A 72089-nucleotide genomic window follows, 5' to 3' on the forward strand; every position below is an offset into this window, starting at 1 on the left:
GGGCACCATCTTTGACCCTCCCGTAGCATCTTTGCTAACTGTATAATGTCATCTACCACACTGTTAAGATACTCTGGGGCACCTTGGGTGGTTCAGTCAGTTAAGCGTCTGCCATCAGCTCAGATCATGATCACAGGGTCCTGGGATGGAGCCCCATGTCAGGCTTCCTGCTCAGCGGGAAGCCTGTTTCTCCCTCTGCCTCTGCTGCTTTCTCTGCTATTACCCAGCTTGCTCCCTTTCTCTGTCAAATAAATAAAGAGTATTTTTTAAAATAACAATAATATAATATAATATAATTAATTAAAATATCTTGTTTATTTGTTAGCCTGTGTCTCCTCCGTTACTCTAATTATTTGGTATCCTGTATTCCCTTCATTGCTCTGTGTCCGTGATACAGTGTATTGTCATCCACAATGCCATTACTTGTTGCATTAGTGACTTAGTGTATGGATAAAAGATGGAATCGATGAATAAAAAAAGAATGAATACATCAAATTAAATAGATGTCACATATATGCAAGCATCTAGATAATTTCTGCAAATTATTCAGAAAAGTGTATTTGATATTTTAGAATAACCTTAATTGTATGATGGCATGTAATATTTTGCCACATGCATTCCTGCAAGTTTTATTAATTAAAAAAAATATTTGCATATGCCTTATCCCTTCTTTACAGGTAGGGTAATCAAGTCCCTTATGTCTTTGCAGATCATCTAGCTAAGTGGTTCTCAACCCTATGGCTGTCAAACTTAATAATAATGAGCTATTTTGTATATATCAAACAATCTGGGATAAACTGTGTAAGCATCCACAGAAGTTACATGTTAATGCAATTTGGCACTTAGTAGCTTCAGAACACTGGTTCTGAATGCATAGAAATAAATATATATTCATATAATTTTTAATGAGGAAAAGATTGGAAACAACTAGCCTGCTCCATAACTGTTGCTAGGGAAGAGAAATTGAGGTCCAAAGAGAGATACTTATTTTGTATGTGGTGGTGGGGTCAGAAGAGTGAATTCATTCCCTGATCCCAGAGTCATTTTCCTCTGGATTATTTATGAAGGGATTTGCATCATGCTTTGAAATACCTATAAAATTTCCTCATTCTTTACTTTCTCTTGCAAGTGTAGCTATAAGCCAAATATCACAAGAGTTATGATATGCTCTTATCTCCTATGGGTTGTTTTGACTAATTTAATAGCAATTCATACAAAAGCATTGGATGTTTTAAAAAAAGATAGCTGAGTTTGGGAAAGAGCTTGCAGATGACAAATTTAATGTTGTTTTTAAAATGATGTAATTCCTAAGCTGACCTAGTGATTTCATTAACTCTTATTAAAAAGTATGGAGGTAGAAGATGGACCGAGTGATGTCCACTTATTTTTAATTAAATTTCTGAAAGCAATGGACCTTGATCACTGGCTGGACTCTTATCTTCAACTCGTAGGTCTTAAACAAGGGGGTTTTAGTATCTAATTTCGTATTAATAGAAGAAAGCTTGACAATGATTCTACAGCAGTAAATGCATAAATAATTATTTTATTTGGCATTAAAAAGACATCATTGATGCAGAACTCTTTTTTAAGGAAAATGGACTGCAGTTATATAAAGAGCAGCCCAGAGTTAGCATCACATGCATCATCCAAACCTGTTTAGCATATAATATAATAGAGTTACATTAATGTATTAAGACTGGAAAACACATGTGCAAAAAAATAACTATGGAAAGTTTGGGTTGATGCAATTTGAGTCACATTTATATTAAAGTGCAGAAGCTAAGAAAGGGCCAAAGAGTAGAGAAGAATTAATGTGCATGCTTTACGATGATCCAGGCACCATACTAGGTACCGACAATACAACAGAGACATGATCTTAGTTCTGAATTTACAAACTGGTGCCAGAGATTTGCAGTGATAAGACTATATCATATAAACTGTGATTACTTGCTGGCAAATATCAAGAAAAAATATCACTGACTTGCTAGACAGAGCAGGAGACAAACAATTTAATTAATTAATTAATTAATGCACTGTTTCCCTTAGTACAGGTGTGTTCCTTCCTATTGCATAATATCTCATTGATCCCCAGACTTCCAAGTACTGGGCATCAAGCCTCCATAAGCAATTCCCAGAGTCAGATTGCTTAGCTTCCCAAAAGTTTGGGTGTGCCTTCACTGATAAAGTTTTCACATTTGCTTGTAAAGAGTATTGGTGTATTGTAAGAAGTTTAGGGTCATTGTCCTGAAAGAAAATTCATACAGCACGTTCAGCAGATCAGCCTGGTCTAAGCACACGTCTCCCGGCGACACTGAGAGAACAGACTGTCTTCACTCGTCTGACTCTTGTCTCAGAGGTGTCCCCAATAATTCTATTCCCTAATCTGCTGAGAGGAAATTGGATTTAAATTTGTGTCATGAAGAATTAATAGGGTTTCTTTTACCATTTAAGTGGTTACAGTTTAGTTTCGATAAAATTGTATAATAAAATTATAGATTCAAAACCCAGAGCAAAGACCAAAGAATCATTTGAAATTTCACTGTAGTAATATAATCTTTGCTTATGCATTAATCTTGTTTGTTACATGGTGGTGGTCATGGTTTACAATCTATTTTTTTTCTCTAGTCTCTTTAATGAGAATATTTAAACAGATGGGGATTTTGCTTTCCAAGTTTTATGAACTTGGAAAGGTCCAGTAACTTCTTCATGCCTCAGGGATTAAGTGTGTAGTGCGGATCTTCTGTGTGTGGTGTGTGATGTATGGTGTGTGTGTGTGTGTGTGTGTGTGTGTGTGTGTGTGTGTGCTTATGTCTCCTGTTTGTGGGTAGGAAGCTGAACCAAGTGACTTATTAGAATTCCTTTCAGTTCTAAGTTTTAGGATAACTGATGACGGATGAGCACATCTCTTCACTTTAGTACTGAGTACCTCACAGTAACATTTAAGTAAGTTCGATCTTTGTAAGAGTAAAAGGGAAAACTATTTTCATTTTAACCACTATGGATAAGGAGGTTAGATAGAGGAAGGGTAAGAGGGGGTGAAGGGAGGAAGGAAACAGAGAAACTCTCTGGAGGCCGCAGGTGCATGGCGCAGCAGCATCACCATGTTGCATAAGGCCAGGCTCAGTTCCCCAGAAAATCAATTGTCTGAGTGACAACTTTGTTAAATGACTCATTTATTTATTTTACCAAATGACTGATGTATCAAACCCTGATTAATGTTAAGGATTTATGAAGTTCACAAGGAATTGTTTGATTTATCAAGATGATTTTAGCAACTTTTGATCGGTTTTGCTTTGGGGTGAAGTTCTTGATTTGCTTTTAGTTTGTCTTCATAGAAGAAATTTAAGCAATGGGAGTGCCGGGGTGGCTCAGTGGGTTAAAGCTTCTGCCCTTGGCTCAGGTCATGATCTCAGGGTCCTGGGATCAAGCCTGAAATCTGACTCCCTGCTCAGCGGGGAGCCTGCTTCCTCCTCTCTCTCTCTCTCTGCCTGCCTCTCTGCCTACTTGTGATCTCTATCTGTCAAATAAATAAATAAAATCTTAAAAAAAAAAAGAAATTTAAACAATGGACCATCTCTTCAACGCCAAGAGCCATAAGTAAGCCTGCACTTCTTTTAAACAAAATGTTTAATATTTAGAAAGTATATTTAATCAGTAACCAAAATATCGGATAAAAAAAAGGACTGAATCTGAAATGCTTTCACCATGAATATAATACATTTGGGAAAAATTCTGAAAAAATATGGAAGATTACTATTTTAATTACTAATAGCTAAGAATCAAGGATTAAGCTTAATGTAGACTTGAGGAATTGGTGAATGAAAAATAAAAATAGCCTCAAGATTAGCAATATTTAACATTTAAAGAATGTGGGGATAGTCACAGAGGCTGAGCAACTCTGTCACCAAAGAAAATTTGAAATATAAATATGTGAATGACAAAATGACAAAATCAACTTTAATGAGACTTTTGTGAGACTGGTGAAAATTCATTAAAAATAACTGAATTGTAAAGGAAAATAGAAAAAAAAACTTAAAAAAGAAATAGGAAATGACCTAAAAAATCCAAACAGAAAAAAAAAAAATCTGAAATTTTGGTATCTAACAAGAAGCAGTTAGGATACATCAATTGGTAGCCATTTACTGAAAGATCCACTATGTGAAATCAAACCCTGCAGTAGGGCAGGAAGGAAGAATGTCAAGAATGAATTATTACAATGAACATCATGGGTGGATCCACCTTTGATGATATGTATGAAATTATAATGGAATGTTTAAAAATATTTTTAAAATCATAGACATAAATCAAGAAATGATGGAAGCAATTACTTAGTTTTCCAAATCTAAGCTCCATAAACTAACATTAACTTTCTATATTAGTGAATGAACTCTTTATAAATGTGGACAATAATTGAAGTGATCTTCAAAAATTCAATTCAAAAGGAATCTATATAAACTGAAAAACTGCATAATAAATGCTGACTTTTGGGTGCTGGTAATGAAGTACTATTTTTAATACCTTCCCATTATTAGTACACCCAGGAAAAGATAATCACTTTATAACCCCTTAACTTCAGTTAATTAAGCATTTTTTAAAAGATTTTAAGTAGTCTCTACACCCAATGTGGGGCTCGAACTTACAACCCTAAGGTCAAGCATCCCATGCTCTACTGCTGAGCCAGCCAAGCATCCCTGTCAAATTAAACACTTTTCGAATATTCCAAGAACAACAAAATGAAATCTACTTAACTAAATCTGTGCAAAATTCTTCAGAAGTAGCAAAATCAGCCCCTGGTTGTTAACAAACTTGATAATTTAAATTTCATGATACTTCTGTAAATGGTGTATTTGTAGAAAATTGGTTACTTATGACTTGGTCATCAGTGAAACGGTCTTTAGGTAGATGAACTATCTCTGTTTGCATTTCAAAGAAATATCCCCCCTCCTTGTAGAGCTCTTTATAAGCATACGGGATGCTCAGAAGACAAACCTGCATACACCACCAGTTGCTAATAATAATTCCATTTTTCTGCAACAGGCACCGTGAAGTTTTTTTAAGAAGAAGTATCAGCATAATTTGTGAAGAGTCTGAGGCCAACAGAGACCTACGGGATTAAATCAACACTAATATATAATAAGGAAAGGAATACAGACAAAAGAGATTTCAGGAACGTTCCAAGAAAGGGAGTCAGAAACCATAAAACAAAAGCCCTAAACTAGGAGTGCTTTACACGATTCCTTAAGCTCACAAAACCCCCTCAGGTCTCTATATATTTGTATATATTGCATCTTTTCCCATTCTTCTTCAATGATAATAAATGTGCAACAGAAAGAGGCAAGGATTCCAAAAGCTTGTGAATTACACGAGAAAAGGGTTATATTTCATTTTTATGAAACTCTAGGGGCCGAAGACAATGTCTTAATTTAGCTGATGTTAAAAAACAGAGAGAGAGAGAGAGAGAGAGAGAGAAAGCTCATTTATTTAATTAGTGCATGCATGAATTAACAGTGTACAACCAGTATGAGCAAATGATTAAGTGAACACTTGCCTACTGGTGTAGGATAGACGGAGAGACAGAAAGATACCACATCTTACTTGGAAGCCTGATTTTGGACTAAAGAAACCCCAGAGGGCAGATGGAGGCATGTTGACTCAGAGAAAGAGAACAGAAGGCTACATATATGGAATCTAAAATGAAGGAGAAGGAAGGGCTTTGGGAGGCAATCTGGGTTAGAAAACGAGCCCCAGGTGAATCCTAGAGCATTCCCAACAAAACTTTGAAAAATGGAGAATTAAATTTCTCAAGAATTAGATGAGACCACAGATAAAAGTATCTTCTTCAACCAGGGAGCTCTGGAAAATTGATTCTTGATTTTGAAAGTAAAGCGATTTTTATGTGATTCAAAGGCATCTTCAGAGGGCAAGAAAAGTTTAATGTGTATACAGTGTGTTTGAAGACTTTTCTAGGGTCCAGGAGGCTCTCCTTTGGGTACCATAAGCTGGTTTATTATCCATTATCTGTAACACAAAGATAATGAAAGCGGGATGATTGTCTGTTCGGAAAGCCCACAGGAATACCAACATTTGACAGCCATGATATATCTCAGTTAGTTTTCCCTGTGTAAAACCATCACAAATCATAGAGCAGACAGTATGTTGGTTAAAGAGACGACACATTGAGATGATGGAGTTATTCATTTATCTTCATTGAAGGAACTCAGACTGCAGCATGGTTGATAACATAAATCTCATCCTATACAAGATCCTCTCTCCTAATGACTTGTCTTAGCAGTTTGATTAAAATTATCTTTGTTTTCTAGTACACAACAGTGAGGTGACTTCTCTGATTAGTCACTGAACCTTTCAACCCAACCTGTGGTGCTGAAGTCTACAGAATGACTAGATTTGAGCAAAACAAATGATTAAAAATGCCCTGGAAAGGTGGGTTAGCAATTTAAATAAGGAAGCATAAATAAGTTAAGTTCACCTTATTATTTCTGACACCTCATTCATGTGAAATATCATTTTTGAAGATTTTATTGCTCAGTAATCTCATACCCAATGTGGGGCCCAAACTCACAATCACAAGATCAAGAGTCTTTTACTCCACTAATCAAGCCAGCCTGGCACCCCTGAAATATCATTTTTTGAAAGACAACTTCTATATAAACATATAGAAACTATATATGTTTCTATATAAACATATATATAAACATAACCTATTTGGTGCGATCACTTCATATTAATTGAAAAATTCAAATGGTGTATAGTGAGAAGAGAAGTTTGCGCACATTGATAACAGTATCAGTGTGTCAGGGTGGCTCAGTTGGTTAAAAATAAAATGATAATGTATGATGATATAGACGTCACATACTGCAAAATAAAGCAAGAATATAGATATTCTTGAGCATGAGTACAGAAAGTGAAGATGAAAAAAAGGCAACAGAGAGAAGCACGTCGAAAGGAAGAAAAAGAGAAAACAAAGAAAGGAACCAACACAAATGAATAAAGGGAAAAAGGAGTAAGATGGGGAGAGGGTAGAAACATAAGGGAAAAAGGAGAGAGAAAAAGAGGTTAGCTCCCTACATACACTGTGCATTTACTATATGCCAGGGACCATTGTAGGTGATTTCTTACGCATTACCTGTTTAAACCAGAAATCAACCCCTTCCAGGAAGGGATTTTGTTTACCTCTTTGATGGCATTATATTCAAGAAATTTCTTCTTTTTCTTTGAAAGGAAAAAAAAAAAAGAGAGAGAGAGAGAAAAAAAAAAAAAAGATTTCCCCCAGAGAAAATAAGAGAAAAGATATAGTCCTATTTCTGCTAACTTAAAAATCACTTCCTGCCATTGCATGTCTTCTCTTTTTTTTCTTATTTTCCTTCTGTAGCCATTTCTGCAGAAGAAACTAATCCAAATGGTGGGATGGCCTATGCTAATATCTGAATTTCATATTGAGATAAACCCTCTTGCTGAACATTTGACCTTTTAGCCATTCCTCAGGACTCTTTCCCATTATGGTGTACTTAAATTGCCAACTCTCACTGCCATACTGCTTAGATGAAAACACTGTTTCCACTGGAGAAAAAAATACTAATATAAGACATAAGTCCACTTTTCTCTTCTTATCTTTCTCCTCTGTTTACTCTGCCCACCTCACCTTCCCTCTTCATGGTAGGCCAGAAAAGGAGGGATTTCTCACCTTCTAACATTAAAATACGCCATTTGTGACTTTGACCCTGACTTCCACACCAGACCACTTTTTACAATGTTAATTTCTCCTTCTTAAATGATACTTGTCAGGAGAACCAACAAAAACAAAAATTTTAAAAACAAAAAAACTAAACTAAAATTGCTTCTCAAGATCTCCGGCTTAAGTCATGTCCTGGAGAAGTAGTTTTGTCTAGACTAGAAGGCTGACCATTCAGAGGTCTTAGTAAGAGTCATACAGGAACACTACTCATTGGAAGTCAGTCTCAAATTCCAGGATGTCGTCATGTACACCAGACCTGATATGACTCCACAAACCTTGGAACTGAACCCTCAGGTTACCTGACTCTACACACTCAAGATAAAATGGTGAGATGGAGACAGGACATTTCAATTACCATTTACCTCCACAAAAGGGAAGAATGGAGCACAGGAGACCCTGCTAACCAGTAAATCAAATTCCATCCAGGCAAATGTTATGAAGTTCCCAATTTCAGGGGTAGAAAAATGATTTGACTGTGCCCTGATTATGCTTCCTGCATGTGTTCCCCAAGAACCATGACGCTGCTATCTGAAAGGACTGTCCTTTTCCATTGTCCTCTCTATTCACTGATGAAGGGAACACTGGAAATATGTCATTGAGCCAAGTGTTCAGCTCACTTCCTCCCTGTAGAGAGCAGGAGACCCGAAGTTCTTTCAAAAATGAACCAGTCCCAGTTATTGTCAGTCTAGCCTACGGCACCTTCATTTGCACGATTCTCTTAAAAATTCTGTGGGCTTGCTGTGAACTTGCTTTGCTACACTGCAGGTTTTTAGTCACGTAGAAATCCATTTGACGGAAGCCACACCCAAGACATGTCTCTTTGTCTAGGCGGAATCACTTCTATTTTAGGAGTATCTTGCTGTTTGGGAAAAATAACCATAGGATTCCTCGAAGTCGCTTTGTCTGGGAGGGACAGTTGAACACACACTCTGTTAACTCATGAAGCCTTCATAAAGGGCCTGGAGGCTACGACCCTGACCTAAATTCCATGCTGAGTAGCACCTTGTACTTCATATTTTATCAGCTTGAAAAGCTAGAGGTGATAGTCTGTTCCGATTTTCATAAACGTCAGCAATTTCTTTCCCAAACAGGGTCACTCTGGGCTAGACTTGCAAGTGTGTCGATTTGTTCTTTAACTTATCTCATTCTTGTAACCCCGGATCCTCTAAAGTGGAGGCAACTTGTGGTCTCCCATAACATTGTGCTTGCAAATCTTGTTGGTCAAATCCAAAATTCCACGTGGTAAACTGTTCCAACTTCCAGCTAATGACTACAGACACTTTTATCAAATGTTTTCTATCACACAATTTAGATGTCCATTTTATGCTCTCCTATGTTCTCAAAACCCACAAATAATATTCTGTTTCTCAATCCTCTACTATAGCTACTTGCCTTGGTATCTTTCTAGCCTCTGCTCACCATCCAATCCCAATGCCATTTTTTTTTTTTTTTTTAATGAAAGCATTCCTCTTTTGGTAAGGATTTTATATCAGTGAGCTATTTGCTCTGTAACGAAACAGACTAAAACCAAGTCTATACTTTCCCTTGAACCTGTGGGCCAGTGGGTGGTTCTCCTGATTTAGCCCAAGATCAGCTGACCCCAGGTGGGCTTGCTCACATTATCTGTGGTGGGCTGGCTGGCTATTTAGCTGGGGGTTGACAATTCTAGAATGACTCTGGATTATACAGCTAGGCTCTCCTCCACACTTACACCAATTATCTGTTTCTATGTAACAAACCATCTAGAACTTAGAAGCTTAAGACAACATCCATCTTAGGTCATGCTGATTTTGTGGATCGGTAATGTGGGCTATGCTCAGCCAGTCTTGTTGGAGCTTACCCAAAATTTCCCTTGGCTCAGCTGGCTCCTCATGGTCTAAGCTGGCCTTACTCATATGTCTTGCAGCTAGGGCTGACTGTAATGATTCTTCTCTCCCAAGATGCTTTCTCAACCTCAGACAGGTTAGTCTGGGCTTCTTCAGATAAAAGACATTTCACTGCAATAAAGTGGGAGTGAAAGATGCCAGGTCTCTTGAGGTCTAGATCTGGACGTCATAATCTCCCCCTCAACTATATTCTACTGGGGAAAGCAAGTCACAAGGCCAAGTCACATGCAAGAGAAGGTGAAATAGATTTCACCTTTTGATAGAAGGAACAACAAAGAAATTGTAGGCATTTTGACGCTACCAGAACACGTCTTTTAAATCCTTCTTAAAGACTGGCAGTTGAAGAGAAGGAAGAAAGAGCAAACCCAATATAATACACTAGAAGCAGAAATTCACACACAGGTTTCAAGAGTCTGTTTATGTCCCATTCGCTAACAACACCCGGGGTTAAAGAAAGGGCCATGGGGCCATGGCAGAGTCCCATGTCAGGATGGGAGAAAATTATAAGCTTATAGGGAAAACAACAGATATAAGAAGGTTATTAATTGGAACAAGCAATCCACAACAGCTAATGACTGGTAGAAATACAATTTAAACATACTCTTTTTTTTTTTTAACTTAAACATACTCTTAACTTTACTTCAAAGTCATGTCCTGGAGAAGTAGTTTTACCTTCAGATAGATTTACCTTTGATAGGTAGATTTACCTTACCTGATAGAATCAGGTAGATTTACCTTAACTGAATAATTCAAGGACATTTGCCTTAAAAATACTCAACTTGACTTATTTTATCTAAGTTAAAATGCTCTCTATACTTGGAAAAATTTAAACTGTAGTTTTCAAAGAGAGATGAAGATAAACAAGATCAATTACTAGTTCTACAATAATTGTTTGACCTCAGGCAAGTTAATGTAACTCTCCTGAATTCACTTTTCTCATCTATAGAAAATATTGTCAATACCTACCTCATTGACATGTTATAGAGTTTAAATTAAATAATGGATCACAAGGTCAAGCATTTTAATATCTTTTGTTTCAATACTCCAACCCAGTACTTGGAGAATTTTTGAAGCATTGTTATTTTCATGCCATTTAGACAATTCCCCTTTTACATTCCAATTTTAATTACCCTTGAGCCATATGGTTCAACCCTTACCTCATTAAGTAAAATTTCCAAGTTTTTCTCAAAGGTTCCTTTGTCTCTTCCTAGAAGGACTGCCTTTTTTTTTTTATTCTGCTCAAAGCTCACTGTTCTCATAAAGGATACTTGTTCATTGAATTCTTTTCTGATCCATTTCCCCTGTAAAATTTGCTGCATCCATATTTTATGTTTCATTAGATTCCAGAGATTTCTAGCACAACTCCTCTTAAACCTTGAAGTGTTTATTTATTTATATGTCTTGCTTCCCCATCCAGACTCTGAACTTCCCTAGGGTAGTGTTAACCTTAAACATAAAACTGCCAGTTATTTTACTAGCAAAAGTGGGTTTATTTGGAATAGCTAAGAACTGCAACGCTGCACCAGCAAGCTATGGCAAAATGATAGGCAACTCCATAAAACAAAGGGGAGGAATGCTCTTTTATAGAAGAAAGGGGGGAGGGGCTGTTGTAAACTCAAAGTCCATTGGAGTAGACCCAGAGTTTGAATTATAATGGCTTTTCAGTGGCTGAGTCAGTCGGGAATCTCTCACCTGCTGGGCTGTCCTCTGGGGAGGAGGAAAGCCTTCTTTCCTCCTGCTGGGTGGTAATGTAGCATCCCCTCCAAGGACCTCTCTTTCTGCCCTGGCTGCAATTGAGGTTGTAGGGCATGAGAGCGCCCCCTGCTGGCCTCCCCAACTCCATTCTAAGTGACATTTCCTTTTATTAATTTTCACCTTAGACACTGAGAGTCTCTGGGTAACCAGTTTTTTGAAGAGTTAAAACTTGGCGGTGTTCCATCGCAGAATTATTTTATTTTATTTTCAGCCAGTACTTTCAGCTGTTTATAGAGTTTCCCATTCCCATCCCATGACATGGCATTCTTATATAATCCTCTTGTATGGTTTTCAGTAGTTAGTTACATTCAGTTCAGTTTCAACCTTTTTGGGTTTCTGGCCCCAACACCGATGTTGGATGGGTTCCTTACACCAACAAGCAATTCGCAGAACACCAGCGAGGTCCTAATGTGATTTGACATGGGGGCCTAGGAGCAAATGGTCAAGAAGGAACCCTTGAGAGGTTTTCAGAGCAAAAAGGGTGGTTTTACTGAAGCACGGAGACAGGACCCAAGGCCAGAAAGAGCTGCCCTGGGACTGTGAGGAGCAACTGATTAAACACTCTTAAATTGGCAGGGGAAGGGATAGAGACAAAAGAAGTGTCCAAAAGGATTTTCATGTGTTAAAGAAGACTTACAGGGTGCTGCAGGTCTGGCTATTGTCAAGATAAGGCTGTTTTTGCCTCTAGCAAAGCATGAATGCCCAGACAGTTGGGAGTTCCTGCAGGAATGTCAGACTCTACCAGTCTTCAATGGGCTGCAAGTTGAAAGAAGGTTTAATTTTATCTCTGTTTCCTTTTGTCCTCATTCTCCACCTGATTCTGACACTACCTACACAGAGACAGCATCAGATGCCACAGGTGCAGGCTTGGCCTACATGACTGGGCCCCGACCTCACCTCAACTCTGTACCTGTTGTGCTTCTCACGTGCTACAGGCTGTAAATCAGAGGCTCCCATGACCCCTTCCTTAGATTTATCAATTTATTAGAACTACTTCCAGAATGCAGAGAAACAGTTTACTTCCTAGATCACCTGTTCATTACAAAAGGACATAACTCAGGAACAGCCAGAGGGAAGAGATACACAGGGAAGGGCGTGGGGAAAGGGTGTGGAGTTTGCAAGCCAGCCCTCCCAGGGCCCATCTTTTTGAGGAATCTCCATGTGCTCACCAACCCAGAAGTTCTCTGAATTCAGTTCTTGAGGGTTTTATGGAGGCTTCATTCCATAGACATAATTCATTAAATCATTGACCTCTGGAGACTGAACTCCATCTCCAGCCCCTCTCCCTTCCCAAGGGTGGAGTGAGGTGGGACTTAAGGTTCCAGCCCTCTAATCACGAAGTTGTCTCCACTGGCAGCAAACTCCATTCTGAGCTGACTTACCTAGATGCGTTCCAGGTCACCTCATCAACCCACATAATAAAAGACACGTTTTTATCTCCCAACACTTAGGAAATTCCAAAGATTTGGGGAGCTTAGAGGGAGAAACCTTGAACAAAGGCCAAGTATAGATGAGAAATAGTTTAGTTGCCTGAATAACCAAATATACATTTTTTCTTATAAATCAAAATATCAAAATATCGCAACTCTCATGCCTCATCCCTGCCCCTATCACTCCCCCACCTCCCGCCCAAGACTGTTTGAAGTGTAGTCATCCCATTCAATCCTCATCTTCCTCTTTTGGTCTTTCTTCCTCCAGTATGGAAGAGAATAGGACACAGTCTCCTCTGAAAGTGGGTCTCTTGATGTGCCCCCTTGTGGGGACAGGGGGTCATAAAAAGGAGGAAAAAGCCAGAGAGCCCAAAGGGTAAAGATCTACCTTCCGTCCTACCCCAATCTTCATTACAAGGGACCACAGGAAGAGGAACAAGGGAAAAGGGGACAAACTGAAATGAAATTAGTCAACATTTACTAACTCCCGGAGGGAGACTGTAAGTCACAGATAACTGCAGCCTGTTTCAGAGCAATGGTTCTCAAACTTTGCCCACCCTTTGTATTGCTGAGTGACTATTAGGAAGCACACCAGATACTCTGATTTAATTCATCCCTAGTGCGTCCTGGGTACCAGAATTTTTAAGAGCTCCTCATTTATTCTAATGGGTTGCCCTGGTGGAGGGCCATTGTTAAAGAATGCAATGCATGGCTGAACTTCTCTTTTGGCTCAGGGTGCCCTTGTAGGCAATGATAGGGACGCAGAAGACATACCCCTAAACACCCCATTCTACTTCTATTCCCTATTACTATGCTCTCCCTGCCCCAGGGAGGGATAAGCCCAAATAAGCCCAGGGTAAGTGCAGAAGTACATTGTCATTGCTTCTACTACTTTATGAGCCTGGTTGACTTGTTTAAATTATGCATTTCATACTTCCCACGACAGGGGTTTGCACATAAAAGGGACTTAATAAGCATTTATAGAATTGAAACAAAATGTGGACCTAGTCACCACTTTGATTTCACTTGTACTTTTCACAGTGGAGGAAAAAGTCACTATGATCACTTCTGTGTATAGCTTTTTACAACTTACAGAAAGCTTTCTTTCAACTTCAGCATCTCCTCTTATCTTTACATCATTTTATGTGGGCTTTATACTTCCTTTTAAAACATAAGGGGGAATTGAGGCCAGGAAAATTTAATGACTAGTCACCCGGTGGTTCAGAGTAAAACAGAAACTTGAACCTTGACCATTGACTCCCAATTATATATAACTCCCAGGATGCTTAGCCATTAATTCCAGTGGTTTTTACAAATGTTAACATATATATATATATATATTTTTTTTTTCTAACCAAAACTTCCATAAACCCTCCACAGGGAAATGTGATAAATAATATAAGAAAAACTTGCTTCCTTTGGTGAGACTGTGACACATTTAGCAGTAGAATGAGCAGCAACCAACATCTAACAAATAGAAATAATAACTTTAAAAAGACAATTATATGATAACTACCCACAAGGTGTTGCAATCAAGCAAGTATGGTTAATATAGGCCCTTTGCAAACGTAGCTTATTGTCTCATTAGAAAAGCCCAAAGGAAGAAAAAGGAAATTATTCCAAATTAGATGTTAATTAGAAATGCATGATGAATGGCCTGTTGCAGATATATAGATATTAAAAAGAAAATGTGGATGTTACACAAATTATCAAGGAAAATATATGCCTTTTATTATATTTGGGGAACGGAAGAAAAGATGCATTAATTTGTAACTCCTTTAAGATTTATCTTCAATGAAAGCTAAAATAGGCACAGTGCAACAGTTTATTTAAATCACTTCTGCTCAAAAAGCCAGGGAGAGATGAGTTTTTATAGAAATATGAAGTAACCAGGAATGCAGGCCTTACAGCTGATATCTTGATATGAATTTAAATAGTCAGATTTAACAAATAAAAATAAAGAACTCTAAATTAAATTTGAATTTTAAATAAACATTTTTTAATATAAGTGTGTCCTGTGCAATATTTAGGACATACTTATATTTAAAATCAATTGTTTCTCTTAAATTCAAACTTAACTATGTATCCTATATTTTATCTGATAGTATATTTTTAAAAATTTTACTTATTTGTCAGAGAGAGAGAGAGCACAAGCAGGGGTAACAGCAGACAGGAGAAGCAGGCTCCCCACTGACCAAGGGCCCTGTTGTGGGACTCCATTCTAGGACCCTGGGATCATGACCTGAGCAGGAGGCGGAAGCTTAATGACTGAGCCCCCCAGCTGCTCCTTTATCTGCTAATCTTAAAATGGGGTTAAGGACAGTGAACTTCCTAATACAAATCCAGTCAATTTCATTCAGTTAATACTGCTCCTCATCTGAGCATCATATAACCTGGATTGAGAAATGCAGGTGTCCCCCCGCCTCAAAACATCTATTCCTATGACTTCTTTTGTAAGCCAAACTGGTTGCAGGTGAAGAATTGATCACCATTAACCTATACGGAAACATTTTTGAGTATGCCGGACCCCAAACATAGCCTCTCTTAAGCTTTTCTGATACATCTGGACACCCTTCGCTGGCGGATGCATGAAATGGTTGGAGATGAGCCCAGAGGCTCCCCCAGCTCAAAGCCCAGGCGGTTTGATGCCCGGGCGCTGAGTGTAGTTCCCGCAGGAGGCGCTGGGGGCGCGCTCTCGCGGTTAGCGCTGCGCTCTCTGCTCCAGGGCTTGTTGCAAAACTGATGCTCAACAGGACTCGCCCTTTTCACCTTTCTGTCAAAAAGAAACCCCTCCCGGGATTCCTCTGGGTTAGCAAACACGGGCCATAAAAGTGAAATGGTGTGATGGGAACTTCCGCAAAGCAGGCAATAACCTGTCTGTAGACGCGGAGTCCAAGTGAACTCCAGAGAAGTCTCAGCCTGAAAACATCATCATTATTATTCGTCATTATTGTATTAACTATATTTTCTTTTTTTTCAAGATTTTATTTATTTATTTGACAGACAGCGAACACAACTAGGCAGAGATGCAGACAGACAGAGAGGAGGAAGCAGGCTCCCCGCTGAGCAGAGAGCCCGATGCGGGGCTCGATCCCAGGACTCTGGGATCATGACCTGAGCCAAAGGCAGAGGCTTAACCCACTGAGCCACCCAGGCGCCCCTTAACTATGTTTTCTTACTTTCTGTATTGATGCTGTGGCTTGTGGGGCCTGGCTGACTGGGACTGGGGGAGGCCTCCCCTGGGGGGCTGACCAATCCTTTTTTTTTTTTTTTTTTTTTTTTTTTTAAAGATTTATTTATTTGACAGATAGAGATTACAAGTAGGCAGAGAGGCAGGCAGAGAGAGAGAGAGGAGGAAGCAGGCTCCCAGCCAAGCAGAGAGCCCGATGCGGGGCTCGATCCCAGGACCCTGGGATCATGACCTGAGCTGAAGGCAGAGGCTTTAACCCGCTGAGCCACCCAGGTGCCCCAGGCTGACCAATCCTTAAAAACCGCCAATAACTCCCCTGTGAGCGCCGGTTTCTCAGGGTCACCAACCAGTCCAAAGTACATACCCCCTGCCAGCCCCCCCAGCACCACAGAGCTCTCACGTGTCACCCCGCCCCTACTCCTGACCAGGGCCAGGCATCAGACAACTCACAACAACCCTGACGCTCCAAAGCCCACTGAGACCATCCGATCAGCCAGTCCAAGTCTGATGACTCTGCTTTGACCATTCATTCCCGGAAACCACAGTAAGGGCTCTTGTGGACATCTTCCCGTCACTGCTCCGGCCTCCTGACCCGCCCCGGTGCACCTCCGCATGGTGAGCCATGCCTCTTGCTTCTGGGAATCTCCTTCATGACAGTCATTTCTGTGTCTTACCTTACCTAATTAAAACAAAACCTGGGTACTTTAAAAGCAATTATATTACCATAAGAAGGCTAAAATCCCTTTTTAATGTACTCAAAAGGTTTCCTCAGCAATAACTTATCTTAGTATTGATTCAGATAAGGGATTAATGTGTACAGTAATCATGTTCTGAAGAAAACTGTGGGAGACCTAACACCTAGCCTTGATGCTCTCATGGGTCATGTGATTTTATCAAGTCACATTTTTCTATCTCTATAATTTAGAGAAAGCCCAACACAAAGCAAGTGAAGGTGAAACACCATTAAGCACCCATACCCGGGGGCGCCTGGGTAGCTCAGTGGGTTAAAGCCTCTGCCTTCGGTTCAGGTTATGATCCCAGCATCCTGAGATTGAGCCCTGCATCGGGCTCTTTGCTCCACAGGGAGTCTGCTTCCTCCTCTCTCTCTGCTGCCTCTCTGCCTGCCTCTCTGCCTGCTTGTAATCTCTGTCAAATAAAATAAATTAAATCTTAAAAAAAAAAAAAAAAAAAAAGCACCCATACCCGCATAGAAGGGTACAGGAGGACACTCTGTCTCTCATTTTTTCAGCCCTGGACTTCACACCTGGTTGTCATGGTACCCGGAATAGCTCTCCATCCTACGACAGCTCTCCACTCCCGTATGCCTTTCGTAGGTAACTCTTGCTTGACTACTAGCTCGCATATCAGATGTCCTTTCAATATGTTCTCTTAATGCACGGAATTCCCCCATCATTGTTTTAACCGTGGGTGTTATAATTTTATCTGTAGGCCACGTGTCTCTCAGGTACGTTATTGGAATGAAATTGAAAGCACTTTTATTTTCCCTCTACTGTACCCTTAAAAATCACTCAGAAATGAAAGCTTTCTTATTTTAATTGAAAAAAATAAATGGATAGACTTTATGACTTTTTTGCTCATTCTTGGTCAATTCATTGTCTTAAAGCCACTTCAAATCACAAAACACTCCTCTTCTGGTAATTACAATGCCCAACTCTGTATGAAGCAGAAGTCGAGACTGGCTTCAAACACTGCTGCCCTCCATATCCACGTGCCATCGAAGCCCAGACAGCCTCGCATTGTGCACTCTCTTCCTTCTCTCTTGCTGCTCTCACTGAGGCTTGTGAGGTTGTGCAAGGGCAAGGGGGAGGGGAGAGGGAGAGCCAGGTCTTACTGGATAGCCCCATGATGGGTTCTTTCTGGGGATATGTAAAAGCTTTTTCTCTGATGGGCTATAGCTGGAAATTGCTCTATCTCTCTGACATAAAGTTTCTTTGCCCTGGGTAGATGCATCACTACTCCAAGAAATCTCTAGCAAATCTTTCCAGAGCGTCTAAGAAATGAGAGTTCACCTTCAGCTTCTTTATGTGGCGGATCTGTTGGGCAGGACGCAGACCGCGCTGCTGGATCTCTCATTCATAGTCCATGGTGATTGCTTACGTTCCCATAAGGAACTTGCCCTGGGGATAAAGGTAGATCTCAAGGCACATACAAGTCTGCTGGCCTATCCATCAGGCAGTCAATCCCTCTCTGATCTTGAGGATTCACTGGCAGTAATTTGCCTCCCACACACCAAGTCTCCCAACTGGAGGGTCAGATATTTTATTTCTTCACGAACTCCTCTTGAGCTTGAGGTGAGGGGTCAGGCCTCCCTAAAAGGAGGAAATCAGAGCATTTAATTGACTCTGTTCAGTCCCCCTCCTAAATCTCCTATTTTGTCTGTATTTTGCCTGTATACCCAACTGGACAGACATAACTTTGTGAGATACTGTTCGCACAGCTTTCCTATGCCTTAGAGAGAACTAATGTGTATAAAGTACCGTCATGGACTTCGCAAGTGTCTGATACATATCTTTGAATTAATTAATTAAACATTTTTGTTTATAACAATTTTCTAAAACTTGATAACCACGCAAGCAAAAACAAATGGCATAAAAATGATTAACTTACAAAGTGTTAAAGGTAGCTGCCTCAGATTTCATCTGTCTAAAAATCTACAGTGAATTTTAGGGTTAAGGGTGTTTTACTTAGCTCACATGTCAAGGTATCAGAAGGGTCACGATGAAAACTGGATCAAACAACGTAAAGAAATTATTCACCTAAAAAAAAAAAGAATGTACCCAGTAAAACTGGGTAAATGACTAACCCATACATGACCTTGTGAGTAATCACATTAACTATTTCATCATAGGACGTTCTTGGCTTTTGGAAGACTATCTTGTGTCCCCGTGGTACTCTTTGTTAGTGAAAGAGCGAATCTCTGAAAACCACTTGGAAACCACACAAGTAGCATAATTCAACTTGTATCCTGAACTTTGTAGTGCTTATTCTCAGAATCCAACCCAAATAATTCAGTAAAAGTACTTGTTAAAAGAAAACTTCCCTATCAGTCAGGTATCTTGATTACAGCATAATGCATAGTAGATAATACTGAAAACAATAAGGAAATGTTTAAACGTATTATGATAAATCCATAAAATAAGATATTATATAACTTTAAAAAAGTTGATCCTATTCAGGACTACACTCCTCCTTCCATAACTCCCAGTTGATATCATATTCTAGTGCATGCATTTATAAGATATTTGCAGGATGTTGATCATAGAAGGAGCCATAGATGTGGTTTATCTATGTATTAGACTCTGGCATTTTCCTCTTTGTATTGTATTGTTCTGCTGTGTTATTGCATTAATCCTTATGATGTTCCTACAGGTCCGGTATTAGACCCATTGTACAGATTAGGAAAATTAAGAGATAGAAAGCAGACTATAATTTAAGTCTCAACCTCCAAGCAGATTTATCCATCTTGTTATTCTATGGGATTTGGAATGAAATTGATGTTTTCTGGTTCCCGTTGTGCTAAGTTTCTGAGTAAGAAATGAAGAGATAAAACAGTGTCTGCCCTCAGAGAGTTCTATTAGGAAACAAAGGTGTCTAATGACTGCAAGGGAGTGAAATAAAGGAAATATTAAATGTCTGCACTAGGCAGAATGATATGTCAAAGAAAGAAGTCATCAAAGATGTATGTTCTTTCCCTTTTCACTGTGTAGCTTTGAGCTCGTTGCTGGTTACCAGGGGCTTGTGATTCTTTAACGAGAACAATACCAACCTTGTAAGGTGTCCTGATGATTAACAGAGGTCATCCCTGTAATTAAACTAACACCAAATCCGATTATAAGTGAACAGTAAATGTGAGTTGCTTCCCCCTTTGCCCTGGTCTGTAGACGTACCTTCCAGTTCCTGGACCAACAAATCAGCTGAAATATGTGAAGGAAAAAAGGCCAAAGTTAAGCACATCAGTCAAAGAAAGTGGCAGAAAGAATTACAAGAAATTATTCCAGAGCCAATTTAGTCTCCATTTATCTGACAGAGTGACCCCTTGTAAATATGTCACTTTTCATGATTGGGCTGTCAGAACTACAGCTTGGCCTCACATAAATGGCTGCTGTAGTAGCTACCTGGTGACACTTCTTTCTGCACAGATATGTGCTAGCTTGGCGCCCCGTGCTCTGGGGCCATGACATTTGGGGATTCGGTGTAGCCCAACAGAACCGCTCCTTGCCATGCATTTACTTTGTTGTGGCTTCCTTGATCCTCCACGAGGCTGGATCTAAGCTTTCATGTGAGCGCCTCTAATACCAGGTCTACACTCAGTTCAGATTCCCTTCACTTCCTGGGTACGGTGGCCATGAGCACAGCTACCTATGTTTCCTTCTCCCACACACGTGTGTGTGCGTTGAGGGAGGTCGCTGTCTATCAATCTTGGGGATGTTGTCAAAGCAACCCAAAGTACCACTAATTGCTAAGCTAAATGGGTAATTACATTGCTTGAGAGGAAGTTCTATCATTCCATTGCATTACTGTTTCTGAGAAAGGACGATACGCTGCAAGGGTGAGTGGAGGGACCCAGGAAGAACCATTTTACAACTCTCACTCAGAGAAAAGGTGGGAGGTCAAAGATTTGGAGAGCTAACATCCGCCTGCCTTGAGCAAGGCCTAGGGATCATGCCTGGTGTGTGTGGTTGTAGAGGAGGAAGGTGGGACGGGACGGAAAGGCAGCAAACAAAGAACAAGGTCAATGAACAGGAGTACTCCATTGAGAGCAAACATGTCCGACTTATCTTGGGCATGAATGACTGACTTCATCATGTATGACAAAGGGAAGCAGAGGCAGTTTGTCCTGCAGATAGTGTCTGCAATTCTGAGTGTTTGTGAACTTGCGTAGGCGGCCCCAGTTCTGAACTTCTACTCCACATGAACGACAGGCTTCGACGACTCAGTCATAAGGAGAACAGCACCTACTCCCATATTAATAGTTGATAGAATCTATTTTAAAATGTTTAGACACAGTATCAAATTTGGAAAATAAAGAAAAATCACCAAATCTGGGAAAATATAATTTAGAACTGCAGTTCTATGAAAAGAAGCTCTTTCAAAACTCAGAGTAATGTTTTACTCTCCAAAAGATTAAAATATATATAGAAACTGATTTTAAAAGTGAAGTGAAACTCCCAATAGACATTGCTTCAATGAAAACAGAGAAATTAGTTATTAAAATAAAGTTATTTATAAAATCAAGAAAGACATTATGAGGTTCATGACCAGGTATAAAATTCTAAATTTTAAGACTACTGAAGAAAAAAGAATTGTTATGCTGAAGTCTTTAGAAAATTTAAGAAAAGGAGAAGTCAAATTTCAGATTTTCCACCAAACATACAACTAAAACCTGCTATAGAACTGAAAAGGCTGTAAGAAAAAATATGAGGCATTAATAAAAGAATTAGGGTATAGTGTAGCAAAGATAACAGCGTACACAGAAGTGAAGCACTGATGGAAACCCAGAGAATAAAACTTTATTGAGGTTTTGAGGTTTTGAGTAACTGGTACTGGACTGTCTCCCCAACCACAAACAGCCATAAAACTAGGGGAAACCATATAAACCAACAGTTTATAGGCGCTGGAAAACACTTGGGATTTTTTAAAAGTAAGGAATCTCATGAGGTGATGCCCGTGACCAGCTCAGCCTGCCTTTACCTTCAGTGATTTCTCAATGATCACACTGCAAACTTTTGTCCAAAAAAAGTGTGATCGTTTCCTTAGGCTGAGGAGGTAGAAAGCAGAGTTTGGGGCAGCTAAAGAAATTGGAATTTGCAAGACAAAACACTAGAAGCAAATTAGTAGTGCAAGAGGATCTAAGTCCATGTTTGATTTCCTGGGAGTCTTGGGTTTGAGGGCTGCCCGAAGACGTAGTAGGTAAGAATATACAAGTTTATCTGGAGAGAAGCTGTGGGATTGGGAACAGAATAGAAAAACTAGGGTTTGAACAGCTTGGGAAGATGCTCAGGTTCTGACTGAGGTGGAGTGCAGGACTTTTTAACATGTGCTGTCATCCTAAATATCCAACGAGACATCAGAAATTCTATGCCTTAAGGGTAATAGGCAGATCTTAAAGCAAGACGTTCTCTAGACATGCCCTAATTAAGCCCAAACAAAGCCTTGATCTGCAAGAAAGACAGAATATGAAGGTGGAGATGGGGAGCCACGCTGGGTCTCCACAGGTCTGCCTTAACAAAACATAAAACTACACCTTCGTAAGTCTGAGGTGATCGTTCAATAATTAAACTGCTTTCTAGAAAAAAAAAAATCAAAGGCTGCAGAGAACAACAACAGAATGTAGAATATACAATGTATCAATCATAATGTCCTACATATAATCAAATATTACTAAACAACCAAAGAAAAGTTAAAGTGCAATCGTGTGGTAGAAAAAGCACAGAGTAGGAAACAATCTTGAGACATCCAGGGGTTGTATTTAGCATACACCTTAAAGAAGCTGATCAGAATATGCTTGAAGAATAGGGGAAATTTTACTTATAGCATCTATTTCTGTGGAACAAATTACTCCCAAAGTCAGCAGCTGGAAAAGCAAACTTTTGTTCCTTCCACAGTTTTTATGGACAGGTAATCTGCACTTGATCTTAGCCAAAAGGCCGAGAAGCGATATGGACAGGTAATCTGGGCACAGTTTAACTTGTGTCTCGACTTCAGGGTACTCTGAGATTGCAAACTGTTGGCCAGAACTGGAGTCTCACCTCAAGACTCAACTGGGAAAAGATGGTCCTTCAAGCTAAAAAGGTTTTGGCAGCATTCAGCTCCTTGTGGGCTGTTGGGCTGAAGACCTGGATTCCCTGCTGGCCATCTTCAGTCCCTTCCAGGGTGCACCCCTCCAACAGAGCAGCTTCCTTCATCAGAAACAGCAACAGAAAGCATCTGCTATCAAGGTGGAAATTACAACCTTCGGTAACTTCATCTCTGAAATGACATCATACAACCTTTGTTGTATTCTACTGATTAGAAACAGTCCTAAAAGCCCACACTCAAAGGAAGGAGCCTATAACAAGGACAGGCATGGTGAATAACAAAAGATGGAGGTCCCTGAGTGCCATTTTGTAAGTTTGTATATAACATTAGCCATTAGGGAAGGCAAATCAAAATCCCAGAGAGAAACCAGTGTAAGTGTACAGCCACGGAATGGTTAAAATTTTAAAGACTGTAAACACCAGACATCGGTGGTTTGTGGAATAGTTGTAACTCCGTTAACACTGTTGGTGAGCATGGGAAATGGTACAGTACTTGGCAAAACTGTGTAGCAGTCTTCATGAAGTCAAACAAACATAATTAGACTTTTTTTTTTAACCTTTATTTATTTGAGAGAGAGAACACGCAGGCTCATGAGTGAGGGGGTGGGAGGGGAAGGAGGGAAGAATCTCAAGCAGCCCCCACACTGGGCAAGGAGTCTGACAAGGCTTGATCCCAATATCCTGGGATCATGACCTGAGTGGAAATCAAGAAGTGGATGCTTAACTGAACTGAGCCATCCAGGTGTCCCTCCAGCAAATATTTATACTATGATCCAGCCACTGAATTTTATATACTTATCTAAAAGAATTAAATACGCATGCCCACACAAGACTTGTGCATAAATATGGTGGTTTTATTCATGATCACAGAAAACTAAAAACAGTCCAAACAACAATCAATGGGTATAAGGATAAATATATTTATTTAGTAGAACAATACTAAGAAAAAGAAGAAGTTACTGATACATGTAATAGCATAGGTAAAATAGAAAAGCATTACAGTGAGTGAAAGAAGCTGGATATAATGAAATATATATTTTGTAATTCCATATGTATGAAGTTCAATGACAAGTAAAATTAAGCTTCAATGAAGGAGTCTGATTTGGGGGCAATTTGGAAAGGAGAATATTTTAAATGACTTTTTGGAGTGATGGAAATATTCTGTAAGTTAATCACAGTGGTGTTAAATAGGTGTTTATATTTGTCAAATTCAGAAAACTGTATATACTTAAGTGGATTATTACTTTTTAAAAGATTTATTTATTTATTTATTTGTTTGAAAGAGAGAGAGAGAGAGACTGTGGGAGAAAGAGGCAGAGGGAGAGAAGTCCTCAAGAAGACTCTGCTGAACACAGAGCCCCACAGCGAGGCTTGATCTCAGGAGCCTGAGATCACAACCTGAGCCAAAACCAAGAGTTGGAAACTTGACTGACTGTGCCACTCAGGCGCCCATTAAATGGGTTATTTTTGATATAAACATGTAAGTCATACCTCTATGAAGTTACCCCCAAAACTATAGATAGACCTAAAACTGAAAAGTAACATCTAAACCAAACATAAGTAAAACAAACACACTCTTCTGCTATAATTCTGTAAAATGTTTTAATTAAGTTTTGGCAACATTGCCTAGAAATGATGAACAGGTTAGTCATAGGAAAGGGGTAATAGATAGCTGGGCTTTATGTCAGCATCATCTCTAACATGAAACACCAGAAGACAATAAGATACCCATGTGGGAACCCTGAGACTATTCTTAGACAAGTGGTCATTAATGTGTCTGTGAAGTATTTTCAGATAAGCAGGGCTCTGAAAGCCTTCTACCAGTATCTGCTGCCCGCATCAGTACCTCCACGCAGAACTGGTAACATAGAACACACTATGATGGCCTCCTAGAGCAGGGCGGCGCCGCGGCTCTGCACCATTCACATGTCTTTCCTCAAGAGAGGAAATGTGTATATAAATATCATGTGTGTGCATGTGTCTACATGTGTGCATATGTATATGTTGACAAACACACATGCATATTGCGATGCTAAGATGTTAAGCTCTTCAAAAAATGGAAAACAGTTGATAGCAGCGTAAAATGTGTAACAAAATGATTTTAAGCAAACTTGTTTGTATATGGATATATAATTGTATGTATATAAATATATGTGTATCCATACCAATACAGAAAATAGTTTTGAGACACAAATAAATCATGTAATGAAATAGAAATATTTTACTGGTGTAAGGTGGTATTTCAATGTGATTTTGATTCGAATCTCCCTGATGGCTAATGACGATGAACAATTTTCATGTGTCTGTTAGCCATTTGTATATCTTCTTTGGAGAAGGGTCTGTTCATGTCTTCACCTTACACCAGTAAGAAAGGCCAAAATTAACAAGATAAAAAATAACAAATGTTAGAGAGGATGTGGAGAAAGGGGAAACCTCTTATACTTTTGGTGGGAATGCAAGTTGGTGCAGCCACTTTGAAAAACAATGTGGAGGTTCCTTAAGAAATTAAAAATAGAGCTTCCCTATGATCCTGCAATTGAACTACTGGGTATTTACTGCAAAGATACAGATGCAGTGAAAAGAAGGACCATATGTACCCCAATGTTCAGAGCAGCAATGGCCCCAGTCACCAAACTGTGGAAAGAATCAAGATGCTCTTCAGTGGACAAATGAATAAAGAAGATATGGTCCAGATATACAATAGAATATTGTGCCTCCATCAGAAAGAACCTTTTTATCAACATGGATGGGACTAGAGGAGATTATGCTGAGTGAAATATGTCAAGCAGAGAGAGTCAATTATCGTATGGTTTCACTTACTTATGGAGCATAAGGAATAACACAGAGGACACTGGGAGATGGAGAGGAGAAATGAGTTGGGGGAAATTGGAGGGGAAAATAAACCATGAGAGACTGTGGACTCTGAGAAAAGAACTGAGGGTTTTGGAGGGGAGAGGGGAGGGGTTAGGTGAGCCTGGTGGTGGGTATTAAGGAGAACACGGATTGCATGGAGCACTGGGTGTGGTGCATAAACAATGAATCTTGGAAAACTGAAAAAATAAATTTAAATAAAAATATTTTATTGATAAATATATATAGCTGAAAACCTTGATGATTTAACTAAAGGGAAAAATACACAGAGGAAAAATTCATGAAACTGTATTTTTCAGATATTCAACCTGTTACTCAAAGTAACTTCTTTTTTTATTTCTTTCCAAGATGCAGAATCAAAAACCAGTGGATCAAATGTGTTAGAAAATTTAAAGGCAGATATTAGTCAAATTAATAAATTGATGTATTATCTCTCAGTAGATTCAAAGCAAATAACACTTAAATCGTAAAGCAAAACTTATGGATTAAAAGAAAATCATTAAATTCTGCATCTGGAAGTACTATTACATTGTATGTTAACTAACTGGAATCTAAATAAAAACTTAAAAAAAATGACAAACTAAAACAAAACAAAACAAAACAAAAAACACTAAGTATTTAAAAAATATTTGAGGGCACCTGGATGGCTCAGCGGGTTAAGCCTCTGCCTTCGCCTCAGGTCATGATCTCAAGGTCCTGGGATTGAGCCCTGCATCGGGTTCTCTGATCAGCAGGGAGCCTTCCCCCTACCCCTGCCTGCCTCTCTGCCTACTTGTGATCTCTCTCTCTGTCAAATAAATAAATAAAATATTAAAAATAAATAAATAAAAAATAAAAATAAAAAATAATTTGAAAAAGGAAAACCAAGAATGAGAGTTATAAAAACAAAAATAGATGATTCAACTAATTAAAAATATTTTCTTATGCCAAAACAGAATTCAAATGCATATATTTTATAAGTGTCCACCAAAAAAAAACTGCTAAATATAAGAAAAGACAAATATTATAATGTGTTTGTACACATATGTGAGATTTTATTAATATCAAAATAAAATTCAAAGTGAAATATGGACTAGGAAGGACTTTAATACATTGATAAGAGTTATAAGCTACAATGAGTACATAATTGCTCTAAACTGTAAAAACCCAATAAAGAGTACTGAAAAGTTTAAATATTTAAATCGTATCAAAAGATTAAGAAAGTGAGAGTTGTTGTATAAGATTTTAGCTTACTTTCACCCTAAGCAGCAAAGAATATTTCATTCTAAAAGTATTATATTCAAAAAAGTATATAGATACATCTTTTAAAGATATTAACTATGCTTTAATTATTGGTAATCAAAACATGAAAAATAAAAATATCTAAAAATTAAAAATAATTTAACATATTATAACATGGCCTTATAAAAATGATAATTCTATATAAAATATATTTAAGGAAAAATACATAGTCTGATTATTATAGAATAGTAAATAGAAAACAGAAAACTAAAAAAATTGTATCTCTTGTAAAAAATTACATTTTGTAAACTTTTTTTAATTTAATGACTGAAATAGAGTAGCTATTTAATTTTTTGTACTTGTACATTATTATCAATGAACATTGATAAGGTATTTCTATGCATATTTGCCATTTTTTCTTATTTTTGAATTATCTCTTTATATTCTTTGCCCATTTTATATAATTATTAATTTATAAGTGCTACTATACACAGTGTTTAAATGTTCAGATTTGGAATAAAATGAGTACACAATAGGCACTCCACTAATTTCACATTTAGGTAGCCATAAATAAATGTGAAAGGAAAAATAAAACGATATCATCATAAGTCAATTATCTCAGAAGCTGGAGGAAACTTTGGCATTGGATATAAAGACATTTTGCTAAATTTTGTGCAAATTTATTCAGTAGCTCCACTTTTAATTAAGTATTAGGAAAAGAGAGAAAAGGTTGAATTAGTATATAACCAAGAAATACCTTCATATCATTTAAATATTATGGGAAATGTTTGTTTCTTAGAAAAAAGTATAGAATGAAACAATAATTACAGAATATGAGCTCCAGTCAGTAAAGAAAATGTGTTAGAAGCAACTCTGAAAGTGAAATGTTTTCATTCATTGTCTCAACGAACTGAACGTAGGTGATTTTCTTCCTGCTTCTGTCATTTTTTATAATTTCTATATGTACTACAATGGGCAGCATCACTTGGGTGCACAAAAACATGGTAAGGTAAAATTGTAAAAATTTACTGTAAGATAGTTGGGGTTTAGAAATACTATAACTTGAGATGTTTCTTCTTTCTTTCTTCCTTTCTTTCTTTCTTTCCTTCCTTCTTCCTTCCTTCCTTTCTTTATTTCTTTATTTTTTAAAAAAGTCTATTTATTTGAGAGAAAGAGATAGTGTGAGCGGGGGAGAGGGAGAAGTAGACTCTGTGCTGAGCTTGGAGCCCAATGCAGGGCTCGATCTCATAACATTATCAGTGATTATTGAGTAAGAACTTAAGTAAGGGCAAGAAGAAAAGTTCCAGTGGAGAGAAATTGAGACAAGGTTGGGATTGGTTGCACACGACAGTTTCTATTCCCTTAGTCATAGAGTTATTATGAGTTATTGCCTCCTTAGGGAGGAAAAATTGAATACAGCCTTGATAGTGTTAGTTAATTACTAGATTTACCAGATAATCTTTCTGGTTCATATTGCAGAACATGCAGTATGTGCTCAGCACACCCTGTGAGCTCCACACAGTGCAAAGAGAACTGACTTGAAGAGTTTTCTATGAATGGATCTCACTCATAGTCAGGGTTTTGTTTGATACCTTGTGAGTAGAATCCCTTAAAGAATATTGCCTTGGGGGGCACCTGGGTGGCTGAGTGGGTTAAGCCTCTGCCTTCCGCTCAGGTCATGATCCCAGGGTCCTGGGATTGAGTCCCACATTCAGCTTTCTGCTCAGTGGGGAGCCTGCTTACCCCTCTCTCTCTCTCTGTCTGCCTCTCTGCCTTACTTGTGATCTCTCTCTGTCAAATAAATAAATAAAATCTTAAAAAAAAAAAAAAAGAATATTGCCTTGGGTTGGCTCACTTTTTCCTATGCTTGGGACACACTATATCAGCACTGTCCAAAACCGTAGTGCCTTGCTTGTCTTGCATAATATCCTTGGTATTATCTCACTCCCAGCTGCTCTGCTAGATCCTTCCTTTCCCACTTTTGTTTAAGACACTTTTTATGTTTAGAGACTTCCCCTTTCCCACCATTTCCTAAAATATCTTCTCTTTCTCATTATCTTCTTTTGCCTATTCCTGTAATCAAACCTGTAAGGGCCTATTTAGCCAAAGTGGCCCCATCTCAGTTGAACAGTCATTTTGTTGTTTATGCAGTAAAACTTAAACTGATCCTGCCTCCCACCCCCCCACCCCCCCGCAAGGGACTTACTTAAAAGCAAGTCCAGGAAACTAGTAAAATATGGTCAACCAGTCCCAGGTAAGAGAGCCCAAATACAAGGGTAGGTCAGGCCAGGTGGAGACATCCAATCAGTGGGGCACGCATACTGTCTCCCTAGCTACCAAGGAGTGTGGGCCCCGCCTTTTGGGTGCCAATTCTGACCAAGGTGATAGGCTAGTTCAAATATCTACTATAGGGTGAATTGTAATTCAATTGGCCACCTGTGTGTGACCTAGCATGACTCTGCAGCTTTCCCGGTGTGTTGCAATCTCATTGGCCGCCTGTGTGTGGCCAGGCCCAACCACATGACCTTTGCCCTTTAGAAGTTAGTCTGTAAGGCAGGGAGGGGTCGCCCTCTCTGTAAGAGGTGGCCCCCACCTGTTGGTTTGATTCTCCATGCTTGGCGCGAAATAAAGCTTTGCTTGACCTTCGTTTTGTATCAGTCTTGCTCCTTTGATTACGGACCCATCAAAACCCAGGGATGGCAGGAGGGAGGGAGGAAGAGAGAAGAGAGGGAGAGAGAAAGAAAAGAAGAAAGAAAGAAAGAGAGAGAGAGAAAGGAAGGAAGGAAGGTAGGAAGGGTGGGAGGGTGGAAGGAAGGAAGGAAGAGGGAGAGAGGGAAGTAAGGAAGGAAGAAAGACCAATTAATCTTCCTTTGGCTTCATCCATATTTTCAAATTCTTTCTGCATTTAATATTTCCTTTCAGTGTGCTCCTGTATAAATTACTTTTATCATAGCAATAATCACCAGAAGTTTTATATTAGAATCTTTTTTAGGTAAGCACCTTTGTCTGCTAACCATAAGCTGTTGGAGGAAAGAAGCTCTCTCATTAATCTATGCATCCCTTGCACTGAAAATGCTCAAGAGTGAGTTGTTGGATTTTAATTTTTAAAAATCTGTGTAAAAATATTCCGTTCAGGCACTTGTATATTTAATTCAATAAACATGTACTGCATATAATTGTGTATCAAGCTCTGTGTTAGATATAAAAGACATAAAGATAAATAAGATAACTTACATTTAAGAAGTTTAATAGCTATATATCACTTTTGTACAAAGGCTGAAGCTCATTCTTCCTTACTAATTAATAGAAAAAAAGATTTCTATAATTTTATAGGTTTTCTGTGTAATACAGATCCCAATTGGCAATGATGCAACTAAACACAATGATGACTGAACTTCGGAGAGACTCCAGAAGGCCTGTGTTTGAATGGTTCATGTTGAGGGGCTCTTTGAACTCTTTGTCCTCCAGTCAGAAAATTATATATGTGGTCCCCTGTCTCGTGAACACGCTGTTACGGAGAAGGTCTGAAGGGAAGAAATCAATAGAATTTTGTCATCTCTAAACCAGAAGGGATTCTTTCTCAGACCATCTTCCTTGTGTTTAAGTATGTGCATTTTGTTAGATTGTATCAATTGTGACAAGGGAATCTGTTGAACAGACACTTGGTTTAGATGTAAGCCAATGTTAAGGAAAGGAATCGAAAATAAACCATCAATTATTAAGTATCATAGGACCAGTGCTGGAAATGCTCACATTTTAGGTTTTAACAGTGCCATTGCCATTTCACAAATAGACTACAGGTCAGAGAATTAAACCAACTGAAACGTGTTCACTAATTTTAAATCATTTGACAACTATTAATTCAGGGAGAGTAATTTTTTTTTTCAGGAATAACTTCTAACAGATCACCCTAGTCCTCTAAAACCTCCCATTCTGCTCTCCAGCATCTCACCAAATAGTTACAATGGGAATTACCATGGCACCTGGATAGCTATTGTATATTAAAATTTTAAAATACATGAAAATATTTTTTCACCTTTCTCAGATAATCTGGAGTTCCTCCTCCGCGCCTCCTTTTGACTCCTGACTATAGGAAGACATATCTACAGTGGAAAGGAGTTCAGCATGTTCTTTTCCTTCTAGCAGGAGGTTAGCAACTTCCACAGTCTTCTATAGGTAACACAGAAGACTTTCCATATTCAGAAACACTAACTCCACATCCACAGCAAATGATTCAGCATTCCCCAAACACCACACGCTCTCACACCTAAATTTGACAGCAAAACCCAATGACTTGGGGCTTATTATCCCTCCATCTGTAAGTTTAAGAACCTGGGTCTCAGAGTAATTAATAAACTCCCACAATATCTTTTTTTTTTTAACCATCATTCACTATGTATCTTAGATCTAGTGAGCTGCCATAAATTAATATTCATTACAGGAAGCAGATGGAAAATGGGCAAGCGTTCGAAAATTCTCACCATGTGATTTTTAAAGTATAATTTAATTATACATTTGGGGTGTCAAGGAATATTTAGTTTATGTCTTTCACATTAAAATGAGGAAACTGAACATAATCATTTATTCTATGCATTCATTCAATTATTCAACTAAGAAAAATATTGATAGAAATCACATCAATGGCTAACATTATTTATTTATGGCTCACAATATGTCAGGCACTGGTCTGAGAATTTTATATGTATTAACTCACTGAAATAATTACGGAGCACCTAACAGGTACCAAATGCTGTTGAGGCTGGGAAGAAAGTGAGTAATACAGAGTTGATCCTATCTTCCTAGAGATGGTATTTTAGTGGAATAGACAGATAATGAACATGCAAGCAAAGAATACGGTCAGAGATCTTTCTAAGTGTACTGACAGAATTAAATGGTTATGATACAGAGACTAACTGAAGCTGGTTACTTTTAGTTAAGATTGTCAAAATAGTCCTCTCTGAGCTCCCACACAAAACCAGTGCAGAAAGAATCCTAAGTGCAAATGTGAGATAAATTACTAGGAGCCAGGTTAGTCATTCTCATTGTCCCTGGTTACACATTTGAGTCTTAGGTCAGATTTAATAGGGAGATATTGAAGAGTTTTCAGGAGGAAAATGAAGTGATATCATTTACATTTTGGAGCAACCACTCTTAGTATATGTGGAAAATGGGCTGGGGAGGGAAAAGCTTGAAATCCAAGGAGACCAATTAGAAGCCTATGTGGTGATTCAGCTAAGGGATAACTCCGCTTTGGGGCAAAGCGAAGGCTGTGAAAAAAGGAAAATAAGGCAGACACTGACTATATTTTGAAACTGAATTAATGGATTTGGAAATAAAGTGTGTGGGATGAGGAAGAGCAAGAGAGATATTAAGATGATTCCCATGATTTTTGCCTTAGCAACTCAAATGCAGGGGTGAAGGCTAGGAGAGAATCAGGTATAATGGGCAATCAAGAGCTCTTTTGAAGATATTCACACTGAGTTCTCTTTAGACATGCAAATGGAAAAGCCAAAGAGGCATTTACATCTATGGGCTTGGAGTTCAGGAAAGAGTAAGAAGCCTAAACCAATGGTTTGGAATCCCTAATGCATAGACATCAATGTAATCCAGGGGGATGAAGAAATCACCTAAGGGAAGAATGTGACAAAGGAGATACATGGGGTGGATTCCAGGACAAAAGGCAAAGGCACATCTACATTTAGTGGTCATGTGGGGAAGAGACCAAGTAAAGAGTAAATAAAGTGTCTGACCAGAGACCAGGGAGTAATCACTGAGGAGGACACACTGAAAGGTTAGTGTGGGGTTGCAGAATCCCTGGAGGGAGAGATCTTCAGGGAGAGTGTGGCCAAGGGCAGAAGGCAGAGCATCCTGGAGCATATTAAGTTTATCATGGAAAGAATCTGTGTCATTTTGGATTTGAAAATAGAGGGGAATTGATTGAAAAGGAAATTGGAATTGAGAACATACAGACAGAGCACACGCAAACTCATTGGAGAAATTTTGTTGTGAAAAGGAAGAGAGAGATTGGGTCAGACTTGGGGTGACATGTATGTGTGTATTAGGTACTTAGATACACAACTATCGTCATTGTTATTACCCACATATAACAGACTTGAACATGTTCCTGCAGGAACAGGCCTTAATCATCATTTACAAATTGAAAGACTTGTGCTATGGTGAAAGGAGTTAAAGTAGCATATTTTTGAAAAGATAACAGAGATTTTGAGGCAAGAGTATGTGTTTTAAGTTAAAGAGGAAATATAAGTGAGACAAGAGTACAAGTCTCCTGATTTGTAGAAGGAAATACATTATACCAGAAAAAGCATCGGCCTTGAGATCAGTTAAAACCTTACTTGCCATTTATTATCTCTGACACTTGAGAAGTTAATTGATTTCTCTTAATTTCAGTGTCTTTCCTATAAAAGGAGGATAATAACATAGACCTAATAATATATAAGGAGATGTTTTCGCAATACTTCTACCCCTCTGTCTAAGGCAGACTTATTAATTATGATATGATTACAAAGTAATGTCTCTAAACTACTTTGAAAATTTCACGGTTCCTCTTTGTTTCCCATAGTGCCTATCCCAGCAGGGATATTCCGGCTCAACATTCTTGAAATGATGTCAACTTGGTAAATATTACATCCCATATTTTCCTTCTTTTCCTTTTGGACTGTAACGTAGGAAAGATGTTAGGATTCCAAGTCAAAGGTCAAGGAAGAATTCTTGAGACAGCTTAGGTGTGAAAAGTGGTTTTATTAAAGCATGGGGACAGGACCCGTAGACAGAAAGAGCTGCAGTGTGGTCATGAGGAGTGGCCCATTATATACTTTCAAGTTGGGAGGGGGGTTAGGGATAGCATAAGCCTCCCAGGTATTTTGGAAACAATGTTTCCAGGATCTGGGGGGGGGGGGCTATCTACTGTTGAGAAAGGTCATTTATTTTTTAGTAAACCCTCAGGCAAGAGACCCTTCAGATGTATATGGGTGGGTCATAATGTTTGGAGGATGATTGTCAACATGTATCTTGGGGGAGGGGAGAGTAGATATAAAGGAAGTTTCCAAAGTAATTTTATATGTTACAGGAGACTTACAGGGTCCTGGAGGGTGGAATAAGATTGCTTTTTCCCTTAGCAAAGTATTAACATCAAGGCAGCTGAGTTCCTAGAGGAATGTGACTCTGCCTGTTCTAAGGACTTGTCAGTGGGTAGTATGAAATCTAATGATTTCTCTTCTGCCTTTGTTTCCCAAATCAGGCTCTATTTTCTATGCAAACAACTTCATATAAAAATGACATTTGTAATTAAACTTGCAATTATTTTACAACTTATTGCCTAGCTCAAAGCTCCTGGATGACATCTTTTTATTCCTGGGTTTGTTAGCATATAGAGTTGGATGAATTAATAAACAACACAAATAAAAATAAAAGAGAGGTTCTCACTATGTTCCTCCATTGTTTAAATATTGAACAGACTTCCCATTAATTTTGAATACCTTGATAAACTGCCACTGACCTGCTGTGATTTGGCTTGTGCCGTCCTTTCCAGACTTCTGTCCCATTTGCTCTCTGCCCCATCCCAAAGACCCTTGGTTTCAGTTTTGCTCAGCCCTTACTGTTCAATAAATCATGCTATTTCATGCATCTTTGAGGTCTTTTCACATGTGATTGCTTGAGCCAAAATGTCCTCTGACTCCTCTGCTTGTTTAGCTAAAGTTATTTATCATTCAAAACAGGGTAAGAATCACTTACTCTGTAAGACTGAAATCCTGGTCAGATCTTTAAAATTAGACCTGGGGCCAAAGGTAGAAGGAGGATGACAAGCTGACTACAAAGAATAGTGAGGGAATTTGGGAGGATAATGAAATTATTTTTATCTTGATTTTGGTGGTATTTATACAATTCCATGCATTTGTCAAATCTCCTAGAACTGTATAATGAAAGGGGTAAAATTTATAGTATGTAAATCATACTTCAGTAAACCTGTCTGAAAAAAGGCCATTTGTGAAGTTTTCAGGTCCTGTGTGAATTACAAAGATAGTTTCTGCATCCTAAATTTATGGGGCAGAAGAAATCATTTCCTTAATCCCCTTTCCCCAATTTGATCTGGGCTTTACAGATTGTCTCATATTTCTTATAAGAGAGGACAGAGAGAAAGGGAGAAGTCTAGGGTTTCCCACTATGCCCCCTTCCTTACACATCTCACTTCAGTCTTCCTAGACCTGGTTCATTTTTTTCTTTAAATTTAATTTTATTTTTTTCACTGTTCTAAGATTCATTGTTTATGCACTACACCCAGGGATCCATGAAATATGTGCCCTCCTTAATACCCAACACCAGGCTCACCTAACCTTCCCACCCCGGCCCCTCCAAAATCCTCAGATTGTTTCTCAGAGTCCACAGTCTCTCATGGTTCATCTCCCCCTCAGATTTCCCCCCAACTCCCTTCTCCTCTCCATCTACCCATGTCCTCCATGTTATTCCTTATGCTCCACAAATAAGTGAGACCATATGATAATTGACTCTCTCTGCTTGACTTATTTCACTCAGCATAATCTCCTGCAGTCCTGTCCATGTTGATACAAAAGTATTATCCTTTCTGATGGAGGCATAATACTCCATGGTATAAATAGACCACATCTTCTTTATCCATTTGTCTGCTGAACTGCATCTTGGTTCCTTCCACAGTTTGGCGACCGTGCCCATTGCTGCTATGGACATTGGGGTACAGATGGCTCTTCTTTTCACTATGTCTGTATCTTTGGGGTAAATACCCAGTAGTGCAATTGCAAGGTCATAGAGTGGAGATTCCTTAAGAAATAAAAATAGAGCTACCTTATGACCCCAGACCTGGTTCAAATGCAGAACCTCCTCAAAGAGAAGACATTCCAGGTCTCTCAAGGGTGCAAAGGACAAGGGAGGGAGAAAAATAAAAAAAGGAAAGAAAAGGAATTTGAGTAATTAGAAATTGCACATTGAATTGATATTCTCATTTTTCCCTCTCCCAACCAAAATGAACATTACTAAATATCATATCAAAAATTATATTCAAGGAAAAAAGTATTGGCCTTTAAAGGCACAGAGAATGTAAAATGACACAGAAGATGAAAATGGACATTTCTTCATAATGCAACTATAAAGAAACTAGAATCCCTTATCCAGCTAAACTATCAAGTAATATGAAAAAAAAATTAAGATTTTATTTACTTATTTGACAGATAGAGATCACAAGTAGGCAGAGAAGGAGGCGGCGGGGGTGGGGGGAAAGCAGGCTCCTCGCTGAGCAGAGAGCCTGATGCAGGGCTCGATCCCAGGACTCTGGGATCATGACCTGAGCCAAAGGCAGAGGCCTTAACCCACTGAGCTACCCAGGCACCCCTACAAAGATTTTTTTTAAAGGCATTACAGGGGTGCCTGGGTGGCTCAGTGGGTTAAGGCCTCTGCCTTCAGCTCAGGTCATGATCCCAGCGTCCTGGGATCGAGCTCCGCATCAGGCTCTCTGTTCAACAGGGAGCCTGCTTCCTCCTCTCTCTCTGCCTACTTGTGATCTCTGTCTGTCAAATAAATAAATAAAATCTTTAAAAAAAAAAGGCATTACAAAATTTGCTGTCTTTTCATCTATTGTTAGGAATCTATTAGAGATTTGTTCTTCACCAAAATGAAACATTAAAACAAGAAAGAGGAGGGTGGGAGATACTGCAGGGGCTCTAAGATAAATAGAAGCAAAATGAATACCTATAATTCAGGTAAAGGAAATCCCAGGACAGACATGAGGCAACTACTAACTCTAAGAAAAATGAAAAGTTGTACAGAAAGAACATGTAAGCATAGAATATCAGATGCCTATACTGAGAAGGATAATTAAATAATTATAATAATAGAGGAAATGAAAGCATAAACAATTATATAAGCTTGTTGATGTACAAGACAGCAGAAAATACTAGAATCAACAGCCCTAAGAACTGAAAGTGGTTCTTCTGTGAAACAAGACTTAAGGATGAGATAGAGGGGGCTTTGGAAGCTTGTTTTACTTCCCATCATTCTGGTACAATTTGATTTTTGAAACTATGTACATTTACTGCATGGAATTTAAAAAATAATTTAAAAAACAATGTGGGTGAATATACAAATGAGGTAACAGGAGTTTCCAATATTTATCACAAATCCATCTCTCCTTCCAGGAGCACATTAAGGCAGGAACCCCGTGGCATTATTGACCTTCTGTGCCCACACAACTTGCACACAACTAAAAGCATGTGCTCAGATACTTTTGTGTTTTTTACGTCAATAACATATGAAAACCTGAATTGTTGGTGGCTGCTGAGAATCCACAAAATAACAAGGAATATCTAAAAACAAGGCCAGTAACTAAGGGGACCGAACAGCCAACAAAGTGACTGACTTGAATCTTCTCACTAAATTGCAGCTTTCGGCATCTCCTGGGTTGAGGGCATAAGGCTTCACATCCAGACTGCTTTGAATTCACAAGGGTCCACCTCTCTGTCAAAAAACAAATGCGCTCTTGATGTTTCCTCTGGAAGTGTTGACAAACTTCAGAAGTCATCCACAAATTACCCACCTTCTTTTGTCCTCTATAATTTCATTAATGGAGCCATCACACACCTGGTGATGACTCACCCTCTCTTCATCACAATTCTTGTCTCTGGCCTTATATTTACAGATTGATCAGAAGTTAGTATAGCAGTTAGTACCTTCTAAGATTCTTTTTTAAAGTGTTTTTTTTTTTTTTAATTTTAAGATGATTTTAGGTTCACATGCTGCTGTATGAAATAATACAGAGAGAGTCTACGTACCCTTCACCACATTTCCCCCCATGATAAGACCTTGCATGACTATAATACAATATCACAACCAAAAAATTGACATTGATACATTCCATTGACTTTTTCAGATTTCACCAGTTTTATATATACTCATCTATCTGGGTGTCCATAGATTTCTCTCCTCTCCTCTCCTCTCCCCTCCTCTTCTCTCCTCTCCTCTCCTCTTGTCTGACAATGGCTTGATTCTGTCCATGAAATCATGTCCAACTCTGTGATTCATGTCCCCTCATGAGGTTCCTCAATCAGATCTTTAGCCCTGGGAACATTTCCTCACCCAAGAATCTATATTTAAGTAAAATGTGGTTAAATTGCTACTATGTCCCAGAAACTTTTCATTGAATAGCATATTTTCCTTCAAGTTATTATCTCCAACAACCATATGAAAGTAAGAATTATTATTACCTGCTGATGAAAATGCTGAAATTTGGAGAGGTATGGGGACTTGGACATTGCCACATGTCATTAAGTGGCATATCTATGGTATTCACAATTGTGAAAAACAAGACAACAGGCTCCAAGTGGAGTCGCTTATGCTGAGTAAGCCCCATATCAACAAACCCAGATCACCAAACTACAGTTCTGGCTCTCCCAGAAATGGGAATCTGTAATTACCTGATCAGCAGTAGTTAGGTAATCTACCCAACAGACCCGTCATCCCCTAAAGGAAAGTAGACTTGCAATAACCAACTTGCCTTTAGTATATTTTATTAGTATATTTAGTATATTTATATTAGTATTTCCTGGTATAACTCTTTTGTTCTCACTCCTGTCTGCCTGTGAAAGTCTTCAATTTTGCACAGCTCCTCGGAGCTTCTTTCTACTTACTAGATTTCATGCTGTCCAATGAGAATTGATTTTTGCTCAGATAAACTCTTAAAATTTTTAATATGCCTCAGTTTATGTTTTAACATACTTTATCTTAAAGGCCAATTTTTCCTACAGTCTGAGGAAAATTCTTAACTGTTATTTTCTTTTTAATAACTTGCTGTGACCTGACAAAACAGATATTTGGAGGGGAAAAAATGAGTCCAAGTGGATTTCAGTCCAACTAAATTTCATCTATTGTCCATCTGTTACCCTTTCCTCACATGCTTATCCACAAGGGCTGGGTAGATTTCTTTTGATAGACACTTTGAACTCTAGCACAAATTTCAAAAAAAATGAGATATGACCTTCAAAGCAACTCGAGCTCATCTCTGATCTATCATGGTTTTTATTTCTGACTTCTATGAGCCTAAAAAAAGAAATCCTGATATAAAAATAAGCACTTACGGTCATTGAAACCCTCCTCTTATGATTAGCTATAAAAATATGCCCATTTCGAACATACCCTGAAATAGTAACAGAATCAGCATGTAGTTCAATTCCAAGAATTCCAAGGGTGTTTTTCCACTTTCATTAAAATGCACTGCAACGAGGAAATTATGTGAATATCATCTAAAGCTTTACAAGGAAACTTTTTAAAATTGATAGTTTTAAGTGTTTACAATACAAATTCAAGGTGATTACACGATGATTAGCACTTGCTTATATGTCTCTTAAGAAACCACACAATCTGATTCCAAACAGCAATCTCTTAGAATACTTGACCTTGATGAGCTTGATGCTGATTTTAGTGACAGACTTTTCAAATTCGGATTTTATTATAATGCTGCAATGTGCCACTTTCTAATATTTATGCGTCAGGACAGTAATAGAATACCCACCTACTGGTAGCCTCATTTGGTTCCATGTATGGAGTTGGCAATTTCAGTGGTAACAACAACAACTATAATGACCAGTATTTTTGAGAGCTCAGTACATGCCAGGCAATCTTATAAGCACTTTTCTTGGCATTAATTCTATTAAATTCTGCACATTTAAAAAAAGATTTTATTTATTTATTTGAGAGAGAAGGAGAGAGAGAGAGAGAGAGAGAATGAATGGAAGGGAGGGGCAGAGGGAGAGGGAGAAACAGACTCCCTGATGAGCAGGGAGCTGAACTGGGCTTGATCCCAGGACCCCAAGATCATGACCTGAACTGAAGGCAGACTCTTAAGTGACTGAGCCACCAGGTGCCCCTAAATTCTGCACATCTTTAAAAGAAGCAATTGTATTCTTTAAAGGAAACCTGGAATCGAATTCTAGATTTTCAATCCTAAAAGTGATTGCTTGATTTCTGCACAATTTCTTGTATGTAAGTTCTTCGTGCCAGCCTCTAGATGGAGCTCAAGTCCTCTTCCCCTCAATGGATGCAGGCGTTCAATAATGAAGTCTAGGTCATTGAGGATGTTGTGCTATGGGCCACCATATTGCCAACAGCACCTACTGAAATGAATGAAAGTTGTTCTTGATCCTTCTACATTGAAGGTTATTTCTATTTACCGTCTTTCGACCCAACTGTTAGAATCAAGCAGGATCAGGGTGAGACACTATAAAAACCAAAGGCACTATTTTTAGTGTACAATGTAAAAAAGACAGTATAAACAAGGCTTTGGATTTTGATACATTCCAGCTTAGCTGACAACATTAGATACAACTGCTCTTCTAGTCATCAAATATTTGTCTCACTCTCCTTCCCACACATAAAGTATAATCATCCCATATCCCTTTTCTTAATAGAAGTAATCAGATACCATATCCACTTAATGATATCAAGCCTACCTATCGGAAGGCAGTCTCTGTATTAAGTGCAGTTGAAGCTCTTTATATTTTGGAAACCTAGACACTAAAGTTATCTCCATCAGGAATACCCAATATGAGAAAAGAAAACAGGAACAGGATAATAATTCCATTTAGAAAGATAACTATGGGAAACAAATTCTTAAAAAACAAAACAAAACAAAACAAAACAAAAAAACAGAATTTTTACTCTGTAGAAATTCTGATACCCCTTCTCCCAATTTATGGGATAGGGGAAAGTCCTTGATTAGGGTGGTAATCCACTCATTTTCTGGGACTATACCTATTTTCCATGTTCTTTGGGGCCCTTGGCCATGCTCAGGAAAATTACTCTTTTTCCATTATCTGATTCCTTATACATGTATAAAATGGGCATCAGGGAACATGCCTTCCCTGGTTGCTAATAAGCTTTCTTAGCATGGTTCCTGGTTTAAAAACGTTAAGGGTAAGAGTGCTTTCAACGTGAAATAATCTTACTCTTTTTTAGTCTAGGTTGGTAGGTCTTTGGGCAATACACTTCTCTCAGAAGTTTAATCATCTTTTTTTGTTCTTTGAATGTATTTGAATCCCATCAATTCTATGTAGTAATTATCATCCACACAATTATTTTGAAACCTAATTCTGACACCTGATATAGTTATTTGCCTACTTCCTCCACTACTTCTGATGAGGGAACAAAAGGCTAGCAGAGGACAAAGCAAAAGCCGGCAACCTAAGCACACACACCCCCATCCTCCTAGGACATGTGTGGCATTCCTCAGGCATTCCTGGCTGCCCAAAAGGAAAAACAGTTAACTTACAGAGATCGCAATCCTGCAAGACCTGAGTCCCCTTAGTTTACAAATGTCCTAGTGATTTACAAGGAAGACACTTTCTTATCAATAGCCTAACTTCCCAAGACCCATAACTCAGTTCCTGAAACCCTAACATCATCTTCTTTTCCATAAAATTGAGGGAGGTTGGGGCACAGGGAAATGTAAATAAAGTTAAATTTCTTCCAAACCTAAAGCTCATTGATAAGGACGTGTGATAGCAGGAGTGTGACTTTCCTCCACAAAGCTCTCAACTATTTGTTAATACCTTACTAAAAGAAAAAACAACCTTAACTAGAAAATAGCAAAGCCTCCGGTATCCTGTGTGTCTTCTTTAATATATGAAAGTTCTTTCAGATCCTCTCTTTCCTTTACCTCCCCCAACCCCACAGTATATAATCATCTACCACTCATACCCCAGGCAGCAGCTCTTCCTGCCCGAGGGTCCAGTCCCCATGCTTTAATAAACCACCATTTTGCACCAAAGATGTCTCAAGAATTCTTTCTTGGTCGTTTGCTCCAGACCTAACTTATATTCTAAACTTTGTCACTTCCCCTTATTTTGTTTTTTTGATTGAACTATAAGTGACATAGTATTGTTTCCTTTCATTTTTAATTCAAATACAAACATCTTCTTGAGCCTATCAGTTTGGTCGGGAAACCCCTCCTTTATGTTCTCCCTACTTTGCCTAATTAAAAAGATCTACTGAGCGGCATAATCTTGATTGAGTTTTCCCAGTCCCCTGGGATATGGATATATAAATAGCAGATTTATTGAGATGAGAAAGAGGGTGGAATTGTAAAATTAAGTTTTGAGTGCTGTTTTCATAGTAGTATGGCTGTTAAGCGAAGGTGAGATTAGAGTAGGGGAAGGAAAGGCATATTCAGAAACTATTCCCATTTGTTCGCTGGTCATGCGTGGTGTACCCACTGTGTTCTAGTCAGTATTCTAAATTCTGGAGATACAGAAGTGAAAATGAAAACAAAACCAAACAAACAAACAAAAATAGGTGAGAATTTCTGCCATCCTAGAGCTCATAGTTAGTGAAGGAATAAAGCAGTATTTGGTGGTAAATTTAGAAAAGCTTTTCTGACCTGGGCAATGGCAGATATTCTAAGACCAATGAGCTTCTTTTTCTCTTTCAGGATTCCCATCTTTGCATCATCTCCTTCAGGCTGCTGGGTTCCTTTGTCTGATTCTTTCTCCCAAGTGTAGAATAAGATTCATTAAGATGGGGACATCTGGGATTCCACCAAATTACATGAAATTCTCCCATAACTCAATCTCCTTAGTCCATTTGATACCACTCTATACTCCTCAGAAACTCAGAAGATTCCAATTTCCTTGCTGATCAGAAGGAAAGTCTTTGATGAAATGACTGTGAACTCTATGAATTACAGGTAAGCTTCTAATAGACTATTCTTATTTTGATTTTTCTTTCAATCACAAGGTGTTTGGCCTTTGAACGTGATATACTCTTTTTCTTTTTCAAAATAGAATGCAGTATTTTTGGATATTCAAAATGCTCAATGATAAATTAATGACCCTTAAAGGAAAAGAGAAAAATTGCAAAGGAAAGCAAGTGGAGAGACAGTTCTAATTATACAATTTTAACACTTTCTATAAACTGATATAAATAATTCCCTATAGAGTTTACTGGAAAGTAACAACTCCACCCCATTTTTTTTTCTTTTTATGAGAGCATTAAAGCTTAGATATGATGTGACTTTTAAATTATTCTAAGCATTAAAGCTTAGATATGATGTGACTTTTAAATTATTCTAAGCATTAAAGCTTAGATATGATGTGACTTTTAAATTATTCTATGATAATAACTGTTAGGGAATCCTTCTAGAATCATATAACTATTGATTGATACCTTTGGAATATGCTATTTTCTAGGACAAAAATCTGTAATATTCTGAAACAAAATCTAGATTTTTTTTTTTCCCAGTTTGATATTTTCTGGAACAAGATTTAAGAATACTGGCTAATTATTGGATAACTTTTATTAGTCCTTCTTCAATAGCCCTAAATATCAGTAGGATAATTTTCCCCTGAAGAAAAGCATATCCATTTTTTTGGCACAGGGAAAGAAAGAACTCCAGAGACCAGTGACATAGCTTCTTGAAATGGAAGGCAGCTGACCAACTCACATAGTAATGGAAGAGTAAAGTATAAAGGACCTCATCAAGTCTACGTGGAAAAACAGACATTGTCTGTGAGGGGGATTGAATGGGCAATGTTGACACAGCTCTTAGTCTGCAATAACTAAAACTATTGACCAATTTTGCAGATAATGCACCATCTACTCTCCCTTCCTTTGTTGCTCCCCCTCGCTGTTCAAATTATCTTCATGTTAAATTAAAAATATGTTTGAGCTCTCCTTTAATTATGCCTTTCTTTCAAAGAACTACTTTATCTTATCTTTCTCTTTATGGTCACATTCTAGAAGAAATAAATAGTCTACCCTTTCTGTTACTATTTTCTTCCCAATATTCCCTAATAACAATAATTATTATTCTTATATTATTATTACAATCACAGAAGTTTAGACATGGTGAATTAACTGTCAATACCCATTCTGGCCTCTTCCCTCTAGTGTGTTCTCTGTAGTACAGATGGTGGATGTCCTTGAGATGCCACTGTGATTTGTCAGCCACACAAAGGTGACTTGGAAGGCAGGAGTGAGATGAGTCTGGAATTCTGTGTTTTCTCTCTGCAAGCTCACTCTTGGAGACTTCCTTTTCCCCCTGAGGCTGCCGCATTAGCACCTTCCACTGTTTGATCTCTAGCCTCAGGCTGTTGAGATGCAGAGTGTGGGGCTTCCATTCTGTTAGGAAAGGACTAGAGAAAATGGCAGCTTAACTCTAGACCTGCCAGCAATAGCAACAGACTCTGGACTGAGGTGTGGATGGAGACCCGAGAGCAAGCAGTGAGAGTGACAGCGTCCCAGATGGGCAGATCTTCAGATGGAGGATAGATGGCGGAGCTCTTGGTAGCCCTGTTCTCTGAGGTAGCTTACAGAAATATTTCTGAAAGCTGAATCTACATGGTTCCTTCTTTCCTTCCCTCCTTCCTTCCTTCCATCTTTCTTTCATTCTTTCTTCCTTCTTTCTTTCTTTCTGCCCTGAAAATAATTTTGTAATCCATTTAATATCCTATAATAAATCCCTTCATGCTTAAAATAGCCAGAGTAGATTCTTTCTCTGAACTGAACTTTGACAAATTCAGTATCACTTTCTACCTATTTTATCAGTTGCCCTTCCCCCTACCAACTCTTGTCTGAAGGCAAAATTCATACCTGTCTAATGTCATTATCACTTCCTCTCCTAGAGTCTCACAAGTGTCTCATGGTATTTTAGTCACACAAGATGCTCAATAAATATGTATCTGATATAAGGGAGATGCTTGAAAATAGTGGGCCAAAAAGTATACACCCTTTAACAACAATGAAACAATATACCCATTAATGCCAACAACCTCAACTGTAAAAGCAAGATAACTTCTCTCCAAATATTCTACGTCAAATTTTTATTCTTTACTTCTTTACAACTCTTTTCTACTTCTTTCCCTAGAATTGTCTTTTGATTAGAATATGATTGAAGCAAAAGATTCACCTTTAGAACAGAGATACTTAATTCATGGGGCTGTTAGGTGGTTTAAATAGATCATATAGTTCGGATTTTGAAACTAAATTTCCACCTTGATCTCTCTTATGTTTCCTGTTTCTAACTGAGTGAAACAGAGGAATGTCCCAGTTTGGCACAGTTAGAAATCTTGAAGATCACCAGGGATGATGACAAGACTTGATCTTTTTTTTTTTTTTTTTGGTCTGGTGACAGCCATCAGATTTCAGAAATGCTTTACTCACACTTCCTATTTTGTGGCATAGAATATTGAAGAGTTGTATGTTGGTGACATGAGTTTTAACTGAATTACTGTTTTTACTCTATTGCTTCATCAAGTCTAATGACTGCTAGTAACTTTTGGAGCCACTATCTTGATTCATGGTAAGGCACCAGTGGTTTTACTAACCTTACCTGTGCAGTCATCATGCAAATGTGAAGGCAGTGAAAAGTGTGTCAATTAACAGCTTAATATGGTCGCGAAAAGAGCCTTCATCTGATGGACTCACTGAAAGAATGTTAGGTTCAGAGTCCACGGACCACACTTTGAGCACCTCTAGTCTGCTTCTAGATCAAACTAAGCTCACACTCGGGGGTGTCTACAATTTAGGCAAGTTTTGGTGGAACAGAAACAATTCCAATTTTATTTTTATGATGCACAGCGGAGTATTTTCAGTCAAAAATGTCTTTATTTCTTCATACTCTCCTGACATCTGATTTTGTCCCCATCATATAAAGGGCCTCCATAATTTTTTTCAACATAAAGTCCTTAAAAAAACAAATACAATTAACTCACAAAAGTAGACTTTCTCTAACTAGAGATATTACTAAGGGTTCTCTAGAATAGGTATATTTCATATAAAAGTAGCTTCATATTAGAATTTTGATTATAATTACTAAGGAGATTTTTTGTTCATATGTATTATTTTTATTTAAAAATTACACATAAAAATGAAATTATCACAACTCCAATAAGAAAAAGAGGCAATAAAAAAAAAAATTACCAAACATTTTTTCCCATGAAATCATGAGTCCTGCTTCATCCTAGCCAAAGCTTGACTTTCGATGGCCAATTATCTTCCATCTAAGGCAACTCCCTTTATATATATATATATATTTTTTTTTTAATTTTTTAAATTTTTAAAATTTTTTTATAAACATATAATGTATTTTTATCCCGAGGGGTACAGGTCTGTGAATCGCCAGGTTTACACACTTCACAGCACTCACCATAGCACATACCCCCCTCAATGTCCATGACACACCCCCCTGTCCCTCCCCACCCCTAGCAACCCTCAGTTTGTTTTGTGAGATTAAGAGTCACTTATGGTTTGTCTCCCTCCCGATCCCATCTTGTTTCATTTATTCTTCTCCTACCCCCCCCAACCCCCCATGTTGCATCTCTACTTCCTCATGTTAGGGAGATCATATGATAGTTGTCTTTCTCCAATTGACTTATTTCACTAAGCATGATACGCTCTAGTTCCATCCACGTCGTCGCAAATGGCAAGATTTCATTTCTTTTGATGGCTGCATAGTATTCCATTGTGTATATATACCACATCTTCTTGATCCATTCATCTGTTGATGGACATCTAGGTTCTTTCCATAGTTTGGCTATTTTAGACATTGCTGCTATAAACATTTGGGTGCACGTGCCTCTTCAGATCACTATGTTTGTATCTTTGGGGAAAATACCCAGTAGTGCAATTGCTGGGTCATAGGGTAGTTCTATTTTCAACATTTTGAGGAACCTCCATGCTGTTTTGCAGAGTGGTTGCACCAGCTTGCATTCCCACCAACACTGTAGGAGGGTTCCCCTTTCTCCGCATCCTCGCCAGCATCTGTCATTTCCTGACTTGTTAATTTTAGCCCTTCTGACTGGTGTGAGGTGATATCTCATTGTGGTTTTGATTTGTATTTCCCTGATGCCGAGTGACGTGGAGCACTTTTTCATGTGTCTGTTGGCCATCTGGATGTCTTCTTTGCAGAAATGTCTGTTCATGTCCTCTGCCCATTTCTTGATTGGATTGTTTGTTCGTTGGGTGTTGAGTTTGCTAAGTTCCTTATAGATTTTGGATACTAGCCCTTTATCTGATATGTCGTTTGCAAATATCCTCTCCCATTCTGTCAGTTGTCTTTTGGTTTTGTTAACTGTTTCCTTTGCTGTGCAAAAGCTTTTGATCTTGATGAAATCCCAATAGTTCATTTTTGCCCTTGCTTCCCTTGCCTTGGGCGATGTTCCTAGGAAGACGTTGCTGTGGCTAAGGTCAAAAAGGTTGCTGCCTGTGTTCCCCTCAAGGATTTTGATGGATTTCTTTCTCACATTGACATCCTTCATCCATTTTGAGTCTATTTTCGTGTGTGGTATAAGGAAATGGTTCAATGTCATTTTTCTGCATGTGGCCATCCAATTTTCCCAACACCATTTATTGAAGAGGCTGTCTTTTTTCCATTGGACATTCTTTCCTGCTTTGTCAAAGATTAGTTGACCATAGAGTTGAGGGTCTATTTCTGGGCTCTCTATTCTCTTTCATTTATCTATGTGTCTGTTTTTGTGCCAGTACCATGCTGTCTTGATGATGACAGCTTTGTAATAGAGCTTGAAGTCCGGAATTGTGATGCCACCAACTTTGGCTTTCTTTTTCAATATTCCTTTGGCTATTCAAGGTCTTTTCTGGTTCCATATAAATTTTAGGTTTATTTGCTCCATTTCTTTGAAAAAAATAAATGGGTGGGATCTTGATAGGAATTGCATTAAATGTGTAGATTGTTTTAGGTAGCATAGACATTTTCACAATATTTGTTCTTCCAATCCAGGAGCATAGAACATTTTTCCATTCCTTTGTGTCTTCCTCAGTTTCTTTCATGAGTACTTTATAATTTTCTGTGTATAGATTCTTAGCCTCTTTGGTTAGGTTTATTCCTAGGTATCTTATAGTTTTGGGTGCAATTGTAAATGGGATTGACTTCTTAACTTCTCTCTCTTTTGTCTTGTTGGTGTAGAGAAATGCAACTGATTTCTGTGCATTGATTTTATATCCTGACACTTTATTAAATTCCTGTACAAGTTCTAGCAGTTTTGGAGTAGAGTCTTTTGGGTTTTCCACATATAGTATCATATCATCTACGAAGAGTGATAGTTTGACTTCTTCTTTGCCAATTTGGATGCCTTTAATTTCTTTTTGTTGTCTGATTGCTGAGGCTAGGACTTCTAGTACTATGTTGAATAGCAGTGGTGATAATTGACATCCCTGCCTTGTTCCTGACCTTAGCAGAAAAGTTTTCAGTTTTTCTCATTGAGAATGATATTTGTGGTGGGGTTTTCATAGATGGCTTTGATGATATTGAGGTATGTGCCCTCTATCCCTACACTTTGAAGAGTTTTGATCAGGAAGGGATGCTGTACTTTGTCAAATGCTTCCAGGGCTGCAAGGTTGGTTCAACATCTGCAAATCAATCAATGTGATACAGTACATTAATAAAAGAAAGAACAAGAACCATATGATACTCGCAACTCCCTTTTAAAGAGGAGAATGCGTTTGGTTTTTCTTAGCCCATGGATTTCATTAGAGAGAAGACATTTTAAAGAATATATTTTAAGACTATGGTTAATGGAAAAGGAATCTTTCAACTCTATGCTTATCAAATCAAGAATTCTCAACTCAAGTTATCCAGCAATTTGTGTCCTTTTTCCTCAGTCTTAATTTTATATATATATAAATTATATATAATTATATATATAAATATAGATCTATATTTATATATTTATATATTAAATATATATTTATATATTTATATTTATATATAAATTATATATAAAAAGTCTTAATTTTATATATATAATATATATATGATATATAAATATATATATTATATATTATTTATATTATTATTTAATATAATTTAATAATTATATATTATATATTATTTATATTATTATATATATTATATATTATATGTGTATATATATATATATAAACAGGAGGGTTTTACCTACTCTAACTAACATAGAAGAAGGTCCAGAGCAGCCTTTAAGAAGACAAGGGTAGAAATGTTTGTATATATATATATATATATATATATATATATACATACATATATATAATATATTTTATATATTATTTATATTATTAATTAATATAATTTAATAATTATATATATTATTCATATTATATATATAATATATATATTATATTATATATATATATATATATATATAAACAGGAGGGTTTTACCTACTCTAACATAGAAGAAGGTCCAGAGCAGCCTTTAAGAAGACAAGGGTAGAAATATATTTTTATATATATATATATATATTTTTTTTCCCTGTTCTCAGGCATAATGAAGGAGGCTTGAACTTTTCTATAAAAATGTTTTTTTCTCACTATAGATTTTTCTTCTTCATTTGGCACATAAAAAACTAAACTAAACTAAAACACTTAGATGTGAATGACTTTCATAATCAACATGATATCTTTAGTAAAGGTTAAGGCTGTTCTTTAGCTTTCAATAACTTTTTGTGGGTTTTATCTCTGGATCTTTTAAATGGCTGGCTAGGGAAATTAAATAATGAATAAATGAATGTATATAAAGCTCAGTTACTTTTTGGTAGAACTCAAGACACTGATTTTGTTTTTCCTTTGGATGCATAGCCAAACTCTGTCAAGCCAAATATAATCTTCATTCAATTTTAATCTTTTCACATATGAATTTTTTCACCCCCACTGGAAGGGTCACTAAAACTTTACCCCCAAGCATCCATTTAAAGAGCAAATGTTGTTAATTCTGAAAGTCAAATTTAGCTTAACTAGAGGAGCTATTACTAAGGCCTTTTTGTAACTGATTTGTTTTACATAAAAGCAGCATTCCATCCATTCATGAGTTCTTAACATAAAATACATTGCATTTGAATGGAGACTGCAATTTGCCTGGTAACTTTTCAAGACCAAGGGAGTCCTTTATCTTCTGTCAATCAATGCTGGGAAACAGGAGGGTTTTACCTACTCTAACTAACATAGAAGAAGGTCCAGAGCAGCCTTTAAGAAGACAAGGCTAGAAATGTTTATATCTTCCTTTCTGAGGTCTGTCTAAACCATAATGTTTTCCCTGATAGTAGACAATCTGGTATTGTTATAAATAATTACAGATTTTAAGTCCTAGAAGGTGAGTTATCAAAATGTAGAAATTTGATTTTAATTGGGGCTACTCCTCTAGTCTGCTTCCATGCTGTTATGTGATGGCAGTTTAATTACTTAATCACCTAACAATGACCTTTGTCTGCTGAATATATTCTTTCTTCAGTAACATTTAAAGAAAAAAGTATGTGGGTTTTTATTTTCTGAATCCTGGAAAATGTTTTGTGAGCGCTCTCAACAACCATTACAACACAATGCCTACACTGTAAGAAAGAAAACGAATCACGGAGCCTTACATCTTTATTTGAACAAAACGACATTTCTGTGCTTCAGAGTTAGTTTAAACACTTGTTTCTTGAGTATGTGATGAGATCAAAATGAGTCACTCTACGCTCATTAACGCTTGGGATTTTTACAGTGAGCGAGGGGTTACCATTCCTTGCATTGAAAATCTCGTTTTATGGATAAAAATATGGAAATACAAAGAGGTGAAGTAACTTTCTCAATTCTTCATTGTTTTATAATGGGAAAGAAGAAAATGGGACGGTGGCATAAAGATAATTTGTAAAGTGGTTTCTCTACTGTGCCATACCACCTTCTAAATCAATTCAGTTCTACAGATAAGTATTGCTCCCTTCTGTAATCTTGAAGATAAGCAGGAATTAGCCAGGACAACAAGAGGGGGAAGCACGTTAAATCACTGGTGAGAGTGTATGCAAACCCATGGGAGCATAAAACAACATGGTATATTGAAACACACGGGAGGTGTTTCTGCAGGTTGAATTGAGCAACAAGCGTGGATACTGGAGATAGAAGTGGAGGACAGTCCCCAGGGATCCCAGCTCAGGAGCTAGAACTTTACCCTGAAAACCATAGGAAAATACTTGGGGATCTTAAGCAAGAAGACGACATAATCATATATGGTCCATATGTGTGTTTGTATGCTTTTTAATTTTTTTTTTTTAAGAACACCTTGGCAAATGTATGGAGGGTGGATTATAGTCTTTTTTTTTTAATTTTTAATTTTTTAAATTTCTTTTCAGCATTCCAGAATTCATTGTTTATGCATCACCCCCAGTGCTCCATGCAATACTTGCCCTCCAAAATACCCACCACCAGGTTCACCCAACCTCCCACCCCCCACCCCTTCAAAACCCTCAGATTGTTTTCAGAGTCCATAGTCTCTCATGGTTCGTCTCCCCCTCCAATTTCCCCCAACTCTCTTGCAATGGAGATAGGGAGACCTTGAAGAGTGGTTTTATTTCGTTTTGTTTTGTATTTCTACCACATTTTAAAATTTATTTTATTTAAATTTAATAACATGTAGCATATTATTAGTTTCAGATATAGAGTTCAGTGATTCATCAGTCTTATATAATATCCAGTGCTCATCACATCATGTGCCCTCTTTAATGCTCGTCACCCAGTTACCCCATCTCCCATCTACTCCCTTCCCCTATGATACTCCGTTTTGTTTCTTAAATTCCATATATGAGTGAGATCATATGATAATTGTCTTTCTCAGATTGACTTATGTTGCTCAGCATAATACACTCTAGTTCCATCCTCCTTGCATTGAAGAATGTAAGGAGGTAGGAGATAAATCAGTAGTAGTGAGTCTAGAGAAGGTGTGGCTTTGCATGATGTTTAAGGAGTGGTGTTAGAATGGCATGCATGAATGTCAGGGGAGAAATGGAAACTTCAAAAGACTAAGATTTCTCACTTGGACCACTGGGTCCCATTATCATTACTGGACAGAGAATATATGCCTAAGAAACTTATTTTGGTAAAGATCATTTGTTTACTTTTGGACATTTCAAATTTGTGGTATATTTAAAGGACAGTGCCCAGCACATGGAAAGTATAAAAAATATTTGTTTAGTGAATAATAGCCATAGGTCCTGGGCTGAAAATGTATATTTAAGAAATTTTGGAATAAGGAGGTTAATAATGTGATTCTTTCAGAGAAAGTGTATGGAATAAGGAGAGAAAATGAATGTTCCTTAAAAAATGATAATTTTTAAGGATCAACACAAGAGTCAAGGTTTAGGCTGGGGGGTCGTAGAAATGAAAGAGACTTCTGGAAGTAGTCAAGGTCACAGAGACAAAGCAAGGCATAGTGAGAGAAAGAACTCATGTATATTGATACCTGCACCACTGTATTTTCTCTTGACCAGAATTTTAATATGTTTCACAGAAATATAATTTGTTCAATCACTCAATCAATTTCCTTTACCAAGAAGCATCTATCCCATTTACCTGATACTTTCCAAGGCTGTGAGGTCATAAGATAAAAATTTCAGGAGCTTTTATCAGCAAATATTCTATGACAAACCACCATATTTATTGAAGGATGTAAAATGAACATAAAGCTTAGTGCCACTAGAGTCTTTTATTTTTCTTTGTTATCAGTGATATTAGTATGGAAGCCTCCACCAGTCCATTCCCAGGATTCCCCATCTCCCATACGAGATTAACACAAAACAGGTTTTCTTAGGTCAAAAATATTTTCCCACCACTCTGTGCAGTGCAAATTTGTACTGCTTCCTTTCCTTTCTCATCCTATAAAAAAAGATGCTTAGCAGGACATATCTTACATTTTAGGTCAGCACATTTTTGGCCGATTTCATTGGTTCATTCACCCATTTCTTCACTCAGCATACAAAGAGTAAACACTTTTAGCATGTCGCTGATGAACCCAGCGTCTGGAAAGAGAATTTGTAGTTAATTGAGGGAAGATGAAGTTATAAAGAAAAATTAAAAGAAGAAGAAGAAGAAGGAGGAGGAGGAGGAGGAGGAGAAGGAGAACCGATGATGAATAATTAAGGAGGGGGCAGTCTCTCAGGGGTGTTTCAGCAGGGTGCGGGGGGGCGGGGGGCGGTGGACAATTGAACCGGCATCTTAGTATGTTCCTTCTGGCAGCTGAGCTGCAGAGAGGCTGGCCCAGAGGCAGAACGGACCAGAGGCAGAGACCAGTTAGGATGCCAGTTATAATCTTGTTACCTTGTCATTTATCCAGAGGGGTAAATTACTTAGAATCAGTATCATAAACATCTTGGTGAATTTTGGCAATGACATTCCAATCCATTGTGATTAAAGGAATGACTTTTATTCTGGTTCCTGGTAGATTTCTCTTAATATCCCGAATTCTGATATTTGCCTCCAAGACTGTTTTACCTCCTCTGGAAGACACAATAAGCACATCAGTGTAGACTGTCTGTGGGCAGAGAATAAAACACAATGATCAGATAATAGAGACGAGGCAACAGATGATGGCCTCAGGGGCAGAATTAGGTTACATCGGTCCACTGATGTCAGTATGCATTATAGAAAGAGGCCATTACATGCTTATAGTAACAAAGGCAAAATTAATGAATCTCTTTCAAATCTAAAGAAAATGCAATGTTATCTAGAGCAAAGAAAATAGATTCTGAAGGATGCCCGGGCAAATGGCACACCATGTCATCTACCTGCACTGAAGATGTAGCTCTAACAACTGATGTGGTGTGTTTTGCTCTTGTCTACCGGTTCCCTCAGGCCTTTTCACAGTTTTGCATCTGTTGTTCCCAGTTGACTCTTAGTCGGTAAACAGCCAAGGTGCTACACACAACACTGATACCGCTTTGTTAAACGCAGCCTGGTGAGGCTACCAGCTCTTAATTGCATCAGACCTGCCCTTTTTCCTAGCACTCCGACGAGCCTGATTTCGCCTGAGCTTTCCTTCCCAGTCTGATCCTCACTGTCACACTTTTTCAGCCTCTCCATGTGGTTGTCGCTTTGGGTGAGTCTACCGCTTGCTCTGGAGCTCGTCCTCCGGTTCTCATTATAAACAGCCTGGTTCCTGAAGCTCATGGGTGTGCTTCGTGATAAGCAGACGGCTTTAAATGAAGCCAGTGATCAGGAGCAAATTTTATTATTTCACAGGTAAAACAAAAATCATGTCCATAATCTACGTGGTTCCTTCTAATAATCCTACAAAGAAGGCATTAATGTGACCTTTATGCACGTAAGGAACAATATGGCTCAGAGAAGCAAAGCAACTTAATTTAAGAGGGCATACCTATGAAGAGTTGAGGGGATGGGACATGGGGTCAAGTCCTTGTTCTACCTGACTCGTTGTAAGACCTAGAGAAAATCCTTTCTCTTTCCAGAGATCCATTTCCTCGTGAAACAATATTGATGACTTTCATGAAACTTGAAACTTTATTTCAGTACCACTAAAGTCATTACTGCTCTTTATACAATCTTAGGTTTCATCTCTAAATATGACTTTATATAGTATGATCATCCCCCTTCCCTTTGTCTTAAGAAAATATAAATGGATTTAAATTTCTAAAGCTACTCTTGAGAACTTAAGAGTTTACACAGGATCAGAAACTTTGATATTTTACAAGATTTCTTTTACATATATTGGGATTTGGGGGGGATAACTAAGAGAATTGATGATTAACTATAATTAAGCCTTCAATCTTCACATTCTTTCTTTTCTTTCTCCTCACATTCTTTCTTAATTCAACACAACCAAACAACCAAAAAAGCAGGACTTTACCATAAATAAAAAGGTTTTCCTTGCAAAACCCTGTTGGTTGACAACATTCAGTTTTATAGAGGAAAATTCTGGATTTAAAGAAGGACTAGCATGGCAATTTGGCATTGTAGCAGCCACATTCCTTCTACACAAGACAGAGGAAAATATCCTTAAAAATGAAAATGCTGGGGTTAGGTTGCCTGTATGTGAGTTGTAACTGTCACACGTCCGTATGACTCGGGAGTCATCAGGGAGATGTGACACAGAATCAGTCCCTCTATGCCTCACCTGCAAAATGGGATGATCAAACAGTGTCTCAGTTAAGGCTTATTTTAAGTTATAAGCAGCGAACAGAGTGACTGCCAAGTATTAAAAATTTCAACCTGAGGTTTAACACTTAATAGTATTTTCTAGGTTCTAAGTATAGTGCATAATCTATCTTCTTCTTCTTCTCTTCTTTTTTTTTTAAAGAGTTATTTATTTGGGAGAGAGAAAGAGAGTGTGGTGGGGGCAGAGGGAGAAGGGAGAGACTCTCGAGCTGACTCCCTACTGAGCGTGGATTCCCAGGACCCCGAGGTCTTGACACGTGTCAAACCAGGAGTTGGACACTTAACCGACTGAGCCACCAGGAACCCCCAGGACTATTCTATCTAATTTATCTTCAAAGCAACTCAGTGAAGAAGAGGACATTATTATCCCCATTTTACAGATAAGGAGACTGAAACATACTTTTCCCTTAAACTTCAAAGAATTGTTAATTACTGAATATCTACTATTTATTAAGCATTGAATACTAATTGTTTACTTAAGCATCATAAATACACTTAGAGGTAAGTATTCCCTCCTCCGTTTTTCAGCTGAGGAACCTCAGTTACCGATAGGGTACAGATAGTATGAAGGTTCTTCAAAAAGTTAAAAATAGAACTACTCTATGATCCAGTAATCACAGTACTGGGTATTGACCCCCCAAATACAAAAACACTAATGCAAAGGTATACATGCACCCCAAGGTTTATTGCAGCACTATTTATAATAGCCAGACTCTGGAAGCAGCAGAAGCGTCCATCTATAGATGAATGGATAAAGAAGATGTGGTGTATATATGCAATGGAATATTAGTCAGCCATAAAAAAGAATGAGATCTTACTATTTGTAACACATGGATGGAGCTGGAGAGTATAATGTTAGATGAAATAAGTCTCTCAGAGGGAGACAAATACCATGTGTTCACTCATATGTGGAAATTAAGAAACAAATAGGGTATGTGACTCCCTCAGTGTCATACATCTGGTAAGTGGAGATTCAATCCCAAGATTATTTTACACTGGAATGTGTTTCTGTTTCTGTTTTCTTCTTCTGTTGGGTCATGCCATCTGCCTATTACAGCAAAAGTTTTGCTATTCATTGAATAAAGGTAAGAATTAATAACTTCGAATGGGAAAAAAAAAACGTGTTTGATCAGAGAACCCGAAAAACAGTGGGTTTTTTTATATGAGCTATGATAAACAAATGATGGATAGATAGATAAGATATTGTAAGCTTTTTTCAGATAAAGAAGGGTAAGATACTATTGTTAAATCCTGAATAAATAAAACACAATTACCCTTCTGAATGATTTGGCAGTATATATACTTGTAAGAAATAAACTAATAAAATTAAATGAAAAGTCTAGAAATCAATTTCTGAAGCTGCTTTCACTGGCTATGTGGTATTGGACACATTACTAACCTCACTAAATTTCAATAAATGTATCTTTAAATAGCAAATTGTAATACCTACTTTTCAAAGTTGTAAAGATTGAGTAAAATAATATAATATGGGAAGATTAGGGCCAATTCCGTTTTACATGAAACAGCACCATCAAATTCACAATCCCCTTGCGGTCTTTAAATTTGCTTTAATTTAATTCTTTACAATCATCCTGAAATGAAATCATGATGTTTCATTTGCTAATTGTTTATCATGTTTATGGAATCACAAAATGTTTGCTAGAGTGTGGATATTAGACAATTAGAATGAACGATTATGAATGGATGAGTGATTACCAGCCAGAACCTAGCACAGACTCAAAAAATATTAGTAATTTTTTACTTAAAATTATTACTCTGTCAGTAGCACACATACATGTTTTCTAAATAAATATACTCCAGTAATGGTACTAGGGGACTTTGAGCAGAGAGAGTCATGTGACATGATTTCTGAAAGAGCTCTACTTGCTTTCCTGGTGAGAGATTCCTGGGGGTCAAGTATAGATCCGGGTGGTCAGGAGGGTGCTGTCTCTTCTCACCCTCGAGTTTTTATATTAATCCTCCTAACAAGTATTTCAGATGCCAAGGAACCTTCTTGCTCCTTTACGTTACAAATCGAGCCAGTGAGTGTGAGAATACTGTGCTGTTGCGGCTCACAAAATCCCATCAGGCACGTGTCCTTTATGCAGACCAGAAATGTACGACTTGGAAAAATACTGCAGTGAGTGTGGGACATCACCAAACAAAGAATTTAAAAACTGCAAGACCCGGTTCAGACCCTGAATGTCCACCTGCTGAAAAACAAAGGGAACTTGTACCACAGGTATAACGGCAAAGGTATACCTCAGAGTGGTCAAATTCAGAGAGCTCTGAAGGCAGCAGACAGGATTTGCTGGTGCATATAATGTGCCCTATGAAAGACAGAGAGGAGCCAGAGATGACTCGGATTTTTTGTTGGAGCAACTAAAGGAATTATTGCCATCTATTGTTATGGGGAATACTCAGCGGGAAGTAAGTTTGGTGGGGAAGAGGTACAGGCCAAGTCACGTCTGTTTAAGATGACTTCAAGGGAAGATACTGGAAAGTGGTGTATTTGTTACTTATATCTGCTGTGATAAATTCTCACAATGGCTCAGAGGCTAGTGGGACCAGTGACCTCTTTATTCTTTTCATTCTCTTCCTTTTGGAGAGGGAACCTCTCTCCTTGGCCTGCATTTTGAGAGCAGATAACTTGCTTTCTGGTTTCCAGTTTCATAGGTCCTTAGATGGAGACAAATTTTGCTCAAGGTGGATCTTACTCAGCATCTTACCTATGCTTGATTTAAATGATTTTGAGGAGTACATTTGGGACTTTTCAGTTTATGATATTTACATAGGACTTTGGGCTTAGAGTTAATACTCCAATGAGTGGAGACTTCTGGAGGCTGGGGTTGAGGTGGTGTATACTGCATGGGAGTTGTGTAAGAATTTGGGGGACAGTCAAAGGACAGACTGCTGTGGATGAAAGGAAGCACCCCCTCCCCAAACATACATCCAACTCCCAGAAACTACAAATGTGACCTCATCTGGGAAAAGAAAGAGAGAGAGAGAGAGTTCTTCTAGAGTAAATAAGATAAGGACCTCCAGATGATATCACCCTGGATCATTTGAGTAGGAAGCAAATCCAGTGACACGTGTCCCAATGGGTGACAGGTGGTGGCAGGGGGAATGCGAGAGAAACAGAAGAGAAGGCCTTGCAAGCGTGGAGGCTGCAGTCACACAGACAGAAGGTGAGGAGCACCGGGAGCCCCTAGAAACTGGAGGAGAAAAGCAACGTCTCCCCTAGAGACGCCAGAGGAAGGGTGTCCCCACTGACGCTGAGATTTTAGAGTCCTGGTCTCCAGAACTGTTGGGAATAATGGTCTCCTCTCAAACAACCTAGTCTATGGCAATTCATTATGACAGCCATGGGAAATAATAAAGGTTATTAGAAATATGGGACTAGGATCCAGGAGAGAAACTAGACCTGGAGATAGAAATTTATAGGGCCCTAATACTGGGTAGGATTCCATATGTGTGTGTGTGTATATATATGGGGGTGGGGGATGCTCAAAGGATTGATCTCTGAGGCAATACGTTTTAAGAAGTAATGAAGGTGAGAAAAATCCAGAAGAGAATACTGAAAATAAGTGAGCAGGAGAGAATAGAAGTGCCGGCAAGGAAGAGGACCCTTGAAACTACATAAAGAAATTCAAAGAGGAAAGGCTTAGCAATGTGTCAAATACTGCTAAATGTCAAGTGGTGTGATGACTAAGAATTTAACACTGGATTTGGTAAGCAGCAGTAATTGATAACTTGAACAATGACAGTTTCAAATATAAAAACCCAGTTTCATATATAAAGACCCGGGGCCTCTTAGGCTCCAGAGAGATTATGAAGAGAGGCTACGGAATTGCAAAGACAGAGAATATACTTGGAATTTTCTTCTATAAAATAGAAGCAGAAAAATCATGCAAAAAAAGTTCATATGGTTTCATACTACTTAGTGTTGCATAACTTCTCTGCTCCCATTCCACAGGAAATATGATCCAAATACGTTATATTTACAGTAGCGAAGAAAAAAAATTTTGCCCATGAAATCCTGTTAGGAAAGATCCAATAAAGCAAATAGATGAGGCAGAAGAGGAAAGAGGCGATTATACGTCTTGTGATGTGCCATTTGAAGGAGATGGGATGCTGTGTACAAGTAGGAAGGTTTACAGATGGGAGTGGGCAAAGTCTCTGCATTCCGTTTTCCTCAGCGAGGCAGGAGGAGTGAGTATGCTCTTCTGGAGCCTTTGATGGGAGAAATCAACGTCCACCTTGAGTAAACACTGACAAAATTTTCTCCAATGCATTCCTGACATAGAGGCCTAAAATGTAAATACAATTGTGTTGCTTTACAGCAGTAATCACACCGACTATTGGACATGATTAGTGCTTAAATTAAAAAAAAAAAAAAAGACTTCATTTTCAGATAGAGCCCAGCCATGTCACTAAGTATGAAACCTGAAACAAGCTACTTAACATTTTTCTTGATTTGTCAAAATACAGTAATAGTTGCCTTGTCCATTCACAGAGATGATAAGGGTTATTTTTTTTTTAATATTTTATTTATTTATTTGACAGAGAGATCGCAAGTAGGCAGAGAGGCAGGTAGAGAGAGAGGAGGAAGCAGGCTCCCCTCTGAGCAGAGAGCCCGATGTGGGGCTCGATCCCAGGACCCTGAGATCATGACCGGAGCCGAAGGCAGAGGCTTAATCCACTGAGCCACCCAGGCGCCCCAAGGGTTATTTCTTTTAAAGATTTTACTCATAATTTTAGAGAGGGAGTGAGCATGAGAAAGAAGAGCACAAGTGTGGGGAAGAGCAGAGGGAGAGGGAGAAGCGGAATTCCCCTATTTGGGGCCTCGACTTGGGGGCTTGATCCCGGAGTCAAGGCAGATGCTTAACTGACGGAGCCAAGCAGGCCCCCCGAGGTGGTAAGGTTTATCACTGACGCTGAGAACTGGTGTCTGGTTCTGAGCCAGGAAAACAGTTTTGTATGGACTGGTGCAAAGGCCAATGACCTCAATTCAAATCTTACCCTCAGACATCAGTGCCATGAGACCGAGATCCAACAACACAGACTCTTCACACATCGGTTTCCCCGATCGAAAACTAAGACAACTGTATCAACCTCAAATGGTTGCTATGAGAAATTTAAGGAAGATAATGAATTCAAAGTGCATAGCATGCATGCTTTCATAAATAAATAAAAACTATTCTTATTTAAAATTGGCTACATTATCATTTGGACTCTGTCTTCATCCCTGCCCTCAAGTAGCTCAGAGTGTAGTGGAGAGGATTTTGGTTAGTAACGAAGCAGATACGTGGCAGCAAGTGCACGTACTCTTACTGGGGGAGGAGCTCAATGTTCAAGTGTGCACTAAGCTCAGCAAGTGTAACCCTTCATTAGGGCTCGATTAAACACAGCCACAGCGCCGCACCCAGAACTGCATTAAGTTTTCTCAAGAGTGCAGAATGATGTATGGAGTAAGGCTCTGCTGCTCCACCAGGACTTCGTTTGCATGAGAAAAGGACAGTTTGACCCTTCAGTATGCAATTTTCAGAGAACTGCTTTCCTTGAGCCTTATTCTTGGTTTGTTTTCACTTCGGAAGGAATTTGTCATTTTAGATAATACATGTTGTAGCCACATGGCAACCTACAGGAGGAAAAGGCTGGAGAAAACAATTTCTGGCCTTGAATTACTTCATGTTTGGGTAAGAAGATTAAGTTGCTGTTGGCATTTAAAAATGTGTGTCTGAATAACAGTCTCCCACACAAACTTCATTCATTTAATAAATTCCAGCAGTTTGACTAAATGTTCTAATTTCTGAAAGCTTAAAGCAGAGGGAGCCCTGTGTGCAGGTGGTACAATGATTGCCTTCAGACTTGCTGTAAGGGCACCAAAGGGACACTGTGGACCCATGTGATCTCCCCATGAGTGGTGGTAGCCCCAGAATTCCCTCTTCCTGACCAAATCCCAACCAACCTTCTTCATCCTCACCTCATTCAATCCATTCTTCATACTATATAAGCCTATGTTACTGATTTACATATAATCCATCAGTGTTCCTCCTTGGTCTTATTATACTTAAGGTAACATACAAGGGCCTCCTTCATCTCTCCCATCATCCCCTATTAAACTCCCCACCTTTCCCATTCTGATTTATGTCCTGGCTAAAAGGAGTGTGGGAGCAGGAGAGCGAGCCGGGGATGGTGGCACAGGGAGAGGGAGAGAGAGAGAATTTGAAGCTGGCTCCACACCCAGCGAAAAACTTAACTTGGGGCTTGATCCCCAAACCCCAAGATCATGACCTGAGCCGAAATCAAGAGCCAGATGCTCAATGGACTGAGCCACCCAGGTACCCTGTGATCCCTGCTTTAAAGTCCCCCAAGGTGCCCCAATCTGTGTCCCCACAGTACCCTGTTCTCCCAGACAACGTCCCGTCATTCTCAACATCTGGTAAGTTGCAGATACCTTTGGGTCTCTGCTCCTTTATAGCAGCTCATTCCACAATAAATAAACCTGCAACTTCACACATGTACGTGTCATACCTAGCTTGCATGATATGGAAGGTTATCTCTAGATATATTTGGGGGAATTCCCCACTCTTAATTATGAGCTTCTTAGGGCCAAGGACAGTAATTTGCCATTCCTAGCTACAGTACAGCACTGCACCTGTAACCACCTCTCCATGCATACGTGCTTAAGTGAGTCAAGTTAATAAGCCAGGCAACCAAGATTAAGTACCTAATATATCCAGTCCCTGGACACGGAAGAGTCAGAGGCCAGCATGCTGAGGCTCATAACTCTGTGTGTGCTCAGCTGAGATTCTCCTAATGGCTGAAGTTGAAGATGATGGTATATGCGAGACAACTTTGTGCTGGGGAGTGTGAGTAGGCAGTCAAGTCCCTGCTTCTCTTGTTTCATAGGTGCCCTCCAAGCTACGCCATAAATCAGCATGGTTCAATTTCTTTACGTCAATAGCACTTACATTTCTGTCTGTAGCCCTGATTGCTCCTCTTAGCTCCTGATCACCTACAATTTTCTCTCAGATATACGACAGCCGCCTCCAATAAGCATGTACAAAATAAATGTTACGACCATTTCTGTCGAGTGTGGTTTTCTAATGGCTCTGCTATTCACACGGTTGCCTATATAGATGGATATACACATATATCACCCCAGGTATGTTATCTATGATATCTCCTTCTGCTTCATTCTTATATGATAAGGGCCTAACACAGTGCCTGAAACTACAACTCAATAGACACACATGCACATACGCACGCACATGCGCATACACGCAGACAGACGATACAAACCGACAAAAATAAATATACTGTAAGCGCCTTCCCTCTGTCACTTTGTCCTTCTGGGTAAGATCCACATTTGATGGTTGGGATGAGAGAGCCATCTTGGCCTGGGAGCTGGAGGCTGCGGATTAAGCATAATGGACTGGTAATATGAAGCATCTTGGGTCCCTGATAATTACAGAGCCACAGTAGTAGCTAAGGACTGCTCATGTGTACTGAAACAAGGAATAAACCTCTAGGTTGTTTAAGTCACTCTTTTTCCGAGGGTTCTATTACTCAGAATAAGGCTAATTTTATCTAATACAAGTTACCTATTCATCCCTCATGAAGCTTTCTGGATCTCTCCAGCTTGTCTTACTTTTAATTTCTATTTAATAAACATTCAATCTTACCTAAGATAAGTGTTTCAGTTTCTTTACAAAGCCTTACGTTTACTCTGAAGCCTTTCTGCGTTTCCTGTGAAAAGCTGCCCTATCGCCTGCTCCTCTCCTCTCGCCTAGAATGCGTGCACCTAACACTCCCAAGTCTTTGTTCCTGATCTCTCTTTTTATTGCAAATGCTCTTCCTTGCTTCCTTTCTTATCTAACTCTTCTGGTATAAAGTACCATGCTCAACAGTATTTATTGCATAAGCGAATTTATTGAAAAAGAATAAATGGATATTAAATTTTTATTCTGAGGGTAAATGCAGGAGTTCTTCCATGAAAGGACAGATCCTTGTCAGCTTTAGTATTAAGGAGAGGCTCCTAGAGAGGATTAAAAGTGATATGGTCCTTGAATATAGGAAAACATGTTAAAGAAGCTAAGGAGGAAGGTAGAAGTTTCTCTTTTACCATTCTCTTTTATCATATGATTTTATCATAGCACTCTTTTATCATTTTATCAATCTTTTTTTTGAACAAAACAAAAAACAAACAAACAAAAAACCCCTCCATAAACCAAGAAACAATGTTGGAAATGATCAGATATTTGCTGACTATTGCTCCAGAATGGCCGTCAACATCCCTAATGTGGCGTGTGCTGTACGGTAGCTCAGCCCTTGACCAATCATTGTTGATCTTTACCAATCTGTCATTGTCTAAACCCTTCACTTCATGGCCACCACCTTAAATACCTGGTGTTGCTATCTGTTTACACATAATAATCCCCAGGGTGCAAATACTACGCAGGTCATTAATATGTATGAGGCAAATCCATACTTTGTTTCTTCTCAATAACCACTCAAGCCATCTACTGAGTACAATTTATCAGCAACAATCATTGTTCTCTAAATCTCCACACAATCTAAGTCCATAAAATTCTTAATTTACATTTAAATGTAAATTTTCTCAAATAATTTCCAACTTAAATCATTCCCAAACTTTGGTATATATAAACAGAAAATAGAAGCCCATTTAAGAACTCAAGCACACAAACTAAACATCAAAATCCTTAAATGTGGCCAGGTCTCTGAATTTTAAATAAGAGACCTGGGTTGAAACCAAAGCTCTCCTACATTTTGTTGTTATTTTGGACAAGTTACTTGAGTTCCCTGAGCCTCAGATTCTATAAGGGATAATAGCAAATATCCCAGGCTTTGGTTTTTTATCAGATTTCCCTGACTGAATGCTAAATTCCTTGAAAGCAGAATTTGTGGTATATTCTGCCTTATTCTGAGTTTCCAATAAGCTATTCAGTAAGCACTCCATCAATATGGAATGGATATATTTTTATCGGACAGATTTTTTTTTAAAGGATTTTATTTATTTATTTGACAGAGAGAGAGGGATCACAAGCAGGCAGAGAGGCAGGCAGAGAGAGAGAGGGAGACGCAAGCGCCCCTCTGAGCAGAGAGCCTGATGTGGGGCTCGATCTCAGGACCCTGAGGTCATGACCTGAGCCAAAGGCAGAGGCTTAATCCATTGAACCACCCAGGTGTCCCTAGACAGATTAATTTTTATAAAACAAACAAATGCCATTGATAGATCAATGTAGACAAACAGAAAAGAAAGGGGGAAGAAAAGAATAATATACTTACATATTCCCAACCATGTTATCCCCAAGGCCCTTTAGTATTTACTGGTCATACTTCCACTTCCAGCAGTAGCAATTTGTCAATCATAGAAGCCCCATGGCTCCATCTTCCAGCTTCTCTCGAAGCTACCCACACAGATTGCTGTCAGCCGTTTCTATTTCAGAAATCATTTTCTAAAATCATGCTCCCTGTGAGAAGTTTGCCCCCTTCCTCTAACTATACAATATAGATGCAATATAGTTATATATATATATAAATATATATTTATATGTAGAGTTAGATACATATTTACATATATATAGTTAGTTTTAACTATAGACACACACACACAGATTTCAAGCAACATACTGTTAGGATCATTTAAAGTCTCAATTTTGCTTTATAGAAAAGGGGGTAGTCCAACATGGGAGCATAGAGAAATCTCAACTCACTTCCTCCCATAGACACTCCAGGTCTACAGCTCACCTGGAACAACTCTCTCTGAAAAGGACTCGAAGACGAGATAAACAGCTCCTTCACAACAAACTGTAAAAGGTCGACATCAAGACAGGTGGGAGAGGCACCAGTTTGGTTCCTCCAGAATCTGCCCCACCGCCTCGGGGCATAGTGACCACAATAAGGAAGGATTCCAGAAATCCAGGGCTTCTTCCTGAGGAGAAAGGGGTTCATGCCCATTATCAGGCACCCCAACCTTGAGACCAGCAACGGAGAAATGAGCCCTCAAAATGTCTGGCTTTAAAGACCACCGGGGAACATGTCTAGGAGACCCAAGGTGCTGGAGGGAGTTGAGATACTTCTCTTAAAGGGCGTGCGTGTGGACTCACTTGTCTCAGAGACAAGCATAAAAGCAGCTGAAAAAAAAAAAAATCCCATTTCCATTTGCACCAGAAAGAATTATTCATCTATTTTTATTTTATTTCTGTGTGTGGTGTAGGGAAATGGTCCAGTTGCATTCTTTTGCATGCTGATGTCCAGTCTTCTCCACACCATTTGTTGAAGAGACTGTCTTTTTTCCATTGGATAGTCCTTCCTGCTTTGTTAAGAATTAATTGACCACATAGTTGTGGGTCCATTTCTGGCTTTTTTATTCTGTTCCATTGATCTATGTGTCTGTTTTTGTGCCAGAACCATACTGTCTTGATGATAACAGCTTTGTAACAGAGCTTGAAGTCTGGCATTGTAATACCAAAGGCTTTGTTTTTCTTTTTCAAGGTTGCATTGACTATTCAGGGTCTTTTGTGGTTCCATACAATTTTTGGATTGTTTGCTCTACCTCTGTGAAAAATGCTGGTGGTATTTTGATGGGGATTGCATTAAATCTGTAGATCGCTTTGACATTTTAACAATATTTATTTTTACAAACCATGAGCTTGGAATGTTTTTCCATTTCTTTGTGTCCTCCTCAATTTCTTTCATGAGTGTTCTATAGTTTTCAGAGTACAGATGTTTTACCTCTTAGGTTAGGTTTATTTCCATGTATCTTATTGTTTTGGTGCAATTGCAAATGGGATTGATTCCCTCTTTCTGATGCTTCATTATTGTTGTATAGAAATTCAGCAGATTTCTGTATGTTAATTTCATATTATGCAACTTTACTGAATTCTTGTATCAGTTCTAGCAATTGTTTTGGTGGAATCTGTTGGGTTTTCCAGCTAGAGTATCTTGTCATCTGTGAAGAGTGGAAGTTTGACCTCTTCCTTGCCAACCTGGATGGATTTTATTTCTTTTTGTTGTCTTGTTGCTGAGGCTAGGACTTCTAGTACTATGTTAATTTACAATGGTGAGAGTGGACATCCCTGTCTGATTGCTGACTAGAGGAAAGCTCTCAGTTTTGCTCCACTGAGGATGTCTTAGCTGTAGGTCTTTCACATATGGCCTTTATAATATTGAGGTATATTCCTTCTATCCCTGCTTTATGAAGGGTTATCAACAATGGATGCATTACTCTGTCAATTTTTTTTTTTCCTGCACCCATTGAGAGGATTATATGGCTCTTATCCTTTCTTTTATTAATGTGGTATATCACAGTGATTTATGAGTATCGAACCACCTTGCAGCCCAGGAATAAATCCCACTTGATCATGGTGAATGATTCTTTTAATGTACTGTTGGATTCGATTTGTTAGTATTTTGTTGAGAATTTTTGCATCCATGTTCATCAGGGATATTGACCTTCAATTCTTCTTATTTAGTGGGGTCTTTGGTTTTGGAATCAAGGTAATGCTGGCCTTATAGAATGAGTTTGGAATTTTTCCTTCCATTTCTATTTTTTGGAACAGTTTGAGAAGAATAGGTATTAATTCTTCCTTAAATGTTTGGTAGAATTCCCCTGGGAAGTAATCTGGCCCTGGACTTTTGTTTGTTGGGAGATTTTTGATTATTGATACATAAATATTGAATTATTATGTTGTAGACCTGAAAGTAATATACTGTTATATGTCAATTAATAAAAAAAAACCAGTTCATGAGGAAATGACAGTTTTATTTACAAAACCTACCTTTAGTTTTTGTTAATAATTAGTAAAGATGATTAAATATGTTTTGACATGAGATAGGTCTTTTGATTACATTTCAATTCACACTGAAATTATTGAGAAAACCTGTATAAAATTTCAACACAGTGTAAAGTCATTGGAAATCAGGACATGGAAATAAAATTCAGCATTTGCCACAAGAAAACAAAACAAAATTAAACAAATAAAAAAAATCTCAATTTTAAGGTTCCTTTGCAATTTTACTCAGAAAATAAAGCAAAAAAAAAAAAAAAGAAACAATAGAACTTTATATATATATTTTTAATAGAATCAGAACTAAATTAAGTATAGGGATAAGGAAACAATATTAGCTTTTTGCATTGTTGGTAAAAACCATTGGCTCAGCTTAAAATCCATTTTTTTTGTAAAAATTTCTGAGAAAAGCAACAAAAAGGAGTCAGTAGAAAAGGTCATATCAGTGATGTTGAACAACACAGCTAATGCCAGTGCTTCCATGTGAGATACTAATATTTTTCTGTCCACCCAAAAATTTTCAAAAATTGTGTGCCTTCCATCTTTTAAGAAATCCCAACACTTTAACCTCTTACACGATTGCTGTAACAGAGTAGACACATTTACTCAATAGTATATAAGATCAAGATAGGAGGGAAGAAATATTAGAGAAGGTATCTGTATCAAAGTTAAACCAAATTCTTAAATTTATTTTTTTTAATTATATTTCCTAATGGAGAGATCATTACAGTGAATCATCATTATGGCCCTTGTTTACTGGTGTCTGGTCTGCTCTAATTCTACACGTCTGTCTTGACTCCTATTCTTTACAGCTCGTTTCTATGGCTCCTGCTTCCTCAGTTCTCTCTTAAATACTTTGCCAAATTTGTTCTCTATTATTTGTCTATCTACTTCTGTTGTCCTACCCTAATCTGATTCCTGGGACCCAACTACTTATTATTGATTTCTTAAGGACTCACGGGATTAGAACTGGGGCAAAAGTTGGTCTACAGTGTTGAGGCAAAAACTTAACTGGACAAAGTCCAACAGTCAAGGAAGACTTTATTCAAAGCTGCTGCAGTAGGACAGAGAGAGGGGACCCAAGTCTGAACTCAAAGCTGCTGAAACAAGGGTCAGGAGGGGTGTTAGGGGTGGAGGGAGTGAAAGAAAAGTGCTAGAGGACATTAAGAGTGAGGTTGATCAATGGGATGTGTTAACACATTATCTCCTAATTTTGTAGATATTTTCATCTGTGATTAGACCATCTGTGTTTGCTAATTGGTGCTCACCCAAGTTCAGTTTCTATCCTCCCACAGAGACTATGGGATAGGAATAATTTATTTGATGATTGCATTTCAAAAGGGTGGCTCTCAAGTCTCTGAAAAAGACATTCCTGGTTTGTAAAACTGAGGTTTTAAAAAGCTTCACCCATATCTCAAAAAGGCAGAGAAAAAAACCTACAACTTGTAAGTTTTCTAAAGAGAATACTTAAGAAGGGAAGTTTAGGGTCTAGAATAAGGAAGAAGTCTGTCTACAGTGTGGTCAAACTTAGGGAAATATTAAGGCATCTCGATTAATAGAAAACTTCATGAAGCAGGGTTTCCTGTTCTTTTCCAAGGTTCTTGGCTTATTTGTTTTGTTTTAGTTCCCAATTACTCTATTTTCTATCCCATTAGTGATTTGTAAATTTCACATATAAAAAACAAAGACCATGTTTAATGATAAAATACATTTAGGAAATATAACATTAAATACAAAGTTAGATACATATCATTTTTGGAAGAGTCCTCAAAGTCTTTCTTATGTTGATGTGCCATATGAATCCTACAGAGGATTGTACTGACCAGTGTTTACAGAGGACTTCTCTTTTTATAGAAACATCTTCAGGTTTAGTTTTCTACAGAGTCAAATATGAGAACAGTCTGGAAAAGTTTTCTTAAAAAGTTTTGGTAAGTTATATCATTTCTCTGTTGAGATAGGAATTAAGAAATGGCGAAGAAATTAAGCCAGTTTCTTAATTAACTTTTTAAAAATTTTTATGTGTTGAATAAAGTAATTATTTGATTAAGTCATATCTGCCTTCATTTGTCATATCTTGTACTAATTATTCTATATAAGATACAAAATGCTAAAACTGAAAGTGTATAAATAACCAAATAAATATACCTTTTTTCCAAATTTTCTGTTTTTATTTTTTAAAGATTTACTATTTTTTTTTTTTGAGAGAGAGTGGAGGGGGGTAAAGGGAGAGAGAGAATCTCAATCACACTTCCCGCTGAGCCTGAAGCCCAATGTGGGGCTGGACCCCATGACCTTGAGATCATGACCTGAGCCAAAATCAAGAAATAGATGCCTAACCAACTGACCCACCCAGGTGCTCCTAACATAGCGTTGCTTTAAAAAAGACATTAATCAATAATTTTACCCTGTATACATTTACAAGATGAAAAAGAGATTTATAAGTTATCCTACAATTCTTTAGATATAAATCTCAGGTAGATCAACCGAATCAAAATCAACTTCTATTTCATTTGTTTATTTGACAGATCACAGGTAGGCAGAGAGGCAGGCAGAGAGAGAGGAGGAGGCAGGCTCCCCATTGAGCAGAGAGCCGGATGTGGGGCTTGATCCCAGGACCCCGGGATCATGACCTGAGCCGAAGGCAGAGGCTTTAACCACTGAGCCACCCAGGCGCCCCTCAACTTCTATTTCAATGGAACATTAACCAAAGAGATAGAAAATGGAATGTGCAATTTTAGCATTACAAAATGGTCTAGATAATGCCTACTTTGGTTTCATATACTGCACCACTGTCTGTGGTGGAGTTACTTGGTTTTGAAGAGCAGAGTTTCATCTACCTTCCAGACAATCATCTTCTGGAAACATTGAACTTAATATATGAAATAGTGTCTACCGAGATTTGCAAAATGCCTCCTCTTCTCCAGCAAGAGATACTAAGTCGAGCAGCTGAAATTAGCAAAAGGGATGCAGCAACAACCAGCATGGTTCAGGAAACATCTTTGTCACCGTGGCCTAGTTGTCCACTCCCCCTTTGGGAGACAACTGGTAACACAGTTTGAGAAAAGCCTTTCTTCCCTTATAGGCAGAACCAGCAGGGACTAATGGGATCCCCAGAGGTACCAGTTTAAAAAAAAAAAAATGACAATAAATATAAAGGGTCTCAAAATCATTGAAACCACAACTCACACAAGTAGACCAGCACCTGCACAGTATATGATCATATCAACTGACATTAAGAAAGCATCTGACCGGGTGCCTGGGTGGCTCAGTGGGTTAAGCCGCTGCCTTCGGCTCAGGTCATGATCTCAGGGTCCTGGGATCGAGTCCCACATCGGGCTCTCTGCTCAGCAGGGAGCCTGCTTCCCTCTCTCTCTCTCTGCCTGCCTCTCTGCCTACTTGTGATCTCTCTCTCTCTCAAATAAATAAATAAAAAAAAAATCTTTAAAAAAAAAAAAAGAAAGCATCTGACTAAAGCCAGTATTCACTAATGGTATATGTAACAAAATCCAACAATTATTCATGGTATAAACTCTCCACCAGTCAGAAGTAGCAGGGAATTTTCTCACCTGGATAAAATAACATCTCCAAAAATGAACAAACAAAAAAGCAAAACCGAAACAAACAAAAACAAACCAACAGCCCCCCCCCCAATTAACACCATATTTAACAATGAGGACTGAATGATGCTTTCCCCCTAAGATCAAGAACCAAGCAAGGATATCCACTCCCACTAATCTTATTCTGTAGAGCACTGATGCTCTAGCCACTTCAATAAGGCAAGAAAATAGAAATAAAAGGCATAAAGATCAGATAGGAAGGAATAAAATGGTTCTGTTCTCAGATAACATGATTGTTCACATAGACAATCTTGAGAAATCTACAAAAAGAGTTCTATATTAAGCTCACTCCGCAAACCACAAAATACAAGATCACAACAATCAATCACAATTCTATATGTTAATAAACACAAGAAACTGAAATTCAACACACAGTATGATTTGCAACTGATCCAGAAAAAAAGAATATATAGATGTATGTTTAAAAAGATATACAGGGGCGCCTGGGTGGCTCAGTGGGTTAAAGCCTCTGCCTTCGGCTCAGGACATGATCCCAGGGTGCTGGGATTGAGCCCTGCATCTGGCTCTCTGCTCAGCAGGGAGCCTGCTTCCTTCTCTCTCTCTGCCTGCCTCTCTGACTACTTGTGATCTCTCTGTCTCTGTCAAATAAATAAATAAAATCTTAAAAAAAAGATATACACAGGATCTGTATGTTTAACATTATCAAATACTAATGAAAGAAATCAATGAAGACCTAAATACATTAAGAGAAATGCCATATTCCTGAAATGGAAGATTCAACATAATATAAATATTCTATCCAAATCCATCTTCAGGTTAAACGTCATTCCTAACAATATCACAGTAATGTAGACATAGACAATATTATTATAAAATTTATATGGAAACATAGAGACCTAGAATATCCCGAAGACAACTAGGTAAAGAAGAATAAAGTAGAAGATATCATTCTATCTAACTTCCAGGCTTACTTTATAGCTACCATAATTAAGACAATGTGATATTTGTGGAGACATAAACATATGTATTAATGGAACAAAAGAGAAGACACAGAAAGAGAACCATATAAATATACTGAACTGATATTTGACAGAGAAGCAAAACCAATTTAATGAAAGAAGGACAGAATTTGTAACAAATAATACTAGAGCAATTGGACAAAAAAAAAATGAACCTCATCATAAACTCCGTGCTTTATATAAAATAACCACAAAATGGATTTAATCCAAATGGATTTAATCCACAGATTTAAATCCAAAAACTGAAATAAACATTTTAGGAAAAATAGAAGAAATCTGAGGAGTGTGATTAGGCAATAGATTCTAAGCCTTTATCCCCAAAGCACAATCTATAAAAGGAAAAAATGGAAAGATTGGACCTCATACTTTTTTTTTTAATTGCTCTGCAAAAGTCTATGTGAAGAGGATTAAAAGAAAAGCCACTAAAAGTTTATAAATAGGCAAAGTGTGGATCCTTATGGTGATGAAACTGTCCAAAATCTTAACTCCGGTGGTGGAGACGCAAACCCACAAATGTGATAAAATCATACAGTATGAAGTACATGCATACATCTGCCCATGAGTATATAATACTGGGGAAAACACGAATAAAACTGTTACATTGTATTAAATATATGAATTGACACAATATTTTATTAGTATTAATACTGCAGTCCTGATTAAAAAAAGACTTAAGGTTGGAATGATTAGTAGGTGGCAGAGTCCAGACAGGAATCCAGGCATCCTGGCTCACAGGTCCTGCTCTTACATGAGCACACATACTACCCCTTACTGAAGTGGGGGGAGGGCGGTTATGTATGTTCCCCA

This window comes from Meles meles, chromosome 1, assembly GCF_922984935.1.
Source record: "Meles meles chromosome 1, mMelMel3.1 paternal haplotype, whole genome shotgun sequence".
NCBI classification, from domain to species: Eukaryota; Metazoa; Chordata; class Mammalia; order Carnivora; family Mustelidae; genus Meles; species Meles meles.